The 72,089-nt window shown below is 36.1% G+C and overlaps 7 protein-coding genes across 7 annotated transcripts; 2 read left to right on the forward strand and 5 right to left on the reverse strand.

Annotated features, from left to right (window-relative positions):
- Positions 1 to 3,313: 3,313 nt before the first annotated feature.
- On the reverse strand, positions 3,314 to 3,829 carry LOC114537099. The gene has a single exon (XM_028558229.1). It carries the CDS (start codon positions 3,827 to 3,829, stop codon positions 3,314 to 3,316), a length of 516 nt encoding a protein of 171 aa, XP_028414030.1.
- A 337-nt stretch (positions 3,830 to 4,166) lies between these two features.
- LOC114537112 lies at positions 4,167 to 6,424 on the reverse strand. The gene has a single exon (XM_028558249.1). It carries the CDS (start codon positions 5,916 to 5,918, stop codon positions 4,167 to 4,169), a length of 1,752 nt encoding a protein of 583 aa, XP_028414050.1. The 5' UTR covers positions 5,919 to 6,424.
- Positions 6,425 to 10,935: 4,511 nt separating this feature from the next.
- LOC114537113 (ATP-dependent DNA helicase RecQ-like) lies at positions 10,936 to 12,136 on the forward strand. The gene is made up of 2 exons (XM_028558250.1): positions 10,936 to 11,495; positions 11,617 to 12,136. The coding sequence occupies exons 1-2, from the start codon at positions 10,936 to 10,938 to the stop codon at positions 12,134 to 12,136; spliced, it is 1,080 nt and encodes a 359-aa protein (XP_028414051.1).
- A 1,202-nt stretch (positions 12,137 to 13,338) lies between these two features.
- Positions 13,339 to 16,217, reverse strand: LOC114537114. The gene is made up of 3 exons (XM_028558251.1): positions 15,982 to 16,217; positions 14,504 to 15,358; positions 13,339 to 14,262 (listed from the first exon to the last, which is right to left on the reverse strand). The coding sequence occupies exons 1-3, from the start codon at positions 16,192 to 16,194 to the stop codon at positions 13,339 to 13,341; spliced, it is 1,992 nt and encodes a 663-aa protein (XP_028414052.1). The 5' UTR covers positions 16,195 to 16,217.
- An 82-nt stretch (positions 16,218 to 16,299) lies between these two features.
- Positions 16,300 to 17,754, forward strand: LOC114537098. The gene is made up of 3 exons (XM_028558228.1): positions 16,300 to 16,839; positions 16,958 to 17,212; positions 17,563 to 17,754. The coding sequence occupies exons 1-3, from the start codon at positions 16,553 to 16,555 to the stop codon at positions 17,735 to 17,737; spliced, it is 717 nt and encodes a 238-aa protein (XP_028414029.1). The 5' UTR covers positions 16,300 to 16,552; the 3' UTR covers positions 17,738 to 17,754.
- Positions 17,755 to 17,773: 19 nt separating this feature from the next.
- Positions 17,774 to 20,966, reverse strand: LOC114537097. The gene is made up of 9 exons (XM_028558227.1): positions 20,636 to 20,966; positions 19,925 to 20,279; positions 19,617 to 19,811; positions 19,342 to 19,528; positions 18,955 to 19,206; positions 18,668 to 18,839; positions 18,311 to 18,456; positions 18,037 to 18,234; positions 17,774 to 17,931 (listed from the first exon to the last, which is right to left on the reverse strand). Exons 1-9 carry the CDS (start codon positions 20,716 to 20,718, stop codon positions 17,801 to 17,803), a joined length of 1,719 nt encoding a protein of 572 aa, XP_028414028.1. The 5' UTR covers positions 20,719 to 20,966; the 3' UTR covers positions 17,774 to 17,800.
- Positions 20,967 to 35,422: 14,456 nt separating this feature from the next.
- Positions 35,423 to 40,948, reverse strand: LOC114537115 (L-amino-acid oxidase-like). Its single transcript, XM_028558252.1, has 6 exons — positions 40,582 to 40,948; positions 39,622 to 39,783; positions 39,154 to 39,237; positions 37,135 to 37,685; positions 36,320 to 36,816; positions 35,423 to 35,576 (listed from the first exon to the last, which is right to left on the reverse strand). Exons 1-6 carry the CDS (start codon positions 40,946 to 40,948, stop codon positions 35,423 to 35,425), a joined length of 1,815 nt encoding a protein of 604 aa, XP_028414053.1.
- Between the last annotated feature and the right edge of the window lie 31,141 nt (positions 40,949 to 72,089).

Genomic DNA, 72,089 nt, shown 5'->3' on the forward strand with positions numbered 1-72,089 from the left:
TTTTTAAACCTCATAGCACTCGAGCAGCATCAACGTCTGCTGCAACAAGGCGGAACAGCCAATTAGTGAGATTCTTAACGTAGCGGGCTGGAGGTCCGATTGTACTTTTGCCAAATTTTATAACAAGCCAATTAAGCCAACTTCAGGCTATGCCGATACTATTTTGTCAACTTGATGTAACAAATGTGATTTTCATTATCGTAACGTTCGCGTTATTTTTTCGAGAGCTTGTACTTTCATATACCGAGATTGCGTGTTTGCATGCTTTAAAGTCTCACGTGATCACTAAGCGCAGCGGGTGATGAGGTAGAATTGAAAAATTAAACGAGACTTACCTGTAAGTCGAAGTTTGATTGTGATTCTGCCGAATCACCCAGAGCGCTTAGGGATTACGTGCCCTCCTCTTAGGATATTTCTCCCACCCGATGGTTTGGTGGTTTGCAATACACGCAATCTCTTCGTTAAAGTCTGATTAATGTCGCGAGGTCGCTATGCTTCTCACGTAATCCCTAAGCGCTGTGGGTGATTCGGCAGAATCACAATCAAACTTCGACTTACAGGTAAGTCTCGTTTAATTTTTCAATTCATTTCGAATTGCTGTTGTTTTTCCCGAGGGCAATAAAAATTGAGCGTATTGCCCGTGGGCAATATGGGAAAATCCCGCTTCGTCAGCAGCCAATCAAATTGCAAGATTTACAAAAACAAACACTAGTCATATAATAATATATTTTATTTTACTAGGGTTACACATTTGTATGTCAATATTACCATTAGACTAATGTTCATTTTAAAGATTCGTTTTCTATGTATGCTTTGTGATACAGTTCAGTTCACACGTTAACTTTGATTTTATCGTCCTCATATTATATGTCAAAATGTCATTGATACACGAATCATTTCCATACATCAATTTTCATATTATCGAGTTACTCAAAGTGTACTTGCATGGAATATGAAGTGGAATATCGGTTACAAATTTTGTGCAATGAGCAGATGAGTACCTGCTCGTAACTGCTCATGAGCGGATGCTCATCTCCTTAATGAGATATTTCATACCCACTTGAAATTTTTGTTGATAAAATGAAAAATTAATGTACATATGAACTAGCGACCGGAAAGAAGAAAATTTCAGACATGGGTTTATGATACATTTATTTGTTTTGCAATTGGTTACAGCAATAGATAATAATTTCCCTTAAAACGCTTTATTATTTTTTTGCTCGTTTGCCATGGTTTCCTTAAGAAATGTTCGGTAAACCTTTGCCATTGGATTAAATTTAAAGTCTAATTATCATCATCGTCATATTCTTCACTGTCTTTATTTTCCTCGTCATCTTCAATCCCGTGGTCGCTTAAAAGCCTTTTAATAAGAAACTTTCTCTTATCAACTGCAAGAAAATTTTCTCTTAGAAGCGCGGGAAAATTAAGGCATTTAAAAGTTTAAAAGCCACAACTAACAAAATGAATACACAGAAACTAAATCTTCGCTTAACGTACTCTTGCTTTTTCTTGAGCACGTATCGATATTTTCAACTAGAGCAAAGAAGGACAAAGCATGTTGCATTTTTGTGGGATAATAAATATTAATATTCATTTTTTGTAAACTTACGTTCTGATTGGTCGATTTGTACCACGTGAGTGAATTTTATATAGCAACAACGCCACGGCAATGCCGTTATAGGATTTATTGCACGATCAAAATGGCGGCAACAAACAAAAAATTGCCGAACTTAGTTAAGAAGAAATTAATGTAATTATAGATGAATCCACACCGAAAAATACTAAACGGGCAACCGGTTAGGGTATTTTAGTATTTAAAGGTAAGCGTGTGTTGTTTATTTAAGTTTTAAAAAAATAAAAGTCTTTACGAGTTTACTCAAAATGAATATTAAAAGCATTAAAGCACTCTTTGTTTGTGTATTATCGGGTTTTACATGCGCTCATTCACAAACAAGGAACTCGAAGTTCAATACTGCACTCGGCTTCGCCTCGTGCAGTATTGAACTTCTCGTTCCTTGTTTGTGAACTCGTGCATGTAAAACCCGATAATGCACTCACAGAGTGCTTTAATCCTTAGGGAGCGGTCATTAAGTATGTGTCATGGGGGGGCGAAGGCTAATTTCCAAATTTTCGAAAAGTTTTGTACCCCTTCCTCTGATTCAAGATATTGCTTGATGCCCCTCCAAATAATCAATAAAAAAATTCATACCCCTCCTTGATATACCATACTATACTTGACATTACTTGTATATTCTGCTTTTCCTTCTAAACCTGTTTATTAATTAAATGACGAAGATTAGAATACGATTATTTACTTAAGTAAAGTAACTGATTAGCATACTGCAGCCATGCTGTTTGTGTTATTTTAAATCAAAATAATAAGAATTTCACACTCGTTGGTTGCTCGGGCGGCGCTCGGAATACCTCGTAAAGCGCTCAAATGCGCGAAATTCCTTGACGAAGTATATCAGTTATTGTGTCTCACTTGCAATATATGCACGCACGCACACTTTCACGAAAAAGAATATTTAAACAGATTTTGTAACTTACATCTTTGAATTCAATGACGTTTGTAATTGCAACACGCTTCTTTGATGTCTTGCTCTCACCACCTTCATAGCATCGAAGACATCCTCTAAAGTTAGTTGTGCGTTCTTCAAACTCTTTCGACTTATGAAACACCTGCAGGCCTCTGTCAATCTTTCCACTGCTCCAACCAGTACGTTCCTCAAAATACGGTGCATTTCACCTCATATCTAAAGGAAACAAATTTTGAAGCAAATCAGTATCAAGTGCATGGAATCTGTTTTATAACCAAAATATTGATAACACAAAAAGTATTGTAATATAAGCGTCAAAATCTGAAAACCATACGAGTGTGACTAATAGATAGAGATAGATAGATGGTTTATTGACTTAAAACTTGCAGCCTCGGCAATAGGCTCCGGCTGAAAAACCTTAAGTGTTACAAAAAGTATGATCTATGTTATTAAAATCCATAAAAGTGGAGGTTCAATTGGTAAAACTATCTATTTACATTATTTAGTGTCTCAGATATATTATACGTATTTACTAGAATTGAAATTGATAAAATCGTTTTTAAATCTAATTGTTCTACAGTTTGGAACTTGAAATTTCTTCTTTCTCTCAGAGATGCCTCAGATAGATTTAATGCTGGTAATAAATGGTGTAATTTGTCTTGCGGATCATTAACAATTTGCCGAAAAAGTTTATCGGTCAAATTTTGTCTTCGATCGAACAGTGACAAGAGACCTAGTTGATTAAGTGCATCCTCGTACGATGTTCGGGAGGATTATTCTGCAAGCTCGGCGTGTAATCTTTCGAGATCGTCTGACAGGTATTTTGTAAGGGAATCGTGGAATACTTCGCACGCGTATTCAGCAACCGGCCGAATACAAGTAACATAGAACAAGAGAAGATCCTTGGATGGTAACTTTGCCCGTTTCAATTGTCGCAAGAAGTATAGACGAGTTGAAATCTTCTTGCATACAGTCTCAATATGTTTATTCCATTTGAGGTTGTCGGAGATGGTTAAACCGAGTAGTTTTTCACACTGGACTACTTCGATGTTCTTGTCGTTGATAATAATAGGATCAAAACTCTCTCTTACAGTTGAGAAACTTATTCGAAGTTCCTTGCATTTGGACTCTTTTAACTGCATACCATCACTTCTGGATTTTGAAGAGAATTCGTTGACATACGCTTGCATTATACTAGGTTGATCTTTATTTATGACTTCAGACGTAGTTGAATCGTCTACGTATTTCCAAAGGTTCTTGTTATCAGCAACATCAAGGTCGTCCATCATGATTAAGAAAAGCCAATTAAGGGCCTAATTTTGTCCCCTGGGGGACACCCGCTGGCACAGCCTTCCACTCGGAAAAAAAGTCATCGCTAAGTTTAACTCTCTGACTGCGATCAGTGAGGAAGTCTAAGATCCAATGCAATATAGGTTTTGGGATGTTGTATTTTAACAGTTTTCGTGCGAGGATATTGATCTATCATGTCGAAAGCTTTACGAAAGTCAAAAAAGCATAATTCTGATTGTAGAGCCATTTCCGTCCGTGTTTTTATTCCAAAAATGCAACATGCTGATAAGGGCATACGTAGTGCTTGAATTCGGGATGGATCCGAATTGCCTTTTATCAATTGTGGCTAATACCGCAGGTTTTAGGTGTGTGTTTTTTTTTGGTGTTTTTGGGTTGGGGTTTTAGGTGTTGTTCAACCACGAATTCTTCGGCCAGTTTTGATAAAATAGGTGTTAATGATATTGGACGTAGGTTGTTATTAATGTCAGTTATGGGTTTCTTTTTAGGGATAGCAATAATGTCGGCCTCTTTCCAAGATTGTGGAATACGGCATTCGCGGTAAGAACTATCTAGGATCTCTTTGACTGGAAGTTCCAATAAATCAGCATTCTCTTTTAACACCCATGTTGGTATTCCATCAGGGCCGTGGGCTTTCCTTGGATTAAGCGTTGACAGTTTTTTAAATACGTCTCCTGCAGCAATTGTGACAGTAGAATCATTAGCTGCGCCAAATAACAGATCTTGGTAATTCTCTGGAGTGAGAGGAGTAAATTCAGCCATTGGGGAAAGAAAAGAATCATTTATCTCGTTTGCAATATCTACTTTATCTGTTTCCGTAAGGTGTTCATCAGGTCTTAAGGCTTTAAGGATTTCTTCGTTATTTCCGCTAGTAGATTTTGCTCCACTGAGCTTCTTAACCTCATTCCACCAAGAGGATGGTTTACATTCTTTAAGATGTTGAATGCTATTTTCATAATGCTTCGCACGACAACTTTTCCTTTTGCGGTTTACTTTATTTCTCAAGTACTTGAATTGGGTAATATTTCCTTGGTTAAGAGCTTTCTGGCGTTTCTTAATTAATAATGATAATTTTGAGTTCATCCAGGGAGGTTCATTACACCGAGATGTAGTTGAGCGCAGTGGGAGAATATAATCCAGACCAGTAGTTACAATGGTTTCCAAGAGGGAGATTTTTTCTGTGCAAGAAGGGGCTTTGTCAAACATGCTGGGAATGTCCAACAGTTCCAAATATTTACGGAATGCAAGACGGGAGCTCGGACGTAGATCTCTTTTCTTCACCACTCTTTTCTGCGCTCTTTGGGGTTGACATCGTTCTTTTGGTTTAAATTCTACAGACATATGATCAGAGAGACCGAATGGTGCATACTTTACCGGTTGATCGTAGTATTCGTAAAGATTTGTCAAGACGAGATCAAGAGTATTTCTGCCACGTGTTGGAAAGTTAACAAGTTGACGTAGGTTATAGCTTAGTTTTAATCGGTTGATATTTAACTGATTAAAGTCGCCCAGAATAATAAAACCACAATTAGGATAGCATGATTCCAATGTAGAGAGACAGTTGGATAAATAATCCAGCATTGCTGAGTCGTCAGCACTTGGGGGGTGGTATAAGGTCCCGACGACCAAGCTATTAAATCTTCTCGGCAGTCTGGGCATCAGCATTTTGATCCATAACACCTCAAACAAGTCATTAGTTAAGTTTTCTATTAACTCAAAACCGATCGTATTTTCAATATAAGTACAAACGCCTCCGTGTTGGCCGTTAATTCTGTCTCTGCGGATGAGGTTATATCCTTCGATATTGACTACATTGTCGTGTATATGACTCTGTAGCCAAGTCTCCACTATGCTAATGAATTGGTAGTTTCCGCGTCGGACAACATCTTGTACTTCATCAATTTTTGGGGCTAATGACATTACATTAGATAAGAGAAAAGCAGGGACATAGTGGGTGTTGTTTTGGTTTGTCGAATCGATGGAATTACCGACTTGTCTGGGAGTGGGATTCATTGGTAGGCAAGGAATTCTGATCAAGTTGGTTTTTTTGGGACGTTTAGTGGCTTCCATATGTTTAGGGGTGGATTTTGTGCGTTGGGTAACCCAAACGGGTATATTTTGGCTTGGTAGGGTGGATAGGTTCGTCGATAGAAAAAAGGATCATCCAATGTAGTGAGGGACTTGTTGTTAGGGACAGGGTGGAAAAAATCACATCTGACATCCTTCAGACAATAACCTTTCCTCTGCAAAAAGGGGCAAAATACTCGGGATTTGTCACAGTACTGCGAATTGGAATGGTAGAAGTCGCACCGATTTCCTTTAGCACACCGACCACGCCGGGCCAAAAAAGGGCAGGGGGTGGATTTCTTGCGATCTTTATTTCTAATAGTATGGTGATTTTTCTGAGTATTACTATTAATCTGTTGTATGCCTGAATCTTTATTTCTAGGAGTATGGTGATTTTTCTGAGTGTCACTATTAACCTGCTGTGTGACTGCAGAATTCTTAACAAGGGAAACACTTTGGTTTCTATCATGGGATACTGGCTTTACTATGGGTGCTTTTTGCCGTGAATGCATTTTTCTTAGCTTTTTGGGATCCACTTGGCCATCATATCGAGTAGCTGATAACTCGGATGAAAAATGACCGCCAAGACTTCTTTTATGTTTTTGTTTTCGTCTATATTCCTCTATTTGGTCTTTAAAGCCAGTTGGTTGGTTTTGTTTGGTGGTTGTAGTAGGTTCCATCATTGGCGACGCGTGATGCTGTCCTCTTGAGGATCCGCATAGACTGCTGCAACTTCGACCACACTTGCATCTGAGCTGCGTTGACTCAGCTCATCATCTTTTTGATATGATTTCATTGTATTAAGCTCATCTTGGAGTCTTTGAACTTGTGTTTCAAGGACAGACCGTTTAAACTTTTCTTCTTCCAGGTCGATCTGAAGCCGAGTAATTTCACTTGTTAAATTTGCCACTATTGGCGTATGCTGGTCCTCACTAGTAATTGTCGATTGCACTGAATCCATCCTAGTTTTCAATATTTCTATCTCGAACAACAAATTTTCAATAGATTCTTCCAAAACAGTTTGACTGGGATTTTCTTTCAAGGTATTCTGACAGGGGTTTCCAGGGGGGGGTGTAAACAGGGTGATCAGGCATTCTTTAGCTTCCTTTCCAATCATACCATTAAATGATAGAGTATTTAACTTCCCAGGATACCACGTAGCGACAAAGTCAGAATCCTTGGCCTCAAATCTCTTCGAACTACCCCCAGCTGAACGCCATTTACCCTCGTATCCAAATGACACTTTAATGAAATCTTGAAGAGATTCATAGTTCTCACACCATTTAAGACGCGAACCATCATATGCTATGCTTCTGGACACCACATACTCGTGCATTTTAAGAAAATCCCAATTCATATCGGCTCGATTGTGACTTGACTTAGACTGCTCAAGGCTGTCCTGTAAACGATCGTCGGCCATGGCGATTGTGTGTGTGGTCTAAGACAGTTCTTTTCGGAAATTATGGCAAAACGAACTCAAGAAACCAAGTATTAAAAATTTAGCAATTAAATTAAAAATATCTTGGTAAAATAGTGAAAAATTTCAAAAAATTTGAGGAGCTCAAAATTTTGCATCCGCCATCTTGCGGTGCTTCCACTTACTTGAACTACAGGTACATAACTGAATATACCTGTACATAACTGAATATCTAATAACTGAATATACCTGTACATAACTGAATATCTGAATAACTACAGGTACATAACTGAATATCATAACTGGACATAATTTTCTAATTCCTAGAGGTCCTTATTTCTAAAAATTGGTTCTAAAATTAAAAGTCACATGCAATAATATCACTCACATGTTCTTGTTTCCCAAGATATGGGAACATAGCTAACACTTCGTAAGATAATCGGCTGTTTCTCTAATAAAATCTCGCCGAGCCATAAATGTGTTTTCCACAAAGCTTTTGTGGGTTGCGCTTGATATGAAACCCGGTTTGCTGTACTTTAAAAGCTTTTCGATTCCTCTTCTGAGCATCTGGGTCATCGTTTAGTAACTTGAACCTTTTGGCTGAATTAGTATGGCTGGTATTGGAATTTCCACAAGAAACACTTTTTTGTACACTTTTTATAGCATTCCTAAAAAATTGGGTAAGCTGCTTTTGCAGAGATAGCTGTAAAAACAAAATTATTTATCAGAACATGTAGAACAGTTTAGCCTGTTAAAAAAAGAGCATTAATTGTAAAAAAGCTATTGTCAATGGTATATTACTGCTTCAGTATTTTGTGGGTAACATCACACAATAAAAACAGTGAACAGTAACAGAGTACATAAAATATCTAGAATGTTATTGGACAACATGGAATACTCAAGTAAAAGGAATCAAAAGAATGCATTTCTATAGCTACTTGACGGGTATAGTCGTAATCTACTAGCTGGTATATAACTGTTTTTTATAGTCGTAATCTGATCTGGTAACTATAAACAGTTTTCTCATGTTTGTAAAAAGCAAGAAACCTGTAAAATTAATCACCGAGCGGGCGCGGAGCGCCTGCGAGGGTACTAATTCCGCTCGGAGATTAGGAATTACACCCTGAACCCGGTAGAACATAGGCGAATCCAAAGTTGTCCAAATTCTTTGTCATGGACGGTCGACGTTGGCTGGTTTTGTAAGTCATGCGCATGCGCGAGTAACGTCTGGTAATCAACGAACGTTCTGATTGGCTAAGACAGAAAGTTTGTATTTCAATGAGAACGTCAGCAATTTATATTAACTGAGAACTGTCATTTCGTAAACATTTTTGTAAAAGTGTTTCATAAACTTTGTGCAAAGAAAGTAGAAACAAGATATATGAAGCATGACAGTTAGCAAACATGAACGTAGATACGGTCAAGACAAAGCCGTGTAAGAGGAATAATTCATAATCTGCAAACTTATAAATGTTTTCAAAGACAAAGGGTACGTGTTTACTTTGATTATTTCGTATTTGTTTCGCGATAAGAATGAGCCGTATTTGTATACTTTTCAGCTTTGTATGCCGTTTATTTGTTAAATTTTCAGCTTTTTATGCAAACGCATAAACCTGTGAAAGGCTATTACACCTTTGTTTTAACTTCAAAAAGTGTTTTTTAAAGTGTGATTTGAATTTTGGTATCAAAAATACACACTATATTTATAAAGTATAAAACTTTTAGCCGCCGGCGTCGACTGCTATTTCAGAATAAAATGACATTTGAAGTTTTTTCTTTGTCTGTGAAGATTTTGTACTGTTTTAATCGTTTGAAGCTTCGGTTTTAAACCGTTACTTAATTGCTGACATGGTATAATGCAGCAAAATTGAACGGGCAATGTTTACACTGGCTTTATGATTATTTTGTATTGAATGATGGAAACATTAGCTATATATAATAAGACTGATTTGAGTTTTGCGTCATTTCATAATATAAGTTTAGGTCAGGTTAACTCAGGCAATTGTGTACTTGGTTTGAAATAGCGAGGGGTTGCTGCATGCATGTATTTCTAGTGTATAATCCATGAAATCAGGGAACGATATGATGTATGATTGTATGACATGACTTACCCAATAATTTGAGGGAGTTGTATCTCTTATTTCAGGGAACTTCTGAGAAAGGAGAAGTGCCATTCGTTTGTAGTCTCGTTGCTGAGGAGTGCTTGTAATACCCAAATAAAATAAACCAATATCATTCACAAGTTGCCGACGTACAGGTATAATTGATCCATTCTGTACCGCGTGCTGACCGTTGTATCTCTTATTTCAGGGAACTTCTGAGAAAGGAGAAGTGCCATTCGTTTGTAGTCTCGTTGCCGAGGAGTGCTTGTAATACCCAAATAAAATAAACCAATATCATTCACAAGTTGCCGACGTACAGGTATAATTGATCCATTCTGTACCGCGTGCTGACCAGCCACAGAAAAGTTGCAGGAAAAGGTAAAGAATTAGGCGATGGGGAGTTTCTATACTTTCGTTTCAAACTTTCCGGGGTGTTGATAATAACTTCTGATTGTTTTGTTGGTGTGTTTTCTTGCTGATCACTCTTGTCCTTATTTTTTGGGGTACTGATAAGGGCCTGCTCATCTGCATGAGGCAAAATTATTCTTACCACCAACAAACATCACCTAAAAATATGCATTAAAGAATATTATAGGATTACCTTAGGATAATTATTTTTAGTGTTAGACATGTTGAAGTACATTGCATACAGTATCGGATTGGCTAGCGCTGTGTACTGAGCATCGCTGACATGGATGAATATGGCGAAAGGGATTACCCATCTTATGGAAAGTTGGAAGAAATTTTGATATGGCAAAATCATAAATATTTTTGTCTTAATTCTCCTTGAAATTATCGAATTTATTTCCCACCTAATGAGCTACAAGGTCTTGCCTTCTACATTGGCATTGTGCATTGAACATAATTTCGAAGAAATGTTGCTTTTTCTTGTTGAAAAGGAATCAGGTGCTCTTGAAGATACTTTCTTTAAAAATACAAAATTAGGCTATGTTATTAGGCACTATTTAGTATTCTATAATTTTGCATTCATTTGATACTATTATCAATGAAGATATTAGCAATAAAAAAGGCTGTCAAATATACTGTTTATATCCAGTTAACAACTTTAAGTTTATCCAGTTAATAAGTGTGTTTTGTTTAACACACCTAAGGTGTGTTCCTTGGATGGGTTAAGGTGTGCAGTCGAACTCACCAAGGTGTGTTTTACTAAAAAAGTGTGCTTCTTTACACACCTTAATGCGCAAAAGGAAAGGTGTGCAAAAGGTTAGTGTGTTCGCTAACACGCGAAGGTGTGTTTTCGTACACACGAAGGTGTGTATTCAAAATCTGCTTAGTAAGGTGTGCTCAATTTACACACCATGGCGTGCAATTGAACACACGACTAAGCAACCTCGTACCCAGGGTCTTTTTACCTACGCTCCACGGCCCACGCTGCGGCGAAGACCCTGGTATCGGCTGGTCACGTGGTGGCATGTAAATTTTTCCCCTTTGGGGGGAAGGTAAATTTTTCAGCCTGGTCGCAGGCTACTTTGTTGCCGGCATGTTGAAAAATTCGAAGTGTGGGCAATTTCTTTCGTGCTTGGAGTTCGCAATATTAAATAGCTTATATTGTGACGTTATTTTAAAACCAAAACAGGTGATTTGCCTAGAAAAGGCATTTTTGAATTTGGATATTCTGGTGGTTCTACCTACAGGATATGGTAAATCTTTGATTTTTTACTTGCTTCCTGCCTTGCTTTATGCGAAGAAGCATGGTGTTTCGAAAAGCGAAATAAACATAACATCAATTATTGTGGTTGTATCACCATTAAATGCGCTGATTGCTAACCAGATCTTGCGGTTGGCCTCTAGCGGAATTCGGGCAACTGTTGTCGACGTAAGATCGTCAATAGAAGTTGAGGAAGAGGACAAAGAAATACTTGCCTGCGACTTACGTCTGAGCGACAAAGCCAAGCTTGAAATTGGACACTATAACATTGTGTTCGCACACCCTGAAACGTTTGTGTCATGTGCTTATGGAAGGAAGTTAATGCAGAGTGAACCTTACCAGGAAAATGTCTGTGCGATTGTTGTAGACGAAGCCCATTGCATCTTGGAGTGGTAAGTTTAACGATATTCACTTTTTTTAATATTTTATAATATTCAGAACCAATGGTATTGTGCTACAGACTGCTACTGGTGCAGTAGCAAAGTTTAATAGAATTATATTGTGTCATTTCAGGGGTAAGGATTTCAGAGTGGACTATGGCAATTTGGCTGTTTTGTGTGCAACATTTTCAAGTGCTCCAGTTGTAGCCATGACTGCCACAGCAAATAAAACTGATAGAGAATTAATCAAAAATTCATTGGGTTTGAAATTGTGTGCAGAAGTAGTTGGCAATCCTGACCGAAGAAATATAAAATATGAAAAACATTTTCGAGGTGGACCAGATGTGGACTCCCTAGTAAAAATCCTTACTCCCATTGCTGAAGATTTGTTAAAGAAACTGACAAATTATCCCTTAACAATTATATACCTTCCTTTGAAATGGTGCGGATTTGCGTATAAGATATTTGAATCAGTTTTGGGAAACAGCCAGTACTTCCCAACAGGATCAGCATCAATACCTGAGAACAGGCTGTTTGCTCAGTTCCATTCACCTCAAACACAGGAAATGAAAGATGAAGTGTTAAAGCAGCTGTGCTCTTCAGAAAGTACCATAAGGGGTATTTGCTACAGTGGCTCTGGGAATGGGGGTTGATATTAAGGGCATTAGGTGTGTTGTTCATGTCACCCCACCATATACTATCCAGGCTTACTTCCAAGAAACTGGCAGGGGGAAGAGATGGACTACCTGCAACTGCGATTCTCCACTACAACAATCGTGACATTGCCAAAAACAAAACAGGAATGCAAGAAGAAATTAGGACTTTTTGCCATAGTGAGTCGCAGTGTCTTAGAAATATATTGCTCAGTTCACTAGATACTGACCAAAAGTATATAAAGCCAGTTTATCCCAAATATCTTTGCTGTAGTGTTTGTCAATCAAAATGCGATGGTACAAGTTGCATTTAACTTTCCACATTTGTGGCACTTACCACACTGCAGAACTTTGGAACATGACTTGGATAATGATTTTAGTAATCTAATTTTGTATGCTGTATATTCAAGAAAGAATACCATGCGCCTTGAGGCAAATAATGTAGTAAAACTAAAATTGGGATACTTACTTTGGGTGGAAGGCAGACTAGAAAGTCTTTATTGATGATAACTACATTGCTTCACATTGTTTATAGTTTTAAACTTTTTAAAGTAATTCATATAATATGAAACATCAAAATATTAGCATCTTTAAACACAACATTTGGGTCAAAACAAGACGAGATTTGTCTGTTTATGGGTTTCAATAATTTATATTGTAAATACGTACACTATACTGGAGTAATGTTATAGACTGAATTTCACCATTCATAGTACTGTATTTGCTTTTTCAATAACATTAAACAGTTGTTTGGTCCCCGGTTGAACTCAGTTCACAATATGCAAATAACAACCCAACACCCCAATGGCAAGAGAATAAAACATGCAAATATTATATATATGGTGCAACATGGCTTAGATTTTAGTGTGCCTGACACTCTAAACAGTCAAACATGGAAACAACCATTGGGAAAATGCAATAAGCCTAAAATGGTAAGATCTATTTGCAGTAAGCAGTCATTAAATGATCAACAATGCCAGATTGTGACATTAGTGCAATAGCAGTTTTGTGCTGTTCAAGTGTCAATTAGTGCTCTGTTGAAAATTTAATACTAAGGAGCACACTAAGTTTCTAGTTACTTTGTTCATCACTGTCCTCTAGTGGTTCAACTGCAGGTGTATTATCAACTGCTGGGAAATGCAATGAAATATTCTTCTGGTGTCGTTTGAGCCATTCAGAGAACACGTTTTCATTTAAATCTTCTAAAGGGTCAGAAGAAATCCCCGCAAATGAATTGTGGATCGGCCAATAACTGGGGAGAAGGGCTTTAATTTGTGTAGATCACTGGAAACTTTATCCTCATCTTGTGAAGAGGACCTATGGGAATGGGCTGATGACTTGCGTTTGATTGCTGCCTGTTCATTAAACGCATCAACAACCTTGCGAACTCCACCAACTGCCTTGCTCATTCTTCCAATTGCCTTTTCTGTCTTATTAGCACCCATCAGACGAATAAAACCTTTAAGATCAGCATTTCGGTTTTCTTGCAGTAGGTCAATCTCAATGTTTTTGTCATTTCCTCCATTCCAATTAGCCAATGCTGCCCACTTGCACTGATGTGCCTCTCTGGGTGAAAGAAGGACTTCATTCTGCACTATAGCAATAAGCATCTCGATAGCATATGCATTGAATCCAGAAATAGATGAAAAGTAATACAACATCTGTTTCTGGATTAGTGCTAAATGCTCCCCATTTCCAGATGCCACAGCATTCTTGCAATCCAGAAGAATCATGAAAGACTTCAATATGTTGATAGCATAGTTGAAGACACCATCAGTGCTGTCATCATCTGAGGATTCCATGCTGTTTTCATCCAATGTTGGATAAATGTACTGTGCGACAAACTTGTCCAATACTTCTAGTACTTGGGTCTTCTTTTCTTCATTATTTAAATCATCAATGAGAAAATGATTATTTTCTTCAGGAGACGTGTTGACATCTTCCATTTTGAAGAACTCGAGCAAAGCTTCTACCAAATAACAGTGACCAACACTCATGAAGAGTTGTTCACAGTCTTCATAATGCTTGACATCAACTGTCACATTTCTTCGATTGAGCACTTCTCGGAAGTATCGCAACGTACCATTTTCTCTTCCAGAATTTTTGTAGAGCCGTTTAAAGACTGACTATAAAAAATTGCAACTTAGTGGTTAACTTTACAGAAATATACAACACTGAGTGATATGCTATGTTGTTATTGATCCACAGTCCCATAACAAATCATACAGCCTTGTACCTAGTTGGAAAGTCAACTCACATTGAGAAAATTGATACAGTAGTTTAAAACACAATGAAACAACCCACAAAATATTAATTGTTGACATCAGGATATCCTAACAGATGAAAAATTAGCTAAATTAAGCTTACCTTTAAAAAACTCCTCTTCGTATGCCATCCTACAATACGATATGGATACAGATGGTCAAGACGCTGCTTTGCAGTATGACAACCGGAACGTAGATCACGTGCACCAGCGAACCTGACTCTTGTCAATTCATCACCAAAACAAGGAATCTTTACTTCTTGAAGTGGGTCAAAGTTTGATGATGCTGGTGGGATGTGGGATCTAGGTTGATCTGGCCGAGTTGGAACTTCCACCAAGGGTGGGGAAACAGAAGGCTGGTCAGGCGGATCTTTGCACATACCACTTGCCTTGTATATTTCTTGGGTCCATTCTTCCAACTGATCTAACACATCGACACAATCACTGTATTTTTTTTCATCCTTCATTAATACTGGCATTGTGACAATTTCTGATTTCCGTGATGCTGTTGCAGAATTCTCATGATGAAGGAGAAGTTCCTCAGACAGACAAGATTTAAGGCTTGAAAACTCTTGAAACTTTGTGATTAGGGTTCTTGCTATTAGTATCCTGTATCGATTTTGAATCGTCCTCAATTCTTCCTCCTTTATTCTAACAAGTTCACGAAAGTCGCAAGTCCTTATATCTTTCTGAGGGCCGTCATCAGGAAGGTGGTCGCTTGAAACTCTGGTGAACACCATGCTGGTTGCAACTGCATGCACACTCTTATTTTGATGAACCTCTCGCATATCATGCACCTTCTCCTCCCAATCTATGTTGTCAACAACAAAGACAAACTTCCTTCCAGACTTTAGCAATTCTACAGCATGATCCAAAAAGTGCTTCCCAATGTCATCGAGGACTACATACTTTTTAGAAATGCTTAGACAGAAACCATACTTGTTAAGTTGCTCAAACAACTATAAAAAAAATTAATTAGTGTTGTTTTAATTAGTTATTGTGTAAGTTCTAGTAGAAGTATACAGCTGATTGAGCTAAATAATGGTATCTTTTACCTAGCTCAAAGGTCAAAGTAAGTCAAAACATAAGACCATACACAAAAAAAATTGTAGGAAGGACAATTTTTAATGCAGCTGTGTCTAGAGTATTAATTTTCAATTGACCAGCTTAGCTACCAGTAAAAACGTTTAATCATACTTGCAATCAGATTTACATAGTATACTGACAGAACTTGAAAAAAAGTCAAACAAGTATTTCAATATGAATTATGTTTTCTATAAAAACATATTTTGCTGCATTAAATTCTGGCCCCAATCTGCCCTTTCTATCCCTTGCTCCATAGTATGGAAGTTCCTTATTCATGACTTGAAGTAAATACTGTTTGTTAATTATCATTATGTGTTACTTGACAAATTGCATCAAAGTTTTTAAGCAAATTATTAATTATGTCTGGCATGTAGGTGAGGTCGCAATAAGAAAGTCCCATCTATGTATTGACAGACATCTATTGACAGTCATTTTTTCCTCAAATCATGAAAGATCCTTACAATAAATACTTGATACCAAATAATCTATTACTTACATTACTTGATGCTTTTCCTTCAGTCAGGAGAACAGTATTAATCCTTTGTACTCTGCTCAGTTCATGACATCTCATAAACATGATAATACCATAAACCAAGCAAATAAGGGATAGCTTTTTTCCAAGGTTCAACATGGAGCAATTTAGCAAGCTTGATAGGATTTCAGCAACAGTGGGACATCTAGTTGAGAGTTCATTTACAATTTCAACCATCCAAGTCTCCTTGGACAACCCTTCGAAGCTTCTATCTCTCAACACAGATGGCTCATCTCTTCTGGTGATATCAAACAATTCTTTGTTGGCTTCTCTTAAAGTGCTTATAAACCCAAAATGGGTTTTTGGTGATTCAGATAGAGCATAAAAAGTTGGTTAGTAACTTCTAGATTAGTTTTTGCGTTAAAATTTTAATTTCGGAGATATTGGGCGGCAAAGTCAATTTTTTTAAAAAAAAGTAGCGCGCAATGGGGGACTGGGAACCAGGAACACGTCCATTTACTTTACTATGAAACATAATACAGTTCTAGTAAACAAATTGGAAATATCTGGCCATTTTTAAATAAAAGTTCTTGAAATGTCGAGCTCTAGTTCATTTTCGAGTGTGAATAGCAATACTGCTACCATTATGCCATATGAAATGGAAGACGAGCGTAAAGAAAGCGAGAAATGCGACGCAGAATTCGATCCTGATATTCCGGAGGACAGCCAAATGGATGACAACACAGACCCCGAGGCCTACTTTGACGAACCTATCGCGGATAATGTTTGGCTAGAAAATTATAACAGAGCGCGGGAAGAAAATAACCAAACAATGGCAGAACTAGAACTCCGCTGGAATGGAAGAAAAACTTTAACTTCCTGGTAATTTGCGTATTATGTCATTGTGATTTATCGCAATATTCCAGTAGCACGTGGTATAAAAATTGTATTAAAATTTGCTTTGTCTTTGTTCAACTGAAGTTGTATATTTTTTCGTTAGGTGCAGTTGTGGTAACTGTAGCATTGAAATGCTGCAAAATGCTAAAGAGTGTCGTTGTTGCCACGAAATCGAGGGTTGCGCAAAATTTATTGATGACTTTTCTGAGGAGTCAAGTGAGGAACAGAAATTGACTTGTATAGTTAATCATCCTGGTTTTCCAGCTGTTTGCTTAAACAGATGGTCGTTGGAGCTTGCTGCTGACAATTTCAAAACCCGTCAGGGTCATAGATATAAGCAAAGTGGCTCAAAACAAAGGTATGTTTATTCAATAATAACAGACACAACGTGGCCTTTGTCATCATTGTCGTGTTTATAATATTATTATCATCTTAATGCAGCCTGTGAAGGGGCATCTGAAACTGAAAGAATTGAGTTATACCAAACACACCCTGGGGTAGTTGCATAAACTTGGATGCCCCTGGGAAGAATTGAAAAAGCTGGTTTATGATAATTGCAGTAAAACTGTATTATTACATAGATTGTTAAATTCTGACAGGCTTACTCTTAGTTGCCCTGTTGTGACTGCCATTTGCTATTGCACAATGCATTACTGTTCATCAGGCTCAAATAAAAGGAATGATCGAATTTGGTTTGTAATCCCTTAGATTTCTGAGAGTTGTTGCCTATCGACAATTTACTCGCATGGTGCATGGCCGATTAAGGGACAAAAGAATTCCATTGCCTTCTTGTGCATACAATGCTATACGTTTAACACATAAACCCATGGATGGTGCATTCACTGGCTATGAAGAACTGGAGACAGATGAAGAAAGCGAATAATATTGCTTTGGTTCAAATGTAAATTGTGTAAAAATGTATGAACAAATGCAAATAAAAATATTGTTAATCTTTTTTATTTTTTGGACAGTCAACAACATTTTTGTGACCTTTCATTGGCTGCTTGCACAGCCTACATTTTGGTGCATTTCTTTGTTTTAAAGCATGACTTTGGGTTCCAACTTCAACAGTGGGAACTAAAAAGAGGAGTGGGATAAAATTTAGAATGCATGGTAAACCATCATTGTACCTATATTGTTATCTGATCTTAAGTGTAAATGCATCAACAACTTCTAAAATACCTGGGTTTGTTGGAGGAACATCAGAAAGTTGCATTGCATCCCTTGTTTTCTTTTTTTGTATTGCTTCTTCTCTTGACTGCTTACTTAGCATGGTATTCATGGGTGGTGGTGTTTTTTCGTTTAGGTCATCTATTGCATCTTCCAGTTTTTTATTCGCAATAGCCTCTAACATGGTTTGATATATTTTATCCACATAATCTATAATATATATATATATATATATTAAAGTGCCTTCTACATGAATCCTTGGTTTGTAATTATCCAATCAACCTACCAAAGTTTTGCTTTACTGGAACTTTTCTGACAACTGCTTCCCCATTCATGAACTTGGGATAAACAACATTGTATTGTTCAACACCATTTTTCAATCTTGCTTCCCGAGACAGATTCTGATTAAAGTGCATGACTGCTAATGCATGTCTGCAAAAAATGACACTGCTTTATAAGTGATACTTTTAGCACTCATGTGGCAAAGGGTGGCCTCCTGGAAATTTATTTTCCCATCATTTAGGTAAATGTCACATCTTGTTTCAAACTCTTATTTTGGTGATATCAATAAATTGCTAGAACAAAAAGTAAGCATTTAAACTGTACATCATTACACTATCTTTTGAATGCATACAGTAATTACCTGCAAAACATTCCTCTGTAGGTATAGCCTATCATCTTGGGAGAGAATTGGTTCAGCACAGAATGGAATCCTTCTAGGCAACTTGTTTGGTCCATTGGAGATGCATGCTTTATTCCTTTTATCAGCCTTTTGTTAGTAAGAGATGACTGCATTTTCTCATAGGCAACTGAATCTAAGAATATGTCACAACATAAACAGATTGTACATAAATACTACCATAATATTGACACACATGCATATCACCATATTATGATGATAAAAATAGTATTGCATGCACTTCAACAAACCTTTATCTAACCATTTCCGTGGCTCAATTGTCTCTTTATGCCCACATTTGTTGAACAACGGATTCTCAAGATTTTTGTGCTCATTAACCACATGACTTAAAAATGATGAGAACTTAGCCCAAATAACTTCACCATTCCCATCATGTGTAGTTCTTGCACTCCAGTATAAATGGTTAGTACAAGGCTTTATCCATTCAGCAACTGCTTCACACCCACTCACTTTTGCAACTTTTGTGAGTACTTTTGTGACCTCTGATAAATAAAGAAACACAAAAAAAATCACTTTAAAAGGGTTTAGTGAGTGACTCACTTGGTTGTCTTAGGTTCTCACAGTTTGTGATAGCAAAAAATGTGTACAGCAGATTGTAGTCAATATAAACATCATACTTTTCTTAAGATGCCAAATGTCAAAGTAATGAGTGATGTTTGACAACTTCTCTCTCATATGCTTGGCTATTGTTGAGTGTCTATCAGATATGAATGTCTTCACCACAAGACTTAAACCAAGTATATATTCCATGCAACGACAAAACCCAGCATATTCCATTGCTGGACTACTGCCAACTTCATTTCTCTAGGAGAATAAAAATACACAGGTCATAAAGGTAGACACAATCTAATGTTATCCCTAGTTGATTAAAAGTGGAGGTGTAAAAACATACCTGTACAATCGCAAAATGGATTATAAAAGGTACAGTGCAGCAGAATACAGTGTATGCACAGTACTTTGCACTGTGACCCATACTGTCATGTCGGCCATCACCAGCGATTACTATTTCCCCATATCCTTTTACTTTATCCACCAATGCAGCCTGGTACTTTTTCCAGTGAAGATATATTGATGGAAACAATATTTCCTACAAAATATAAGACATATACTGTATTATGTAACATACAAACTAAACCTGGCAGTACAATATGCATGCATGTTCTATGTTTTATAACATTGCAACATACTTTAAATACTTACACGTTGATGTTTGAAGAAAGTTGTTACAGAAAAACAGGTCATGCCCATGTGCTTCAGCACCCTAAAAACTTTAGTTGCTGATGTTCCTGCGACAAGGATTCCAAAACTAAGCAACAAATTGCCAGCTGCAATTCTTGTCCCAGGAAAATAAGGTTGACTTAGCCATGTTGTTTGTTTTCCACAATCAGGGTTGACACATGTTGTTTTAACCTCAGCCATTGTCCCATGAGAGTTAACCTCAACCAATGTCTTGTCACTTTTGCACACACGGCAGATTTGAAAGAGCGTCAATAATTGGGTAAGGAATACAATGAACTTTGGCTCCCTTTGTAAACCGTATTCCTTCACAGGAACCCTAAAAAAGTTGATTAATTAACATTACTGCTGATGGACAAGCAACTATTACTAAAATGAGTCATTGGGTCAATAATAAATACAAAGCAAGGAGGCCCATCACAAAATGTTGTTAATGAAAATGAATGGTTCAATCTGGCACAGCAAATAATAAGCAAACTAAGGAAACTCTTGGAACTAGTGTAAATTAGTTTGGAGAAAAGTGTGTATGTATTGGGGCCAGATTGTCAAAACTAAAATGGTGGCAGTAAAAAAGTTCGGATTACAACAAGACTTGTTAATTTACACATGAGTGCAGATTTCCTGTCAAATAATGATTTGCAAAAATTAGAGAACAGTTGACCTGCATTTTCTTACCTATGTGAAGGCACATTAATGTCTTCATCAGTATCAGTATCTGCTGTATCTGTCTCTGTCTCAATTTCTGCATCTTCATACATATCATCAGAAGGCCCCTCTGTCTCATCTTCAGATTTGTGATCTTCCTCATCATTGCTCTCAACTTCCTCATCATCATCACTACTTACACCTATTGTAAATTATTACAGAAACATATAAGTGTGGTATACTTACAAAAGGCATTATTGTATCACCGACACTCTATGCCATTTACAGTACATTATATATGCTTTACGTTATTCTTGTTTCCTTGTGACACAACTATAAGGATGTATATTGCAACAACACCTTATGTAATAAAATGTTTACCTGTTGCACCCTAAGAATATCCAATTCTTTTCTCACACCTGCCAGCTTTTGTTTTGATGTTTCCCAACAGTTACGGATTCGCTTGTTTTCCTTCTTTAACAAATCACAATTTCTGCACTTGTGTGGTGACTGTGGTGATGGCCCAATCTAGTACAGCAAAGGTTAATTAACACACTCTTGTGTTTGCTTTATACATGTGTGCCTGAACACCACCATAACCTATATATATATATATATATATAGCTAGAAGCCTTACCATTGATTCGTGTTCCATAACATCCGTCGGGAAGACAACACTTTCCGTCGTAGCTTTCAATTCATCAGTTACGCCAGAAATTTTTGACGAAGTTGTTGGCGATTCTGTTATAGTCTCGAATTTGTCGAATGCAAAACATTTTTAAGTGTTTAAAAATATTCAAATTGTGCGCATTTATTAAATATATGCACGAATATAAAGAGCGCATTGGCACAGTTATGATTTAATATCCCTTAGCTTACCTCTCTTCGCTTCATGCGTTTTGTGCGTTCACTTTCTGTGCTGCCCAAAATTTGATTTGCTTGCAATGTAGGGTACACAGAAACTCCCAACTCATCCCTTTTTAGTCTAGGGGTCTTATACTTTGAAACTGTAGCAGAACCGTACTCGAAACAGTCGTTCGTGAAGTGCTTTGAGCAAACAACTGATGAGGGTGTTGGCGTCCATTTGTCTCTTCTGCGTCGAATGAAGTTCACCCATATTCGCCTTCGTTTCGCTGCTACGGTCGCGTTTTCGTTCCAAAAAGGTATCTGGTATAGAAAAATACCATTCTCCGCGTCTGCCGTGTTAGAACACCCAAAAACAACGCAACGTTCGGGCATTTTAAGCAGAAAACTCTCAAGATATACAGTCTCGCAATACAAAAGTGTGATTGCTGTAGAAGATGAGTTCCTGGGATCCAGGCTCTTTGGTGATATTTGCGTCGCGCTACTTTTTTTTGAAAAATGGTCAAATTTTGCTGTTTGAGCCATCGTAACTCCGAAATTAAAATTTTAACGCAAAAACTAATCTAGAAGTTACTAACCAACTTTTTATGCTCTATCTGAATCACCAAAAACCCATTTTGGGTTTATAAGCACTTTAACATTGAGTTGAGTTGTTGTTTCAAATTTTGATCAACTTGTAAAGGATTTACATTCTAAGACAGATATAGGACACCAAGTTTAACACACAAGCATGGTAGTCTATATGACTAATTGACATTGAGATGAATAAAGGTTTATTCATCTCAATGCTAATTGACCTTTGATCTATAAATTTTGGTTTTGTATGGGGTATTAAATTTTGTTCCATACTTTTCGCACTTAGTTTGGCACTTAGCAATTTAATTATACTTTTGGCCTTTTAGTTATGTCGAGGACAGTTCATTAAGGTGTACACATAGAAGATCTACGTAAATATTGCAGCCATTTTGACTGCAAAAAAATTTACATATCCTTGCATGCAAATTATCTGTCGAAATTTAGCATTGTTTGCGCAAACGAACAAATCCCAATAAAACGTATCGATCACAGTCTTAAAATATAAAGACAATAAGTTTCACTTACTTCTATATTCTGCGTGGAATCTTGACAAGAATCAAACGACAATGAAACTCTTCCTGAAGGCGTAGTAGATGTAGCTCGGCGAGATTTTGGCGGTTGGGAAATAGATGGTGAGACATTGACACAGCGTTTGAACCGAGTTTCACTTGAGTCATCTTGGTGAAAGAATCGTTCGGTCTCCAGAATAACTTTTTGAAATTCCATTGTCTTATTAAGCCTGCGCGCATGGTCTACATATCAGATGGGGCAAATTCGCCTCGAAAACAATAGCATGCCCGCAAATTTGTTCCGCAATCTTGAGTAAAGCTCTATTTGAAGGCTTGAATATATTCTTGCGGTGACTTATATCGCCAACAGCTCTGCAAAGTCGACAAGAAGTCGAATCTATTGAAGATTTCGAAGTTCGATACGTTTTCTTCGGGGTTTCCTTGGAAGTCATTCCGATAAATAAGCTTCGAGACTGAACCACATGTCTCTTTATTGTAATTTAATATGTAATTTGATATGTATTGCAAGGCGCTGTCATATTTTACGCAGTATTTCCGTACCCCAATTGCTAGCTCGAATTAATTTCTCACTCCTCGAAAAAACTTCTGTTACAAAACATTAAATAATAACAAATTACTCACCATCCTACCCTAATTTATTTCTTTTGTTATCTCCCAGATTCTGGGAGACACGTGACCAGCCGATACCAGGGTCTTCGCCGCAGCGTGGGCCGTGGAGCGTAGGTAAAAAGACCCTGGGTACGAGGTTGACGACTAAGTTGAGTTATGTTCTTGTATACCTCAAAATACGTAGTTTGTATTTTTAAAGGTTCGTTTAAAATAAAAGAAACATAAATAATATACTATATATTTTCTATCATTGTTTTGGTCACCATCAAAATAATGGTGTTCCTGTCTTCATAGTGCTGGTGGCGTGATATATCATTCTGCATTTTCGCAGCTTGGGTAGTCTCTCCAAGAGACGAGCGCCGTTAATTTTTCGGCGCTGTTTTTACTCTACCATGCAGAATGTTAAAATACTTAATATTCACTCCACATAGAGAAAAACAAACTTCACCGAAGGAGTAAAAACAACTCAACCAATTGAATGTAGAAATAAACGAGAAATTTCTCCCTCATCAATTTTTCTCTGGGAATAATTTAACGCTATCAGCAGAGTGAGAGCTATTTAACCGAAACGACCTCCAAGTCAAAAGGCGACATAGCAGAAATTGAAGGAACGACTTCACATTAAGGGGTCAATCAGTCCATTTCTTGCATTGCAATTGGTCCGTTTGAATTTACCGGACTGATTTGCGGGGTGGCCGGGTTTACATGAACTTTTATCGGGGCTCGATTGCTTTGTCTTCAGAATGATAAAATTTTAAAATTTATTATTAAAGATGATGTGTAGTCCATTCTGCGCATATATTCTGCGCAGCAACACATTCCATTAGTGGGGGAGCCACTTTTGGAATGTTAATGATATGCGATATTAGCGCGTTGTATTACAAATGGACAGCTCGGGAGCGCAATTATTCAGTTCAATTATTTTATGTCGCAAGGCGAAGAGGCTCGAATTGCGAGTGACGAAGATAAGGCTGCTAGAAAAAAGCAATATTATGCTGAAATAAATGCTTCAAGAATTTATTTGTTGAATGAGGACACGAGATGGCGAGGCTATTTGTCGTCGCTACAGACGCTACTTTCTAGCTTGTCCTACAATTACAAATATAAAAAAGTTTTAAATAACGGTTTATTTACAAGCTTCGCTTTATATCTTCTTCAAAATATAATAATATTTTCTTCAAAATATAATATAAAATAAGCATATTCATCACAGCTGGTCGAGAGAGACGAAAATAAGAAAATTAAAACGACACATACGTAAAGATTATGTAACAAACGTAAACAAACATTGTTATGCGCAGAATGTATGCGCAGAATGTATGCGCAGAACAGACTTTACATCATCTTTAAACGAAGCCAGTCTGTACTTTCAATATTCTTTTATACGAAGGATTACAACTTCATTACTTGAAAATGGCCTTTGTTTTTTTTTGTTTTTTTTATTGGGAACAGCTTTGGCTAATTTTCCGATTCGCGATTTGATTTCGCTCGCATGGTACGGCAATTTCTCCAAGAGGAACAAATAAAGCATTCTTTTAAAATCGGGGTCGGTATATATTTAATACATGTAGATTCTGGTCCCACTTTAATAATATCGCTGCTATTTCCCCGTTTAACAAGTGGTCGTGCATTGGTGCGTTGACACGTCCCAGTTTGCAGAGGATTGAAGATATAATATAACTATATAAGCGCGAATTCCAAAGTGTAAGTCAAAGTGAAAGTATCATGCGGTTTATTTACATTTTTGAACAACTGAGCTTCTGTACTTTTAAAAGTACGATGTGCTTCTGAATTTTGCGATCGATATCTAACAACATTTAGGTTCGTAAGGCATTTAAATGAGTATTAACTGTGTTGTTTATGTTCAGTAGCTTTATATTGAAGACTGGCGCGTAAGCGGCACGCTGGAGTTAACGCCTGAACAGGCGTCTTGTTACTAATAAATTGCCATTTTCGTTGTAAGCATAGTTTGGCAAGAAGACTGTTGTAGAGAGTTACCTTTTTAGTTGGCCTTTAATCATCAACTCTTGAGAATAATTCTGAAAATTTTACTTCTGTGCCCTTGCTCTGTTGTGTTATGGATTCCCCAAGTTCTGCTGGGGCAGCTTTTTCTTTGTGCCAATGTGCAGGATTATCTCATCCAGCGTAGTAGATAAGGTTGGTCTGTTGTAGTACCTGGAAATGTCCAAAGATTATAGAATCTTTCGTTTTACCACGCTTTGGAGCTGTCTAGGGTTGATATGCTTAATCATTGAGTCACCGACAATAGTCACTCTTGAGCGTGTTTTCGGCTGATTTGTTCCCCGAGAGTCATAATGTCTTGGTACTAGGTTCTCATTTCTAGATGCATCATTCCGTTCAGAACCTTGTGAATTCATTGTCATCTTCCACTGCGTGTCGTTGTCTTTCTGTAGTTGCTTCCCGTGGAGTTGCACGTCGGTGGCTGTATACTGTTTATGTGGATCTTAATTTTGTTTTGTCGACTCACATGTTGACTTTGTTCAGGGCCATATGATTTGGTTACCGATTCTAACTCTTGCTTGTTGGTGTCAACTTCGATACTAATGCCCAAAGCCTGTAATCGTTTTGCATTAGTTTTATGGCCATGAGCAAACTTGATTTCTCATCCTCGAGATGTTTATTTATCGATTTTAATTCCGAGATGGTACATGAAATATTCCTGATTCGTTTCTGAGCTTCGTCGTTTATTCTGCTTAAATCCTGCCTTTCTTTCTTTTAGTAATTGCGTCTTCTAGAACCACGATGGTATAACGTTTGTTTTCTTTGATGAGGTCTATTTCAACAGCGAGCTCAGTGAGCTCGAGATTGTCTAATTTATTTGTCACTTCTTTGGCAGATCTATCAAGTTTCAATTTCAAGATTAATTTTGATATCTTGACTACAGGGTGTCCCAAAAAAACGAAAACTATTGAAATCACTCTTTGGTAAAATTTGAATGCCGTGTGCACGAATTTTAGCCCGTGGGGATTTGATGCAACTCAGTAAAATGCTAAATGCTTTGTGTTGCTAGAGAAAGGGGACATGACGAAGTTCATGGTGATTGAGATGCACATTTATACAGTAGGAGGCAAAAGTTTGAGTCCAGTGACTGTATTTCATTGTTTTAGCAGCATATATTAATATTCTACAGAAAACCTTACCGATAATTGAACTACAAAAAAGTACATGAGTAAACAGAAAAATACATGCTGTACAACAACTATGAGATGCTATGATATTCATTTTACGTATGTTAATCTGCAAAAATGCATTACATATCAATGCTTAGTATCCCTCTTTTTTGCTCTTGAAATGACGTTTATTCTTGCTGGCATAGACTCCATAGGTTTTTTAATGTCGCACGTTCAATACCTTGCCAGCATTCGTTGACCACTTGCCTCAAGTCATCCTGGCTGGTGAGTCTGTGCCTCGCCCTTTTCCGGTTAAAACGGTTCTACAAGTGCTCCATGGGTTTCAGATCTGGAATTTGAGGTGGAAAGCCATGAGAACGAGATCACCAGAACGAGTTTGCTTCTAAAAGATTTCTGGCACATAGAAGATGTGCAGGTGCTTAGGGGATTATCATGTATAGTTAGACGCGCGATCATCTTTGTCCCAGATGAAATTCCATGTCCTTGAAGAATTGGATGATACTTTTCTTTAATTAGGATCCTATTAGCTATATCTTTCAATATTGCCAAACCGAGCATGACCGAAGAAGCTAAATGTTTGCTTGAGTAGGATTTAGTTTCTTCGAACCTCTCCAAGGTTAGTTGCATACCACCTTTTTAAATTCTCACTTTTTCTGCGATCTTACGAGGAAAGAATCCTTCAATACTTAATGCAACTATTTGTCCTTGTGCACCATCACTTTGCCCTTTTCCCCACCCATCTTGGGCAGCGTAAAGGAATAAGAACTTTATTTTGTTATAATTTACATCATTAGGACCAAAACAGTGTGCAATTAATATGGTTTACAGTATTGAAACACTAATACGCATGTCTTAGCTCGAATACACTGCCAGGATTTAATAGTGGAATTCTACAACGACTGGACTCAAACTTTTGCCTCCTACTGTAAATTGTTGATAAATATCATTTTCGCGTACGAGCAAATTTTACTGCATCATATGCCTGCATAAAAATGCTTATGGCAAACATTTACACACCTGTGGGTCCCAACAGAGCGCTTAGGCATTCATACTCTAACAATTACATTGTTATACGTGATTTCAAAGGTTTTCAATCGGTATTTACAAATACCGATAACAATATTCAAATGTACATCTCAAGCACCATGACCTTCGACATGTCCCCTTTCCCTAGCAACAGAACGCATTAATTTTAGCATTTTATAAGTTGCATTAAATCCCCACGGGCTAAAATTCGTGAACACGGCATTCAAATTTTAACAATGAGTGATTTCAACAGTTTTTTTTGTAAACACCCTGTAGAATTAAAAAGTTATTATTTAATCATATTATAGTTATTCTCACGTCATGCATGCACAGAAACCCATACAGCAGAAGAAGGTGTTCGTGAATATGCTCATTTCTGCGTTGACAAGGAAAAAGTATTTTGAAGACTTGGATAACAACAGTTTTTTTAACAACAACAACAATTTATTTATTAATTAAGCACTTTTAGTTACATTTTGACAGATTACTATAGAGATTAAAACATACAGACAGTGCAGGCCACCTGTAATAACCATAAAGGGCTAATCAGTGACAGGTGGCCATTAGATAACAATAGAATTTTATGAAAAAAAGACCCAAAATACCGACACAAAGTAGAGCTAATTATTAGAAAACACATATCAGTTAGCTAATCAATAAAATACAGTACTACAGAGACTTAACACGCAGAAAAACAAAGACTCTTATCAGAACTGGTATAAAATGTAAAATAAGACCAATGGCTACATATATCAATAACCAATTGCTGCCCTACACGAGGAAAAGCAGCAAATTAGCCATCATAGCTATAAATTATTTCACGTTTTAAGTTACATTTAAACGAAACTCTGCTTAGAGACTTAAGTGATTCATCAAAAGCATTCCAAGTTTTTGGACCAATGAATTTAATATTAAATTTTCAATAGTTAGTTCGAGCTTGAGGAAGCGAAAAAGTAGATTTAGAGGCTAAGCGAGTTTTGTAGCAGTGCCTGGAACTAACCGAGGTAAAAAAATCGCTAAAATTTCTAGGAAGATTGCCATTGTTGTATTGATGCATAAATAATGCAGTGTTTAAATAGACAACATCCGGCAGTTTTAGCAAGTTCAATCTCTTAAAGAGAGGTGAAGTGTGTGCCCGGAAATCAGAAAATGTTATAATACGTACAACTTTTTTTGTAAGATAAATAAGGGTAAGATATTTGATACGTAGGTGTTTCCCCATACTAGGACTCCTTATGAAAGAAATGGGTAGATAATAGAATAATATATTTGTACCAGGATTTTGATAGGAATAAAATGTCTAAGTTTTGACAAAATCCCAATACCTCTTGATATTTTTCTTGATAATTCAAAAATATGATCTTTCCAATTTAAATGGCCATCCATGATGACCCCTAAATATTTGATGTTTCTTTTTTCTGCCAATGTGTTATTGTTTATTATAAGTGACCTTCCACGGGAAAACGTACGTTAACGATATTTCGTTGAAACGGCAAAACGAACGGATAACGAACGGGTAGTGAACGATCTGTAATAACGTTTCAACGAACCCAAAAAACGTTTTGACGAATTCAGCTAAAAATGTGAACGTTTAAAGTCGAGAATACGAACGGATAAATAAACGTTCAATCTGAAGCCGTTTGAACGATTTATGTTTATGAACGGTTTTAACGAATTAATCTGAACGCCTGTTGCGCGTATGATTGACGCAAGATATTATTGACTAATTAAAAGAATAGGAAATATTTTCAAACACGTAACATGTGTTGGCGCAAGTATGCGTGTACATATAAATAGCTATACCTTCATTTGAATGTTTAAATAAATTTATTAGCTAAACTACCTAAATCACATTATTTTATACTTTATATACATATATACATTTGCATTTTGCATCAAAATTCGGGTTTATTAATCGTTAGAAAGCCTTCAGTTATTAGTACAAATTATCATCGTTACGTCAAATTAATCAATGCATCATCTGCAACTATACCATCAAAATATTCAGCGCGTGTTTATTTGCAACAACGTAACAGATTTTGTAAATCTCTCCACGGACAAACTATATGTATGGGTGGTTAAGGACATATAAACACATCATGCATGCATCCGTTTTATTAACACGGCTCTAAACCGAGAGTAAACGAAGATTGCCATAAATGGCCTGGCTTCGATAATAATATCATAGGCAATGTCATTGTCACCGTCTAAGTTTGGTTGAGTTTCAGCTACTGGATACATGCATATTTTATGTTAAACTAAACACAAGAGATTCCATTGTGCACTATTGCTTATACTCTTTGACGCGCAAACGACTAAATTAATTATCGCAAGGATCAAGTTGTTTACAGATGATAACCAGACATTAATAACAGTTATACAGAATATCGCATACGCAAAGCTCGTTTGTATACGAACCAGCGTAGTAACGTGTGCTTGCATGCTGTCAAAACTTATTTGGTATAAATAGCCTACTACATTAAATATCCCAACCATTTATGCACGTGAAAATCCACATTTCAATTTCAGCAATGCATTGCGCGGTAATAAAATATTTAAAATATAAGCTTGGATATTTACCTAGTGCTCACAATATGTTCCGTGCGGCAATAGCCTCTAGCTGCGGTCAAGCTTGTCGCGGAATGTCGCCTATACACAGTACTGTCAGTAGCAACTAAGGGCATCATTATACCTTAAGAATATTTAAAAATTTGATAATAATCTATTTTATCCACTGCATGCACCATCGCCATATTTTCTTCGCAAAGCTAAAGCTGCAATGTCCCTATTTCTGCCGCCATATTTTTTCATGTAAGTGATATGTTTTGTGACCATACGACCACATATGCATGTGTTACTTGTGATATTAAATTAGCTAACTAAATTCCTGGTGGTCATATTCATCAGGAAATATTTTATTTTCCCCAAATATTCGACCATCTACATAGGTAACTGTGTAAATACCTATGCTACCTGCATGAGCCTAACAATAGTGACCTAAAGAAATAGAACGCGCGTAAATTAATGGGATAATTTTCGAAATCTTCATTTCAAACCACCGCGGCAATCCGCAATCCCGAAGGTCCGAATTCAGTTCCGCCCTGCAAAACAACTTAATACTCAACCCCGGCAGCAAGAAAAGATTGCACAGTATTTTCACTAAAGCATATAGCAATAGCAGACGCCCATATAGAAACCGGGTTTTTAAATCACAAAGAGTGCAAATAATTTTTTCTGCAAAGCATATAGCAATGCTGCCGCCCATATAGAAACGACAATGCCAAATGCATGCACAGGGGAGTTTATACTCACCATTTTAAGAAACAAACGATCCTCAACATCTTCGAGACATCTACTTGTGACACAATTTGTGCCTCCTGCTTACAGTAAAATTAACTAATCAAGATTATTTAAGACATGCATGAAAGCATTAATCCATTTTGTCTGGCGAAATCTTTTTATATCATATAATTATATATATTTCGAGGTAGCATCTACCCCTTTTTTATGAAAAATGTCAGCAAAGTTTGTAAACAATTGTTGTTTCAATGTAAGTAAATGCATCCTATAAATTGTAACCACCACGGCCCAAGCTAACAACTTTTCTAACCTCAGCCAAGCCATTTTCAAGGTCTGGCAACCTTTCATGTCATGTTTATTCGGAATGATTGGATGATCGTGGCCCAACTTGATTCCACCGGCCATGATAAGCAATCTAAAGAGGTATATTGCAGTGCGCATGTATATCCGAATACATTTTACTCGCGTTAACATATACATAAAATGCAATTGAGAACGTCTTGTTATATACAATTGCATGATCATCTATATGAAATCTTACTTCGAATGCGTGTCATATTTCGATATATATGCATGGTCAATAGAGAGCTACAGTTTAGCCAAGCAAATACACTCAAGGGAAAAAAACTTTAGTTTAAATCGAGAGAACCGTTATACGAATTCTGTTGATGATTTCATCAATAAGCCTCATTTCAATGCTTGGAGGAAAATAATTGCAAGCGCGCCTAATAAAGTGGCCAAGTCATGACTTTCCTTATATCATAGCTAATGTTTCATTTAGTGTTCATACCTGGTATTAACCTTATATATGCTTGCGTTAAAACGCCTTGACTTCTCCATAGATGCTAATATCCAGCAAATATTTGGGACAGTCTTCGCGAAATTATTGGTAAAGATCTTTACCCGCGCGCTCATGCACGCATAAACAGTTGACAGGCGCCATTTCAAATTTGCTCATTTTTTGCTGGCAGGCTTCAAGGTGCAATGACCATGCATAGTTGCAATTTAATATCCGGAATGTAATTTCTAATCAAGGGAAAATCAAAATTAGTGAAAATTTTCCTGTTGCCCAACAGCTGATATGTTGTCCAAGCAAGATAAATTCCAATGCTCCTTTTCTGATGAATTATATATAGCGAAATATATGTGGCAAAATATCTGAAAGGTCAAACTTAAATGTTTGTAAACGTTAGCTTGGCAACTTGCCCTTTGGGCTTGTGTCAGCCCAGTTGTGCGCAATGAAGGACTGCACGCACTTTAAAACATAGCGCAAAACTCAACCTCACAAAACACGGAATTTTTTTTGTAATAAAAAAAGTCACACAATGAACATCATTGATATAGGTTCATTACTCTCATACAGTCTCTATCATTTATACGATTTGAGCCTTCTCCGCGTTCCACGTTTTCGATTCGAGGAGCAAGTCGAGAGAAATCAAATTACAACCAAAATATACATGGGGAGTGAATTGTGCTGAAATGTGCATATATCAATATATATGAAGTATTTTTTTGTGAATTAAGAGTCTAAATAAATATTTACAATGCATGAGTTATATTTATGCCATGTATAAGTTATATTTATGCAATTGCCACCGTTCAACATGCCAGCAACGATCGAGCCAGATGGCTTAGATCTGGGGAGACAAAGATACCTTTTTAAGGAAATAAGACAATTTTGTAAGCGGGGCACTGAGGATCTTGTTGCTCCGGCTCTAGTTTTAGACTAGATGCACGTACATATTTAAATTGCTATGATATTCATGCAGTGGCGTAACGAACAGAGCTGAGGATGGGGTCTTGAGGTATACTTGGTACTGCGAGGTCCCTTAATTCGCTGTTTGTCATAAAATTAAATCACGTTTTGCTTATACTATGATATTTCGTTATCTATCCTGGCCTCCAATAAATGAGGATCTCTTAGTTCTCGTCGTAACCCTACCGAACGCGCGTTAGGTCACTGTATTTATGTCTTCAAATATTACCTAGGGTATTTCAATTGTTGTATAATTTGTAGCTATGTCAGACTGCATTAAAGACAACGAATTTCAAGCTGAAAGGTCCGTCCTAGGATGCGGTCCTTAATTTTGAATAGATTTTAATCAGTAGCTGCTTCGTACGGAGGCCAGATAAGTTTATCAGATGTAAATAAATTAGCTATATATACACATGGTTTAAAAGTACGATATTAATATGTAACACGCAAAATCCCTCGATTCATTTTAAAATCTGGTTTTGTCTGTTTACATACAATTATGCAACTTAATTATAGCACCTTGCCAAGGCATATTATGGCTCGTAATGCTAATATATGGCTTGCGAGTTGTTTGGGTGCGCGGTGAAATTTGGCTTATGGAAGCTACAGAAGTATAGTAAAGCACAAATTCTAACCATTTAGTGCATTACCGAAATTCAAAAAACGATAATTTTTTGAGAGAAAGCTTAAGACGTGAAATTTGACGCTAATGGAATAATTGCATGCACTGAATCTTAATAGCCTTCTGTCTGCATGACGCTAAGCATAAACCATAACATGAAGCGCACAAAATAGCATTCGATTAGGCTAGATTGATATAACCCCACTATTTTCTTTACAAGCCTTCTATACTAAGGAACTGAATACGTTTCTGGGAGTATTTCTGTGTAGCACATTCTGCGCTTCTTCTACAAAGTTGTAGCATTGCAAATGTTTAATCTAATATATATGTATATATATATATATATATATATATATATATATATATATATATATATATATATATATATATATATATATATAATATATATATATATATATATATATATATATATATATATATATATATATATATATATATATATGTTGAACCAAATCCAATGCGATTGAACGAAATTCCGGCAAACGTTTCAACGAACGGTAAATCAAACGGTTGAACGCTTTCGGACCAATTTTCAAACGTTTTTTCCTAAGCGTTCGAACGGGCAATTTCGAACGATGAACGATCTCGAAAATCGTTTCAACGAACGCTTCAAGCGTTTGAACGGCAAACGAACGGATAACGAACGATATTTTCGAACGAACGAAATAGCGTTAACGTATGTTTTCCCGTGGAAGGTCACATTATTAAGATTAATTGAATATAGGATTTTCTTTTGAGGAGGGTGAAAGATAACAAAATTGGATTTATCGATATTTAAGGATAACCTATTGGCACAAAGCCATTCATTAATATTGGAAAGCTGTTTATTCAGTTTGGTGTCTAGACATTGCAAACTCTTATGTGAGTAAAATAGATTAGAATCATCAGCAAAAAAGTTAAAATGTAAATCGGGAGCAGAATTGTTGAAGTCATTGATGTATAATAAGAACAAAAGAGAACCTAGAACTGATCCTTGTGGAACACCACATGTGATAGGCTTTAGGTCTGACTTTATGTTACCAATTGAAACAAATTGAAATCTATTAGTAAGATATGAACAAAACCATTTCTTTGCAATTCCCCTTATTCCATAGTGTTCAAGTTTTCGAATTAAAATTGAGTGATTGACAGTTTCAAAAGCCTTGCTTAGATCCAGAAATATGCCGCATGAATAAAGTTTCTTTTCAATAGCATTTTGAATTTTATCTGATATAAGTAGAATAGCATGTGAAGTAGAGCGATTAGAACGAAAACCAAATTGTCCATCTTATACATCAGCTTTTCAAGTAATTTGTTAAATACCGAAAGTAACGAAATAGGACGATAATTAGAAATGATAGTTTTAGGTCCTTTCTTATGCACAGGAATGACTCTCGCTATTTTCAATTTATTCGGGACAACATCTGAGGAGAAGGAACAATTAAATAAATATGCCAATGGTCTAGACACAAGGATTTTATTAATCTTCAATAATTTTGTAGGAATACTAAATGGTCCGACTGATTTCGATTGATTTAGGCTATTAATTTCATTTATAATTTCACTAGGAGTGACCAAGAATAAAGCAAAACTATTACACAGAGGATTGTACAAGTATTCATTGGGAGACATATTAACCACTGGAACCGCGTGGGCAAGATTCAAGCCAATATTTGCAAAATAGTCATTAAATGCATTGACAATGCTTTGCCTGTCAGTAACTTTTAAGTGTCCTAATTCCAATGTAGTGGGCACATTATTATTGTGCAGATAAGTGCAGTTTGCCCAATGGATTTGAGATGCGAGAGTAGACTGGAGAAAAGTGATATTTGCACTGTTTTACAGTTTCACAACAAGTAAATAGTTTTACCCAGTTTAACCCTTTAGCCCTTTTGATAATTTACAGTATAAGATTTGTCTTACAATTTGGACGTCTTTCTATTTTTTTTCTTTAAAGGACAAAATACCTAACGATTAGAAATCAGTGCAGTCTATCCTTTTATGTGTCAATGCTGTTCCACATTGTAATATCACAATTTCGTCTCATTTTTTATACAACGAAATTCACACGCCTTCGGCAAAATGATGATGGAAACGTTTGATGGAAATAACGTTTTTTTTCGACGGGGGAGGATGGACCAGCCACCTAGCCATCGTTTCCCCTTTGATCATGGGTTTCATAATGTGCCACTTTAAAGATTAATAGAAATGGGCAAGAAATTATTCATAATTAAATCAGTTTAATATAACTAATTAATCAATTTAACATGATCAACTTAAACTATGTCCTTTGCGATTATTACAAAAAACGTTTACACTAATGAAGGGTTATTTATCCTAAATGTTACTTAACTAAGAAAGTAATATTGTGAAATGTTATCATTAAATGTTATCAGTATTAATGAACTTCATGTGACGTAAATAAACTTGATAGGCTGATTTAAAGCCACTTTCCAAAGCTCCTTGAATCCAGCAAGCCGTAAGTGATATGTTTTCGCCAGCAAAATGGACATTTCCCATTGGTTCCCACAAATATCTGTCGGTTGAAAATAATACATATTTATTCTTTGCATATTTGGGGATCTTACCAATTACCATTTAAACCTTGGAAAATTAGAAAATCCCGTCGGAAAAGCAACTTATTGAAAAGCAAGTTTTATGGGAAAGTTCGGAAATTTCCAGTAGAAATTTCATGTACTATTTTTTTCCTTTCTCATTAGCACGGTGATTAAACACCTAAATTCCTCAAATTCCCCAAAACACCTGACACAACTTTGCGTAAAGAGCGGGTCAGCGCTGAGACTCCATGGTAACACAGACTCGGAGAGCAAGAACAATCCGCCGCAAAACTATTTTTCAGTCAGAAAATCATCCTTCAGACCGTTTCGAGCAAAAAACTTAGTTTTTCTTATGCGTATGTCCTCAACAAACTAACTGAAACAAATGCAAAGGGGGCCAATCCGATTGTTTTCTAAAATTCCTGGCGATTGTTGGCGTTTCTGCGTGGCAAGGCTGGTTTCCAGCTAAGAAAATAATTCTATCGTACAGAAAAGTTTCATTTAACCACGTGTTCTCAACCAAAACTAATTGTTTTAAACTAATCCCAGCGGATTTGGACTATCCAGTCAACATCCACCAGCGGATTTTCCTGAGTGGAAACCAGCCTTTACCCCAATTATTTGGGAATGATTATTATTTTATCGATATATTTACCATAACGGAGACCATCCACCCCAGCTAAATTAAAGTGTGTGTAAAATTCGTATGCCAAAAACATACCTGACATTGTTGAATTGAGTGGGCTTCAAAAGACTATAGGCACCTTGATAAGAGGGTTGGTTGTACCAAGCATGGACAATACATTTTTCAACTGCCCCTTCTTCTGTGATCTCAGGGTGAATTTCTCCAACTTGCTCAATGGCCTCCTTCTTAGCCTGCTCTTTGGTCAAGGAACCAAAAATCAGGGCTTCATTCTTCCAGGTGTAGATCAAAATTATTCCTTGCTGGGTGGACGCGAGATAGTCAGGATCCGGCTTCACGTAATGTATTTGACCGATGGGTAGGTTGGTCTTAGAAAAGCCACCATGGATGCCGTACTTCTCGTCTTCCCAGAATCTGGTCTTGGTTTGCAGGATAATCTTTGTGGAAGGTCCTGTGAACATGTCTTCAATGGCTTGAAGATTCTTTCTGAGGGCCTCCCTGTCTTCCTGAGCTGGTTTAATTGGCTCAAACGTAATCTGCCGCAATATGTTGACTTGAGTGGTGAGGATTACAGCCTGGATATAAATATGATACATCAGCACATACACAGAGTTTATTTTTATGCTAATATCATTTCTTTAATTTGATGCGTATTGTGATAGAGTTCATTGACTATTTTTGTACTTTACAATGGAATTTAAATTTAAAATCATAGCTACAATTAAAATTTTCAAAAATCTCGAAAGAAAAGAAAAAAAAAATAAAATGTAGAAATATGATGTACATAGAGCTTTAACAAATTCTTGTAAACTAACTTGACAATATATTATCTAAAGGAAGTCTGGCATATAAAAAAAACTAAAGATAACTGTAATGAATTTTACAAGACTGACCCGTGCAGTGTATGCAGGTTCTTCTAATTCATTTCCAGTTGCGTAGCAGGTTACTTTGACATAATCCTTGGTAGGCTCATCATTGTAATGATACTCTATCTTGTGAACTTGTTGGTTATAACTTAAATCATCAGAAACCAATGGCGTCGTTCGATTTTGACTGAAGAATGCTTCAGGTAAGCTGTGCATACCACCAACCAAGGTATGCATATCATGTGACCACCAGTTTCCCAGATCATCACGGAGATGCTGAGCCAATGATTGATCCAGTTGCGGTGTGTAAGAAAACACCGTGAAGCCACGAATTGCATCGTTAGACCAAGGCAAAAGGTTTCGAAGCATGTCAAGGTCTAACAAATCTTGGTCTTCGGTTCTCAATTTTGCGGTAATAACATTAACATTGCTCTCCAGAAAGCTTTGCAACGTAAATTGGCTCCAAATATCAATCCAGCGACCCCAAACAACGATTTCCTCCTCAGGCTTGGTTGTTTTATTCAACCAGGCAATCAATTGATCCGTGACAACGCCGGTTGTTTTGGTGTAATAATCGTCTAAACATTGATAAAAATTAAAATATTGATTAAACGACGACTTTAAATATGTCATGAAACATTACCCAACGTAGCATTGGCTTTCATAGTGTGAAGCAAGTTTAGAAGAGTTTTGAGACAGATTATAATAGCTAATAGCTGTCCCTAATAATATAACATATGCCTTAGTAAAATTCCTTTGTAAGGTGCATAAGAAGATTGTCTAAAGAAGCGTGTCACCATGGCATTCGTACAGGGTGGCGACTGCCAGGTGTACGCGCCATCTTAAAAATGTTGCAAAAATGTGTGGTTTCTGGAAAAAATATATAATAAAAATAATAAAAATTTCGAGTGCATTTGTATTCATGTTGAATTTTTTTCGCTAAGGAAACAAGTTAAAAATTGTTGCCCCCATATTGTCATAAAAAAGTAAAGTGCTTTTTAAATGAAATTGTTGTGTAAAATGTATGTTTTTGTTCCTATATAACAAAGCACTTGACGTACACTACATCGGGAAATAGTGAGCTTTGTGTTCCCTCGAGTTTCAATGTTTCCCTCAGACTCTTGGAAAAATAAAATATTTTACTATTTTCTTCGAGAGCATACATTAAATTTATATTATTTTATGCTCAAAGTGATGAATAATTGATGTAAGCATGAGCATTTAAATTATAAAATTTGGTCAAAATTAGGCGCCCCCCACTATATTGACATGTCTCCCCACGTGGAATGACAAAAATTGGAGTAACTACAATAATTATTCCATTCTTCAGGCTACAGATACTTCATATTTCAAACCATTCAGTTGCTGCCTTCTCCGACTAGGCTGAGTCAGAGCAGAGTTAAAAGAATACCCATGGTTTGGAGACCACATAAAACTGCAATACAACTCATTAACTATGTTGAGGTAAATTTATGCAAAAAATTGTTCCTTTCTCATCACATGTCTATTGTATTTTCCACAGATAAACCAATAGCAGTATTTTAATTAACATATTTTTCAAGTCAAGAGGAGCTTAGCCAGACGAACGCCATTGGTAAGTAAACAATAGGCACGTGACGAGACTGGACAATAACATAGTTAATGAGCTGTATTGTATTTTTATTTAGTCTCCAAAACATGTACAGGGTGAGTAAAAAAATTGATGCCTTTCATATTCAAATTAGACACGAACTTATGACTGGCCTATTGTGACAATCGACCTTGTGTCCAACAGCCCGGAGTTAATTATGCGAAAGCGTTTAAAGCAATTTAACTCATTCAACCTTGCGCGTTTGCTAAAAAAATAATTCGATTAACGGTTTATTATTATTTACAGAGATTAAATGTAGTATAACAACTGCTTGAAATAGAAAAAACACTTCTCGACGTTTCGACTTGAGGTCCTGACGAAGGCTCTCAGGTCGAAACGTCCCGAAGTATTTTGTCTATTTTTGGCAGTTGTTATACCACATTTGATGCTAAATTTCAAGAAAGTATAAACAATACCAATATCTTTAACATTGACGCTTTCTGAATTAATTCCTTGCCTCCACTTTGGCCAAACTGTAAGGAAATAACTTTGTTTCCAGTCTAACAAAAAATTAAAAGGATCATTGCGCTTTCGTCGTTTATAGAATTTATTCAAATGCTCTAGAAAATAAACAGAAACGGACATATGAATGCGCAGGGGTGAATTAACTGATTTAAAGTCGTCCGTCATACTCCATGTACCTTATTACGTCATAGAGGATAATCCACTAGACCTTACTCCAAGAGTGATTTCTATTGAGTTACATTGACAGCACATGAATGTCTCTGCAGAGACAATATCAGTATCATAATAAAAAAAATGGCTAAAATATGCTGACATTGGTGACATTTTGATTAAGTTTGATATTATGACAATTAAGGATATGACTTTATGATATGCAGTAGCTACTGTAGGTCAATTGTTTTCAATGTAACATCACGTACTCGACGTTAATTCCTTGAATCCGTAAATATTGGAAATGCCTTTTTTATCAAAATTTGGAAACTTTTTGATGGGTAGTTGAAAGTCAGAGATATATCCATCCGTTAGAAAATGCGCTCTATTGTTAGGTTCATCCACACCACCGGGTAATCTCATCGCTCCGGCTAAAAATAAAACAAAAGTTACAAAACTTAACGTTTGGTATGGCAGTATAAGAAAGGAAGAATTTCTTTATAATTCTTTCCCTTCTCTTGAGCAAAGACACCAGATTGACACTAGTTGCGCAACAGTACGACTTTTGGACACGTCTTTTAAGACTTACAATATAAAAAATATATAGAAAGATGGCTTGGGGCTTGTTTCAAATAGTGTAACTTCATCTCAAACCACGACTAAGGAAGTGGGAATTTCTTTGTATTCTTCGTCCGGTACAAGGATTAATTACAGGAAGATATATTGGCCGAACAATGTTATTACGTTCTGTATTATAACATTTATAGTACGCGTGTGCTGATTGGTCGAAAAGCGTGATTCTATAACTGTATGGAAACACGGGACATTTCCGCCGAAATTGACAAGCGAAGTAATGTAATAAGAATGTGATTGAATCGAATTATAATATATTTCGTTCAAAATCTTTTTATTAAGTTAAATAAGGAATAGGAAACGTTTTTTACTGCGTTCAACACAATTATAGAAAGGCTTGTGGAAGTGCATGTGGGTGAATGGATTTCTTAAATGTGAAAGGACGTTCAAAAATATGTATAAATTTTTGGTGGCAATTTTGAGTACCAAAAATTGCGTAAAACATTTTCACTCAAATATGAATCTGAAAACATAGGTGACTAATTTTGTTACTATATTTAAAACTATTAATGCAAAAAATAAAGAGGTATATAAATCGAAAAATATATTGGACGTTCATAAAAATATTCAATGGGGTATTGTCCTTTTAAGTCTACCTTCGCCATATAGACCAGGTGCAAGGCCTGCATCTTCCCCATAAGTGAAAACTCTTCCACCATAACGACCAGTCTGCTCCAGGATTTTCACTTTTAACCTAGCTCTCTTCAGCTCATACGCTGCGGCAAGACCAGCCATACCAGCTCCAACAATAATCACGTCATATTCAACATCCTCTTCTTTAGAAAATTGTCCTGGGTATGCACCTACTGTTGGAGATAGTGGGCGAGGTTGACGGTCGCAGTATTTTAAATAGGCCGCATGCAATCCTTCATTTTGGATCTTCAGCAAGAATTCTTTTAAATAATCACTCTGCTGAATAACTTTGGGGGCTTGTTTTTTCATTCTCTCCTTAAACGGTTTCATTCTCGTTAACAGGTGAGTATTGCTTGAAAGAAAAGCTGTTGCCATTGTCCTAGAAAATATATAATAGAAAAAAGATACTTTTACCATAATGGAAGAAAAATATATATTTGCTGTAATTTTTACATTTAAATATAAAATAAAATGATATGAATTTTACTTTTATAATAAACAGAAAACCTTGAACCTTAGACAACAATCTCGAGAAGCATATTGGGCAACATAATTTTAATAATTTACTTAGACAATTTATTACAACACAGCAGGGGCGGGTTGTATGAAGCCCATTTAGCTTAAACGGTTGATTGGTTCAAAACAGAAAGCAAGATAACAGCTAGAGCGTGCAAACTATTTTTCCCACTAGCACGATCAGTAAAATGGAGATTTTTATCCCCGAGCGGGCGCGGAGCGCCTGCGAGGGTACTAATTCCGCTCGGAGATTAGGAATTACACCCGGAACCCGGTAGAACATAGGCGAATCCAAAGTTGTCCAAATTCTTTGTCATGGACGGTCGACGTTGGGTGGTTTTGTAAGTGATGCGCATGCGCGAGTAAGGTCTGGTAATCAACGAACGTTCTGATTGGCTGAGACAGAAAGTTTGTATTTCAATGAGAACGTCAGCAATTTATATTAACTGTAATTTCGTAAACATTTTTGTAAAAGCGTTTCATAAACTTTGTGCAAAGAAAGTAAAACGAGAAGAAACAAGATATATGAAGCATGACAGTTAGCAAAGATGAACGTGGATACGGTCAAGACAAAGCCGTGTAAGAGGAATAATTCATAATCTGCAAACTTATAAATGTTTTCAAAGACAAAAGGTACTTGTTTACTTTGTTTATTTCGTATTTGTTTCGCGATAAGAATGAGCCGTATTTGTATACTTTTCAGCTTTGTATGCCGTTTATTTGTTAAATTTTCAGCTTTTTATGCAAACGCTTAAACCTGTGAAAGGCTATTACACCTTTGCTTTAATTTCAAAAAGTGTTTTTGAAAGTGTAATTTGAATTTTGGTAAAAAATACACACTATATTTATAAAGTATAAAACTTTTATCCGCCGGCGTTGACTGCAAAATACAGAATAAAATAACATTTGAAGTTTTTTCTTTGTCTGTGAAGATTTTGTACTGTTTTAATCGTTTGAAACCTCGATTTTAAACCGTTAATACTTAATTGCTGGCTTGGTATAATGCAGCAAAATTGAACGGGCAATGTTTACACTAGCTTTATGATTATTTTTGTATTGAATGATGGGAGCATTAGCTATAATATACTCGGTAAAATATAATAAGACTGATTTGAGTTTTGTGTCATTTCATAATATAAGTTTAGGTCAGGTTAACTTAGGAAATTGTGTACTTGGTTTGAAATAGCGAGGGGTAGCTGCATGCATGTATTTCTAGTAATTTATTTAATGCCACATGATAAAAAATAAACAATTAAAAACATTATATTAATAGAGTGTTATATAAATGTTTACGAAGTGTACCTACCATGAGACAAATTCTATATAATCACGTAAAATCGGCAGTTAAAAATGGTCCATTTCAGACGTCCAACTTTTCATGTCTGAACCAAATAGTTAATGAGTTCTTGGACATGTCTTAGTTACAGTTCATGTTTTGCACGTATTGGCGGTTTTATCCGGAGCCAGAACAACTTCGGCTAACCAGGAGCGTTTACTTGTACTATACGATTTCGTGATGTTTATTATACATATATACACATATAGTCAAACTAAATAGAAAATAAATTACATATAAGTATCAAAATTGTTATAGGTACAAGAAATTGAGCTTGAAATACAAATATAATATACACGTTAAAATATAACTTACTTTATAGTTACTCCTAGTTCCTTCGATGAAGTTCATATGAATCTAACTAGGCGTGGTTGTTTTTTGGTTTATATAGGCGTAATTTACATATTTCAACAATACATGCATAATTTCTATAAGTCATTATTATTGTAATTTTGGGCAAAACAGTTCATTTGCGCTAAAACCTGTTTCTGGTATGTCGTAGCTCATCAGCGATGTTATATACGATCCACTGTCAGTGAGCAATGAAATAAATCTTGATCGCATTTGCGTATATTTCGAATCTGCGTAATATTTCAGTGTTTCTAGAAGCCTAGTTTGTAAATGTCAAGTTACATATTTAAACCGAAATGCAATCTAAATCTCATCTGTTTATCTCCTTCCATTAACGGCAGATGTAAAATTTGTTAGATCAACGAATACGTATTGCTGTTTGTCTCAACTTGCCAGCATTGTATATTATAGAGTGAAGGTGGAATATAGTGAAGGTCGAATATACCAGAATGTTGTATATTCGACCTTGCTTTGATTGAATACACTAGAATATGGTATGATTTTTCGACCTTCGTAAGATTGAATACACCGGAACGTGGTATAATTAATCGAACTTTGTAAGATACCGAAATTTGGACCCCTAGAGAAGCTGCAGAACTGTTAAAAAAATCACACAAGAGAGAAAAAATGCTGGATGCTGTTCTGTTCCTAACTGAACGTCTCAAGGGGTCTTAATAAAGATAAGGCATTATGAGCTGCTATCATGTATAAGCATAACGATGAATGATTTATAGACCAGATTCGAAGTTTCGTGAAGCAGAAGATTGTTTGGCTCTCCAGAATAACATATAATTGCATTCGTTGGATAAATGTCAAATTACTATACCTGTAGGTCTAATCGAGTGACCCAAATATTTCATAATAACAGAAACACATAATTATCGGGAAACCAAAATGCATCATAAATTATATCTTATAAATTATTCCATGTGGGCTGTGGAGTCACAAAGAAATTCAGGCAGGAGATCTCAGTTTAGCTCCCAGTTTATGTCAATGTAATATTTTGACATCAATTAACGGGTTCGTGTTCCTGTTTGTTCCAACCAAGCGGTATAGTATCTTCCTAAGTGAACGCTAACGAAATGGTGCTATGAGCTGCCACGCATGTAGTCAGAAGGAATGAAGAAATCTCTACCGTTGAACACTAACATCTTTGTTTAAGTTCATTATTTTCCTCTTTTTCATCATATGTTATCTCTCATCTTATTTGCATTCGAGTCGCATCCTTATTTTGTCGTAGCTATAAGTTCGACTTATGAAAGAGCCTTAATTAAGACATACGTTATGAGAATTATATATAGTAAGGCATAAAAATAATAAAATTGAGCAATCCTTGACTAGTGTATTATACTACTTTCTTAACAGCAAAATCCCCGATGATTTCAAATCTGCATGATATTTCAAATTTGAATATATCAGTAATTTATTGTTCTGGTAGCAAGCTACTATAAATTGGAATGCAACCTATATCTTATAATGCAGTTTATATCATTCCATTAACGGCAGATATAAAATTTTTTACCTCAAGGGAGAAAGAAATGACTGGTCCCGTATGCACGGGTGGATCCAGAGTGATGCGACCGTCGCAAACGCATCAATCAAAATATCCGCACAAACGCGAAAAATTAAGTGTACAGAATTGGGAAAATAAGACTCTAAATTATTTATTTATAGTCTCTATAAAGGTACTCAGTAAAACACGATAAAAAATAGCGAAGGTCGAATATAGCGGAATGAAAAACGCGAAATATTAAATAAGAAATTGTCGGCAAAATACAAAAAAACCCCCATTTATTTAGTCTATGCATGGAAAGGTAGCCACTGAGTATAAAACGCGTTATGAAATAATGAAGGTCGATTGAACTTGGTAAGATTGAATAAACCAGAATGTTTAAAATTGAACTTTAGTAATTAAGCTCGAATACACCAGAATATGGTATACATATTCGACCTTGGTGAGCTCGCGACTTCACCAGATTGTTGTATACTTGATATTGGTAAGCTCAAATACACCAAAAAATATATAGCTATAATTATTTCATCTTGGTAGGCTCAAATACACTAGAATATATATAGCTATAATTATTTGACCTTGGCATGCTCAAATACACCAGAATATAGCCCTAATTATTTGACTTTGCTAAGTTTGAATTCACCAGAATGTAGTATAAATATTCGACCTTGGTAAGATACCGAAATATGGACCTGCCAGAGGTGCCGCAGAATTCAAAATATTAATGTTCAAAATATCACACCAATCCTAACTCAGTAAACGTTTATCCTGCTACCAATGTCAGGTTAAAAGGACTCAAAAACAAGATGCTATTAGCTGCTATGTTATGGCTATTTATAGGCCTGACTTGGACGTCGAACGCTAACATCGAACTCTAAAGTCTTTGTTAACAATTTTCACACATTTAACTGTAAAAGACCGATGCACACACAGCTCCTGAATAGTTTGTCATATAATCGGTATATATCACTAATCTGATCCCCGAGCCGGTGCGGAGCACCGTGCGAGGGTACTAATTCCGCTCGGATATTTACACCCACGATGTGCAAATGCGAAATCAAAGTCGTCCGCCATTATGCAATGGGCCTCACGCCATGGACGGTTTTTTACATTATGCGCATGCGCCAGTGTGAACTACTAAGCTCTTGATTGGTCGAGACAAAAATTTGTATTTTCAAACGTCAATGAATAACTGTCATTTAGCAAAATTTTGATGAAATTTGCAAATTCATATTTTCTTAAATACGGAATATATGTATTTTTACTAAAAATTAAGGGAAACTCGAATGAGGTCAGGACTTTTCACGGTTTAACAAATAACAAGACCAAATTTTTCACCGAATTCACCGTTTATAATGAAGTCGGAAGATTTTACACTTGATAATATTTCACCCAGCAGAGCTTTAAAAAGTAATTATTTTGTGGTAAGCACAACTTTAATATTCTCAAATGTATTTCATTATAAATCTGAATGTGTTATGTGATAAACGACATTGTAATTTCATTTATAAATTCCGTTTTCATAGTGACAAAAAGAAAAAAAAATCAAAACATTCCCGTGCAAAAACCAGTCGAAGAGTAACAAAAAACTTCGAAAGTTGTATGAGACGTCTGATGTTATATTTCATGGTATTTAATAAATAAAATAATTTACCACAACACTGGCTATAGATGAGTAACTTAGCTTCCAGAAAAAGGTAAGAATCTTGTCGTATTTTTGCCATTTTTTCACAAAAATGTGAGGGTAACTTTGATTCTTTAAAAATATACGGCCGTTGCGAGTTGCTATGACTGCAGTGTTTCCACGTGCAGAAAAATATTTCCAAACTTTTCTCAAATTTCTATTTTTCACATACCATGTACCCTTCAAAACCCACAGCACACATAAATTTTCTAAAAATCATGTTACCATCCCTACGCTTAACTAATTTCGTTTAACCGAGGCGAGGGGTTGCTGCATGCATGTATTTCTAGTATATCTGATATATAAATGACGATAGCGGAATAGAACGTCGTATGCTTGAACGATTTCTTAATTCAATTTCGTACATAGCTAATTAGACATCCAGTGAGTACACCAGGTGGGATGGGAGGTACCTTCCTTAGCTTCTCCTGCTCATGCAGAGGTTATAAATTATTTCTATATCGCGATCTTTCGTTTTATCTATAACTTGTGTTCTCGGAGGAATATAGTGAAGGTCAAAAATACCAGAATGTTGTATATTCGATCTTGGTTTGAAGAAATACACTAGATGTAGTATGATTTTTTGACCTTGCATGGTAAGATTGAATACACGGCCGGAACGTGGTATAATTAAATGACCTTTGTATAAGATACCGAAATTTGGACCCCCGGAGAAGCTGCAGAATTGTTCAAAATAACACGCAGAGAGAAAAAATGCTGGATGCGGTGCTGTTCTCAAAGTTTCGTGAAGCAGAAAATTCTTTGGTTCTCAAGAAAAGCATATAATTGTATTTAGGGGAATAAAATAATGTCAAATAACTATATCTGTAGGCCTAATTGAGCGACTCGAATATTTGATAATCACAGAAACACATAATTATCGGGAAACCGAAATGCATGATATATCTGAAAAATTATTCCCTGTGGGCTGTAGAGTCACAAAGAAATTCAGTCAGGAGATCTCAGTTTAGCTCCTCCCAGTTTACGTCAATGTAATATTTTTACGTCAATGAACGGGTTCGTGTTTCTGTTTGTTCCAACCAAGCGGTATAGTATCTTCCTAAGTGAACGCTAACGAAATGGTACTATGAGCTGCCACGCATGTAGTCAGAAGGAATGATTTATAGGCTGTTTAAAGCGTTGAACAACTAAACTCTTTGTTTATGTTCATTATTTTCCTCTTTTTCATCGTATGTTATCTCCCATTTTATTTGCATTTGAGTCGTATCCTTATTTTGTCGTAGCTATAAGTTCGACTTATGAAAGGAGGCTTTTAAACGTTACACACATCATGAGGATTATAATAAGCCATAAAATTGACCAATCCTTGACTTTTGTACCATACTATTTACTTAACTGCCAAAAAAAGATGATGGCGTAGATATTTGAAAGCTGTATGATATTTCAACTCTGTAGATGGCCAGTTTCATCTGGTCTTCTGACCAGTTGGCTCGGTTTGTTTTGCGTATGTAGTTTCGCACCATTCTAAAAAATATATTGGTAGACATATTAACAGCTTGAAAACTAGGCAAAAAAGTTCTAAAGGTAGCCTAATGTATGACCAAGTGTTTACATATATTATTCATGCAAAAATTTTACTTAGCTAATACAAATTGTATGGGCAAGGATGCCCAATATTTAGGTTTAAGATGTGGTTGTAATCATTCACTATCTAAAATGCTGTTATGTTATAACTAGGGCAGTGAGAGGTAGTGGACATGATGCAATCAACAATCAATGTCACCACACATCAAACATGTCGATATACAGCGCTAAAAGATAACTATAATGCTTAAAAAGCAACTGGAATAGATAACTTAATAAGAAAATTGGCCTGTCTCATTTAGCCCCACGCTACATTGGGTTAACCAAAGGCTCAAAAAAGCATAAATTTAGCCTAAGAAGAGCAAAATACATTTTTACATGAAAGGCCACATGTTATTACATACAAAACATATTGGGGTTATTTCCTAGCTGCGCTAGAATAAAGAGTATAAGAAATTACATAAATGTGCTCAGTAATAACATACCTTAACTTTGATACGCCAGCGTCGGCATAACCCACAAAAACTGTTATTTTTTCGCTTGTAAAAGAGCTTTGAACTTCAAACCACGTTGGAGTACTTCAAAATATACTTGTTTATGAGCCTGTAATGCTTGCAATCACAGGGCTGCGGTAATACGTGAAATATTTACATATTTACACAAGTGTCTCATTTAGCCCCACTGTCGCGTTTTGCCCCGAATTACGCTATCAGTAATTTATTGTTAGGGTAGCAAGCTACTATAAACTAAAATGCGACCTATATCTTATAATGCAATTTATCTCCTATTATAACGGCAGATGGAAAATTCGTTACCTCAACGCAGAAAGAAACGACTGGTCCCGTATATGCACGGATGGATCCAGAGTGATGCATGCGACTGTCGCAAAAACGCATCAGTCAAAATATTCGCACAAACGCGAAAATTAAATGTACGGAATTGGCAAAAAATAAGATTATATTTATTTTATAGTCTCTGGAAAGGTACTCAAAAAAACACGATAAAAATAGTAAAGGTCGAATATAGCAGAATGAACAAACGCGAAATATTAAATACAAGATTGTCGGTGAAGTACAAAAAAATATGACAACTTAGTCTCTCAGTAAAACACGACAAGAAGTAGTGAAGGTCAATTGTCGAATGTACAAGAATATGGTATAGTTATTTGACCTTGGTAAGATTGTTGAATCTACTAGAATGTGTAATATTTACATTTGAAAAGCTCGAATACACTAGAATATGGTATAATTATTCTACCTTGGTGAGCTGGCGAATACTAGAATGTTGTATATTTGACATTGGTATGTTCAAATACACCAAAAAAATATATACCTCTAATTATTTGACCTTGCATGGTAAGCTTGAATTCACCTGAATGTAGTATAAGTATTCGACCATGGTAAAAATACCGACATATGGACCTCACAGAGGTGCTGCAGAATTCAAATATTAATGTTCAAAATATCACACTAGTCAGCGGCCCTGATCTTAACTAAACGTTTATCCTTCTAGCAATGTCTGGTTAAAAGGACTCAAAGACAAGGTGCTGTGAGCTGCTATGTTATCGCCATTTATAGGCCTGACTTGGATGTCGAACTCTGACGTCTAACTCTTATGTCTTTGTTAAAAATTTGTGATATTATTTTCACACGTGCAGTTAACTGTAATAGACCGATACTCATACAGCTCTGAATAGTTTGTCATATAATCAGTATAAAAGTATATCGGTACTTGTAACATCATGAAACATCTATTCAAATAATGCACCACGAATTTCACGAGACATAAAAAAAACCCTCATGAATTCTGAAAATTTTTAGAATTAAAGTAAACCGGAAGAGCGATATTTATTAGGATAGGGAAATTAAACGTCACATGCTTGGACGAATTTTCATGTGTCGAAGTTTCGTGAAGCACAAAATAGTTTAGGTCTGCAGTAAATTTGAAGAGCATCTAATTGTATTCCGGGGGATAAATGTCAATTAAGTATAGATTAGAAAATTGCACATTAATGTATACTTAGGCATTGATTCGGAAACTTTACAAAAAATGATATAACAACGACTATAACATTGATATTAAACAGCACTAGCTACACACTTCAACAGGATACACCCACATGTATATAGACGGGCAATATAGAGTAAAACGGGAATGAGTTAATATTCAACATGAATTTCGCTTGTGAAATTAATTTCTTTATATGCATTTATAATAATTTAATAGATGTGCGTTCGTTATATAGACTATTCCCTTAAATATATGCTATTTTTAGCAATAATGCAAGGAGTATGGAGTGCTACAAGATTTATCGACGCATACCTGAAAATTTCCTCTTCTTGAATGTGTAGGTTCTGAGGTTCACAAGTAGCCTTGTCTGCACGGCTTCGAGTTTGAAATTGAAATGAATTGAACACTGATAATCTGATATATGAATAACGATAGCTGAATAGAACGTCGTCTGCTTGAACGATTTTTTAATTAAATTTTACATCCAGTCAGTAAGACACCAGGTGGTATGGGAGGTACCTTCCTTAGCTTCTCCTGCTCATGCAGAAGTTATATTCTTATATCGCGGTCGGTCTTTCGTTTTATATCACTTGTGTTCTCGGAGGAATATAGTGAAGGTCCAAAATACCAGAATGTTGTATATTCGTCTTTGGTTTGAAGGAATACACTTGATGTAGTATAATTTTTTGACCTTGGTAAGATTGAATACACCCGAGTGTGTATAATTATTCGACATGTGTAAGATACCGTAATATGGACCCCCAGAGATGCCGCAGAATTGTTCAAAATATTGCCCCAGACAAAAAAAAATGCTGGATGCGGTGCTGTTCCTAACTGAACGTCTTAAAGAGAACTTAATTAAGACAAGGTATTATGAGCTGCTATTGTGTATCAGCGTCGCCATGGATGATTTACATGCATGACTCGAAATTTCGTGAAGCAGAAAATTGTTTGGTTCTCCAGAATTGCATATAATTGTATGCATGGGGATAAATGTCAAATTACTATACCTGTGGCCTAATTGAGAGACTCGAAAAATTTGATAATCACGGAAACAAATATCGGGAAACAGAAATGCATCATATATCTTATAAATTATTCCATGTGGACTGTGGAGTCACAAAGAAATTCAGTCAGGAGATCTCAGTTTAGCTCCTCCCAATTTACGTCAATGTAATATTTTTACATCAATTAACGATTTCGTGTTCCTGTTTATCACAACAAAGCGGTGTAATATCTTCCTAACTGAACGCTAACGAAAAGGTGCTATGAGCTGCCATGCATGCATGTAGTCTGCAGGAATGATTTATAGGCTGTGTCAACCATTGAAAACTAAACTCTTGGTTTAAGTTTACTTCCATTCGAGTCGGAACCTTAAAAGTTCGACGTATGAAAGGGACTTTAAACACACATTATGAGAGTTATAGTAGACCATGAAATGAAAAAATCGACAAATCCTAGACTAATAAACTTGTAGTACTTCCTCAAAAGGCAAAAAAATTAAGGATGATCGCATGTTTAGATATTTCAAATCTGCATGATATTTTTAAAGTGTTTCTAGAGGTCTAGTTTATAAGTGTCAAGTTACTATATAAACCAAAATGCAGTCGAAATCTTATCTGTTTACCTTCTTCGTCCAATAACGTCAAATGTTAAAGTTTGTTACATCAATGAATTCGTATGGCTGTTTGCTTCAACTTGGCAGCATTGTATATTATAGAGTGAAGGTCGAATATAGTTAAAGTCGAATATACCAAAATGTTGTATATTCAACCTTGGTTTGATTGAATACACTAAAACTATGGTATGATTTTTCGACCTGGGTAAGATTGGATACACCGGGATATGGTATAATTATTCCACCTGTGTAAGATACCGAAATTTGGACCCCCAGAGATGCTGCAGAATTGTTCTAAATACCACACAAGAGAGAAAAAATGCTGGATGCTGTCCTGTTCCTAAATGAACGTCTTAAGAGACTTAATAAAGACAAGGTATTATGAGCTGCTACCATGTATAAGCATCGCGATGAATGATTTATAGACCTGACTCGAAGTTTCGTGAAGCAGAAGATTGTTCAGCTCTCCAGAATAACATATAATGGTATTCAGTGGGATAAAATTAATGTGAAATTACTATACCTCTAGGCCTAATTGAGTGATCCAAATATTTGATAATCCCAGAAACACAAATCGAGAAACCGAAATGCATCATATATCTTATAAATTATTCCATGTGGACTGTGGAGTCACAAAGAAATTTAGTCAGGAGATCTCAGTTTAGCTCCTCCCAATTTAAGTCAATGTAATATTTTTACATCAATTAACGATTTCGTGTTCCTGTTTGTTCCAACCAAGTGGTATAGTATATTTCCCTAACTGAACGCTAACGAAAAGGTGCTATTAGCTGCCACGCATGTAGTCAGAAGGAATCATTTATAGGCTTTGTCAACCATTGAACATTAAATTCTTGTCTCATCGACGATGTTATATACAATCCACTGTCAGTGAGCAATGAAATAAATCTTGATCGCATTTGTGAATATTTCAAATTTGCGTGATATTTCAGTGTTTCTAGAAGCCTAGTTTATAAATGTCAAGTTACTATATTTAAACCGAAATGCAATCTAAGTCCCATCTGTTTATCTCCTTCCATTATCATCAGATGTAAAATTTGTTAAATCGGCGAATTCGTATTGCTGTTTGTCTCAACTTGGCAGCATTGTATATTATAGAGTGAACTGGTCGAATATAGTTAAAGTCGAATATACCAGAATGTTGTATATTCGACCTTGCTTTGATTGAATACACTAGAATATGGTATGATTTTTCGACCTTCGTAAGATTGAACACACCGGAATATGGTATGATTATTCCACCTGTGTAAGATACCGAAATTTGGACCCCCAGAGATGCTGCAGAATTGTTCTAAATACCACACAAGAGAGAAAAAATGCTGGATGCTGTCCTGTTCCTAAATGAACGTCTTAAAAGGACTTAATAAAGACAAGGTATTATGAGCTGCTACCATGTATCAGCATCGCGATGAATGATTTATAGACCTAGCTGACTCGAAGCTTCGTGAAGCAGAAGATTGTTCAGCTCTCCAGAATAACATATAATGGTCAGGGCCGTAGCTAGAAGCTTAATTGGGGGGGTGCATATTCATATATTCGTCATATGCCCGAATGAATTCCTTTGTATGCTATTGTTCCTATGGTATATAAACATGAATATATGAATATACACCCTACCAATTAAGCGATCTAGCTACGGCCCTGATAAAGGTATTCAGGGGGATAAAATTAATGTGAAATTACTATACCTCTAGGCCTAATTGAGTGATTCGAATATTTGACAATCACAGAAACACAAATCGGGAAACCGAAATGCAATATCTTATAAATTATTCCATGTGGACTGTGGAGTCACAAAGAAATTCAGTCAGGAGATCTCAGTTTAGCTCCTCCCAATTTACGTCAATGTAATATTTTTACATTAATTAACGGGTTCGTGTTCCTGTTTGTCACAACCAAGCGGTATAGTATCTTCCTAACCGAACGCTAACAAAAAGGTGCTATGAGCTGCCACGCATGTAGTCAGAAGGAATGATTTATAGACTCAACTGTTGAACTCTAAACTCTTTGTTTAAGTTTATTCAGTTCCATTCGAGTCGGAACCTTAAAAGTTCGACATATGAAATGGACTTTAAACACTCATTATGAGAGTTATAGTAAGCCATGAAATGAAGAAATTGACATATCGAAGACTAATGAACTTATAGTACTTTCTCAAAAGGCAAAAAAATTAATGATGATTGCATGTGTGCATATTTCAAATCTGCATAATACTTAAGTGTTTCTACAAGCCTAGTTTTTAAATGTTAAGTTACTATATAAACCAAAATGCGGTCGAAATCGTATCTGTTTATCTTTGTCCATTAACGTCAAATGTTAAAATTTATTACATCAATGAATTCGTATTGCTGTTTGTCTCAACTTCGCAGCATTGTATATTATAGAGTGAACTGGTCGAATATAGTTAATGTCGAATATACCAGAATGTTGTATATTCGACCTTGCTTTGATTGAATACACTAGAATATGGTATGATTTTTCGACTTTCGTAAGATTGAATACACCGGAATATGGTATGATTATTCCACCTGTGTAAGATACCGAAATTTGGACCCCCAGAGATGCTGCAGAATTGTTCTAAATACCACACAAGAGAGAAAAAATGCTGGATGCTGTCCTGTTCCTAAATGAACGTCTTAAGAGACTTAATAAAGACAAGGTATTATGAGCTGCTACCATGTATCAGCATCGCGATGAATGATTTATAGACCTGACTCGAAGTTTCGTGAAGCAGAAGATTGTTTGGCTCTCCAGAATAACATATAATTGCATTCGTTGGATAAATGTCAGATTACTATACCTGTAGGTCTAATCGAGTGACCCAAATATTTCATAATAACAGAAACACATAATTATCGGGAAACCAAAATGCATCATAAATTATATCTTATAAATTATTCCATGTGGGCTGTGGAGTCACAAAGAAATTCAGGCATGAGATCTCAGTTTAGCTCCCAGTTTATGTCAATGTAATATTTTGACATCAATTAACGGGTTCGTGTTCCTGTTTGTTCCAACCAAGCGGTATAGTATCTTCCTAAGTGAACGCTAACGAAATGGTGCTATGAGCTGCCACGCATGTAGTCAGAAGGAATGAAGAAATCTCTACCGTTGAACACTAACATCTTTGTTTAAGTTCATTATTTTCCTCTTTTTCATCATATGTTATCTCTCATCTTATTTGCATTCGAGTCGTATCCTTATTTTGTCGTAGCTATAAGTTCGACTTATGAAAGAGCCTTAATTAAGACATACGTTATGAGAATTATATTAGTAAGGCATAAAAATAATAAAATTGAGCAATCCTTGACTAGTGTATTTACTACTTTCTTAACAGCAAAATCCCCGATGATTTCAAATCTGCATGATATTTCAAATTTGAATATATCAGTAATTTATTGTTCTGGTAGCAAGCTACTATAAATTGGAATGCAACCTATATCTTATAATGCAGTTTATATCATTCCATTAACGGCAGATATAAAATTTGTTACCTCAAGGGAGAAAGAAATGACTGGTCCCGTATGCACGGGTGGATCCAGAGTGATGCGACCGTCGCAAACGCATCAGTCAAAATATCCGCACAAACGCGAAAAATTAAGTGTACAGAATTGGGAAAATAAGACTCTAAATTATTTATTTATAGTCTCTATAAAGGTACTCAGTAAAACACGATAAAAAATAGCGAAGGTCGAATATAGCGGAATGAAAAACGCGAAATATTAAATATGAAATTGTCGGCAAAATACAAAAAAAACCCCATTTATTTAGTCTATGCATGGAAAGGTAGCAACTGAGTATAAAACGCGTTATGAAATAATGAAGGTCGATTGAACTTGGTAAGATTGAATAAACCAGAATGTTTAAAATTGAACTTTAGTAATTAAGCTCGAATACACCAGAATATGGTATACATATTCGACCTTGGTGAGCTCGCGACTACACCAGATTGTTGTATACTTGATATTGGTAGGCTCAAATACACCAAAAAATATATAGCTATAATTATTTCATCTTGGTAGGCTCAAATACACTAGAATATATATAGCTATAATTATTTGACCTTGGCATGCTCAAATACACCAGAATATAGCCCTAATTATTTGACTTTGCTAAGTTTGAATTCACCAGAATGTAGTATAAATATTCGACCTTGGTAAGATACCGAAATATGGACCTGCCAGAGGTGCCGCAGAATTCAAATATTAATGTTCAAAATATCACACCAATCCTAACTCAGTAAACGTTTATCCTGCTACCAATGTCAGGTTAAAAGGACTCAAAAACAAGATGCTATTAGCTGCTATGTTATGGCTATTTATAGGCCTGACTTGGACGTCGAACGCTAACATCGAACTCTAAAGTCTTTGTTAACAATTTTCACACATTTAACTGTAAAAGGCCGATGCACACACAGCTCCTTAATAGTTTGTCATATAATCGGTATATATCACTAATCTGATCCCCGAGCCGGTGCGGAGCACCGTGCGAGGGTACTAATTCCGCTCGGATATTTACACCCACGATGTGCAAATGCGAAATCAAAGTCGTCCGCCATTATGCAATGGACCTCACGCCATGGACGGTTTTCTACATTATGCGCATGCGCCAGTGTGAACTACTAAGCTCTTGATTGGTCGAGACAAAATTTGTATTTTAAACGTCAATGAATAACTGTCATTTAGCAAAATTTTGATGAAATTTGCAAATTCATATTTTCTTAAATACGGAATATGTATTTTACTAAAAATTAAGGGAAACTCGAATGAGGTCAGGACTTTTCACGGTTTAACAAAAACAAGACCAAATTTTCACCGAATTCACCGTTTATAATGAAGTCGGAAGATTTTACACTTGATAATATTTCACCCAGCAGAGCTTTAAAAAGTAATTATTTTGTGGTAAGCACAACTTTAATATTCTCAAATGTATTTCATTATAAATCTGAATGTGTTATGTGATAAACGACATTGTAATTTCATTTATAAATTCCGTTTTCATAGTGACAAAAAGAAAAAAAATCAAAACATTCCCGTGCAAAAACCAGTCGAAGAGTAACAAAAAACTTCGAAAGTTGTATGAGACGTCTGATGTTATATTTCATGGTATTTAATAAATAAAACAATTTACCACAACACTGGCTATAGATGAGTAACGTACTTAGCTTCCAGAAAAAGGTAAGAATCTTGTCGTATTTTTGCCATTTTTTCACAAAAATGTGAGGGTAACTTTGATTCTTTAAAATATACGGCCGTTGCGAGTTGCTATGACTGCAGTGTTTCCACGTGCAGAAAAATATTTCCAAACTTTTCTCAAATTTCTATTTTTCACATACCATGTACCCTTCAAAACCCACAGCACACATAAATTTTCTAAAAATCATGTTACCATCCCTACGCTTAACTAATTTCGTTTAACCGAGGCGAGGGGTTGCTGCATGCATGTATTTCTAGTATATCTGATATATAAATGACGATAGCGGAATAGAACGTCGTATGCTTGAACGATTTCTTAATTCAATTTCGTACATAGCTAATTAGACATCCAGTGAGTACACCAGGTGGGATGGGAGGTACCTTCCTTAGCTTCTCCTGCTCATGCAGAGGTTATAATTATTTCTATATCGCGATCTTTCGTTTTATCTCATTGTGTTCTCGGAGGAATATAGTGAAGGTCAAAAATACCAGAATGTTGTATATTCGATCTTGGTTTGAAGAAATACACTAGATGTAGTATGATTTTTGACCTTGCATGGTAAGATTGAATACACGGCCGGAACGTGGTATAATTAAATGACCTTTGTATAAGATACCGAAATTTGGACCCCGGAGAAGCTGCAGAATTGTTCAAAATAACACGCAGAGAGAAAAATGCTGGATGCGGTGCTGTTCTCAAAGTTTCGTGAAGCAGAAAATTCTTTGGTTCTCAAGAAAAGCATATAATTGTATTTAGGGGAATAAAAATGTCAAATAACTATATCTGTAGGCCTAATTGAGCGACTCGAATATTTGATAATCACAGAAACACATAATTATCGGGAAACCGAAATGCATGATATATCTGAAAAATTATTCCCTGTGGGCTGTAGAGTCACAAAGAAATTCAGTCAGGAGATCTCAGTTTAGCTCCTCCCAGTTTACGTCAATGTAATATTTTTACGTCAATGAACGGGTTCGTGTTTCTGTTTGTTCCAACCAAGCGGTATAGTATCTTCCTAAGTGAACGCTAACGAAATGGTACTATGAGCTGCCACGCATGTAGTCAGAAGGAATGATTTATAGGCTGTTTAAAGCGTTGAACAACTAAACTCTTTGTTTATGTTCATTATTTTCCTCTTTTTCATCGTATGTTATCTCCCATTTTATTTGCATTTGAGTCGTATCCTTATTTGTCGTAGCTATAAGTTCGACTTATGAAAGGAGGCTTTTAAACGTTACACACATCATGAGGATTAAATAAGCCATAAAATTGACCAATCCTTGACTTTTGTACCATACTATTTACTTAACTGCCAAAAAAAGATGATGGCGTAGATATTTGAAGCTGTATGATATTTCAACTCTGTAGATGGCCAGTTTCATCTGGTCTTCTGACCAGTTGGCTCGGTTTGTTTTGCGTATGTAGTTTCGCACCATTCTAAAAAATATATTGGTAGACATATTAACAGCTTGAAAACTAGGCAAAAAGTTCTAAAGGTAGCCTAATGTATGACCAAGTGTTTACATATATTATTCATGCAAAAATTTTACTTAGCTAATACAAATTGTATGGGCAAGGATGCCCAATATTTAGGTTTAAGATGTGGTTGTAATCATTCACTATCTAAAATGCTGTTATGTTATAACTAGGGCAGTGAGAGGTAGTGGACATGATGCAATCAACAATCAATGTCACCACACATCAAACATGTCGATATACAGCGCTAAAAGATAACTATAATGCTTAAAAAGCAACTGGAATAGATAACTTAATAAGAAAATTGGCCTGTCTCATTTAGCCCCACGCTACATTGGGTTAACCAAAGGCTCAAAAAAGCATAAATTTAGCCTAAGAAGAGCAAAATACATTTTTACATGAAAGGCCACATGTTATTACATACAAAACATATTGGGTTATTTCCTAGCTGCGCTAGAATAAAGAGTATAAGAAATTACATAAATGTGCTCAGTAATAATACCTTAACTTTGATACGCCAGCGTCGGCATAACCCACAAAAACTGTTATTTTTTCGCTTGTAAAAGAGCTTTGAACTTCAAACCACGTTGGAGTACTTCAAAATACTTGTTTATGAGCCTGTAATGCTTGCAATCACAGGGCTGCGGTAATACGTGAAATATTTACATATTTACACAAGTGTCTCATTTAGCCCCACTGTCGCGTTTTGCCCGAATTACGCTATCAGTAATTTATTGTTAGGGTAGCAAGCTACTATAAACTAAAATGCGACCTATATCTTATAATGCAATTTTCCTATTATAACGGCAGATGGAAAATTCGTTACCTCAACGCAGAAAGAAACGACTGGTCCCGTATATGCACGGATGGATCCAGAGTGATGCATGCGACTGTCGCAAAAACGCATCAGTCAAAATATTCGCACAAACGCGAAAATTAAATGTACGGAATTGGCAAAAAATAAGATTATATTTATTATAGTCTCTGGAAAGGTACTCAAAAAACACGATAAAAATAGTAAAGGTCGAATATAGCAGAATGAACAAACGCGAAATATTAAATACAAGATTGTCGGTGAAGTACAAAAAATATGACAACTTAGTCTCTCAGTAAAACGACAAGAAGTAGTGAAGGTCAATTGTCGAATGTACAAGATATGGTATAGTTATTTGACCTTGGTAAGATTGTTGAATCTACTAGAATGTGTAATATTTACATTTGAAAAGCTCGAATACACTAGAATATGGTATAATTATTCTACCTTGGTGAGCTGGCGAATACTAGAATGTTGTATATTTGACATTGGTATGTTCAATACACCAAAAAAATATACTCTAATTATGACCTTGCATGGTAAGCTTGAATTCACCTGAATGTAGTATCAGTATTCGACCATGGTAAAAATACCGACATATGGACCTCACAGAGGTGCTGCAGAATTCAAATATTAATGTTCAAAATATCAACTAGTCAGCGGCCCTGATCTTAACTAAACGTTTATCCTTCTAGCAATGTCTGGTTAAAAGGACTCAAAGACAAGGTGCTGTGAGCTGCTATGTTATCGCCATTTATAGGCCTGACTTGGATGTCGAACTCTGACGTCTAACTCTATGTCTTTGTTAAAAATTTGTGATATTATTTTCACACGTGCAGTTAACTGTAATAGACCGATACTCATACAGCTCTGAATAGTTTGTCATATAATCAGTATAAAAGTATATCGGTACTTGTAACATCATGAAACATCTATTCAAATAATGCACCACGAATTTACGAGACATGAAAAAAAACCTCATGAATTCTGAAAATTTTAGAATTAAAGTAAAGGAAGAGCGATATTTATTAGGAGGGAAATTAAACGTCACATGCTTGGACGAATTTTCATGTGTCGAAGTTTCGTGAAGCACAAAATAGTTTAGGTCTGCAGTAAATTTGAAGAGCATCTAATTGTATTCCGGGGATAAATGTCAATTAAGTATAGATTAGAAAATTGCACATTAATGTATACTTAGCATTGATTCGGAACTTTACAAAAAATGATATAACAACGACTATAACATTGATATAAACAGCACTAAGCTACACACTTCAACAGGATACACCCACATGTATATAGACGGGCAATATAGAGTAAAACGGGAATGAGTTAATATTCAACATGAATTTCGCTTGTGAAATTAATTTCTTTATATGCATTTATAATAATTTAATAGATGTGCGTTCGTTATATAGACTATTCCCTTAAATATATGCTATTTTTAGCAATAATGCAAGGAGTATGGAGTGCTACAAGATTTATCGACGCATACCTGAAAATTTCCTCTTCTTGAATGTGTAGGTTCTGAGGTTCACAAGTAGCCTTGTCTGCACGGCTTCGAGTTTGAAATTGAAATGAATCGAACACTGATAATCTGATATATGAATAACGATAGCTGAATAGAACGTCGTCTGCTTGAACGATTTTTTAATTAAATTTTACATCCAGTCAGTAAGACACCAGGTGGTATGGGAGGTACCTTCCTTAGCTTCTCCTGCTCATGCAGAAGTTATATTCTTATATCGCGGTCGGTCTTTCGTTTTATCTCACTTGTGTTCTCGGAGGAATACAGTGAAGGTCCAAAATACAAGAATGTTGTATATTCGACCTTGCTTTGAAGGAATACACTTGATGTAGTATAATTTTTTAACTTGGTAAGATTGAATACACCCGAGTGTGGTATAATTATTCGACATGTGTAAGATACCGTAATATGGACCCCCAGAGATGCCGCAGAATTGTTCAAAATATTGCCCAAGACAAAAAAAAATGCTGGATGCGGTGCTGTTCCTAACTGAACGTCTTAAAGAGAACGTAATTAAGACAAGGTATTATGAGCTGCTATCGTGTATCAGCATCGCCATGGATGATTTACATCAATGACTCGAAATTTCGTGAAGCAGAAAATTGTTTGGTTCTCCAGAATTGCATATAATTGTATGCATGGGGATAAATGTCAAATGACTATACCTGTGGCCTAATTGAGAGACTCGAAAAATTTGATAATCACGGAAACAAATATCAGGAAACAGAAATGCATCATATATCTTATAAATTATTCTATGTGGACTGTGGAGTCACAAAGAAATTCAGTCAGGAGATCTCAGTTTAGCTCCTCCCAATTTACGTCAATGTAATATTTTTACATCAATTAACGATTTCGTGTTCCTGTTTATCACAACCAAGCGGTGTAATATCTTCCTAACTGAACGCTAACGAAAAGGTGCTATGAGCTGCCATGCATGCATGTAGTCTGCAGGAATGATTTATAGGCTGTGTCAACCATTGAAAACTAAACTCTTGGTTTAAGTTTATTTCCATTCGAGTCGGAACCTTAAAAGTTCGACGTATTAAAGGGACTTTAAACACACATTATGAGAGTTATAGTAGACCATGAAATGAAAAAATCGACAAATCATAGACTAATAAACTTATAGTACTTCCTCAAAAGGCAAAAAAATTAAGGATGATCGCGTGTGTGGATATTTCAAATCTGCATGATATTTTTAAAGTTTTTATAGAGGCCTAGTTTATAAGTGTCAAGTTACTATATAAACCAAAATGCAGTCGAAATCTTATCTGTTTACCTTCTTCGTCCAATAACGTCAAATGTTAAAATTTGTTACATCAATGAATTCGTATGGCTGTTTGCCTCAACTTGGCAGCATTGTATATTATAGAGTGAACTGGTCGAATATAGTTAAAGTCGAATATACCAGAATGTTGTATATTCGTCTTTGCTTTGATTGAATACACTAAAACTATGGTATGATTTTTCGACCTGGGTAAGATTGGATACACCGGGATATGGTATAATTATTCCACCTGTGTAAGATACCGAAATTTGGACCCCCAGAGATGCTGCAGAATTGTTCTAAATACCACACAAGAGAGAAAAAATGCTGGATGCTGTCCTGTTCCTAAATGAACGTCTTAAGAGACTTAATAAAGACAAGGTATTATGAGCTGCTACCATGTATAAGCATCGCGATGAATGATTTATAGACCTGACTCGAAGTTTCGTGAAGCAGAAGATTGTTCAGCTCTCCAGAATAACATATAATGGTATTCAGGGGGATAAAATTAATGTGAAATTACTATACCTGTAGGCCTAATTGAGTGATCCGAATGTTTGATAATCCCAGAAACACAAATCGAGAAACCGAAATGCAATATCTTATAAATTATTCCATGTGGACTGTGGAGTCACAAAGAAATTCAGTCAGGAGATCTCAGTTTAGCTCCTCCCAATTTACGTCAATGTAATATTTTTACATCAATTAACGATTTCGTGTTCCTATTTGTTCCAACCAAGTGGTATAGTATATTTTCCTAACTGAACGCTAATGAAAAGGTGCTAACAGCTGCCACGCATGTAGTCAGAAGGAATCATTTATAGGCTTTGTCAACCATTGAACATTGAATTCTTTTCTCATCGACGATGTTATATACGATCCACTGTCAGTGAGCAATGAAATAAATCTTGATCGCATTTGTGGATATTTCAAATTCGCGTGATATTTCAGTGTTTCTAGAAGCCTAGTTTATAAATGTCAAGTTACTATATTTAAACCAAAATGCAATCTAAGTCTCATCTGTTTATCTCCTTCCATTATCATCAGATGTAAAATTTGTTAAATCGGCGAATTTGTATTGCTGTTTGTCTCAACTTGGCAGCATTGTATATTATAGAGTGATAGAGAGAAAATCACAGAAACACATATCGGGAAACCGAAATGCAATATCTTATAAATTATTCCAGGTGGACTGTGGAGTAACAAAGAAATTCAGTCAGGAGATCTCAGTTTAGCTCCTCCCAATTTACGTCAATGTAATATTTTTACATTAATTAACGGGTTCGTGTTCCTGTTTGTCCCAACCAAGCGGTATAGTATCTTCCTAACCGAACGCTAACAAAAAGGTGCTATGAGCTGCCATGCATGTAGTCAGAAGGAATGATTTAGACTCAACTGTTGAACTCTAAACTCTTTGTTTAAGTTTATTCAGTTCCATTCGAGTCGGAACCTTAAAAGTTCGACGTATGAAATGGACTTTAAACACTCGTTATGAGAGTTATAGTAAGCCATGAAATGAAGAAATTGACATATCGAAGACTAATGAACTGATAGTACTTTCTCAAAAGGCAAAAAAATTAATGATGATTGCATGTGTGCATATTTCAAATCTGCATCATACTTAAGTGTTTCTACAAGCCTAGTTTTTTAAATGTTAAGTTACTATATAAACCAAAATGCGGTCGAAATCTTATCTGTTTATCTTCGTCCATTAACGTCAAATGTTAAAATTTATTACATCAATGAATTCGTATTGCTGTTTGTCTCAACTTCGCAGCATTGTATATTATAGAGTGAACTGGTCGAATATAGTTAAAGTCGAATATACCAGAATGTTGTATATTCGACCTTGCTTTGATTGAATACACTAGAATATGGTATGATTTTTCGACCTTCGTAAGATTGAATACACCGGAATATGGTATGATTATTCCACCTGTGTGAGATACCGAAATTTGGTCCCCCAGAGACGCTGCAGAATTGTTCTAAATACCACGCAAGAGAGAAAAAATGCTGGATGCTGTCCTGTTCCTAAATGAACGTCTTAAAATGACTTAATAAAGACAAGGTATTATGAGCTGCTACCATGTATCAGCATCGCGATGAATGATTTATAGACCTAGCTGACTCGAAGTTTCGTGAAGCAGAAGATTGTTCAGCTCTCCAGAATAACATATAATGGTATTCAGGGGGATAAAACTAATGTGAAATTACTATGCCTAATTGAGTGATCCGAATATTTGATAATCCCAGAAACACAAATCGGGAAACCGAAATGCAATATCTTATAAATTATTCCATGTGGACTGTGGAGTTACAAAGAAATTCAGTCAGGAGATCTCAGTTTAGCTCCTCCCAATTTACGTCAATGTAATATTTTTACATTAATTAACGATTTCGTGTTCCTGTTTATCACAACCAAGCGGTGTAGTATCTTCTTAATTGAACGCTAACGAAAAGGTGCTATGAGCTGCCACGCATGTAGTCTGCAGGAATGATTTATAGGCTGTGTCAACCATTGAAAACTAAACTCTTGGTTTAAGTTCATTTCTTCTTTCTCATCGTATCTTATCTCTCATCTTATTTGCATTCGAGCTGCTTCCTTCCTTTGTCGTATCTATAATTTCGACTTATGAAAGAGCCTTTAAACACACGTTATGAGAATTGAAATAAGCCAAAAAAATAATAAAATTGACAAATCCTTGACTGGTATATTATACTACTTTCTTAACAGCCAAAAAAACGATGATCGCATGGATATTTCAAATCTGCATGATATTTCAAATCTGTTATATCAATAATTTATTGTTAAGATAGCAAGCTACTATAAACTGAAATGGTTGCTACATCAGTTTATCACCTTCCATTAACGGCAGATGTAAAATTTGTTACCTTAAGGAAGAAAGAAACGACTGGCCCCGTATGCACGGGTGGATCCAGACTGATGCGACTGTCGCAAATGCATCAGTCAAAATATCCGCACAAAGGCGAAAAATTAAATGTATTGCATTGGATAAAAGTAAGACTATATTTATAGTTTCTGGAAAGGTACTCGGTAAAACGCGATAAAAAATAGTAAATGTCGAATATAGCAGAATGAACAAACGCGAAATATTGAATACGAAATTGTCGGCGAAGTACAAAAAAATATGATCATTTAGTCTCTCAGTAAAACACGACAAGAAGTAGTGAAGGTCAATTTTGTCGAATGTACAAGAATATGGTATAATTATTTGACCTTGGTAAGATTGTTGAATACACCAGAATGTGTAATATTTAACTTTGAAAACGGCTCGAATACACTAGAATATGCATGGTATAATTATTCTACCTTGGTGGGCTGGCGAATACCAGAACGTACGTTGTATATTTGACATCGGTAAGTTGAAATGCAGCAGAAAATATAAAGCTCTAATTATTTCACCTTGGGAAGCTTGAATTCACCTGAATGTAGTTTAAATATTCGACTTGGGTAAGATACCGAAATATGGACTTGCCAGAGGTGCTGCAGATCGATTCAAAATATTCATGTTCAAAATATCACACCATGCAGTCAGCGGCCCTGGTCCTATAACTAGACGTTTATCCTTCTAGAAATGTCTGGTTAAAAGGATTCGAAGACAAGGTGCTATAAGCTGCTATGTTATCGCCATTTATACACCTGAATTGGATGTCGAGCTTTGACGTCTAACTCTAAAGTCTTTGTTAACAATTTGTGATATTATTTTCACGCATGCAGTTAACTGTAATAGACCGATACACATACAGCTCTGAATAGTTTGTCATATAAGTAGTATAAAATTATATCAGTACTTGTAACATCATGAAACATCTATTCAAATAATGCACCACGGAATTCACGAAGCTGTAGTAAAACCTCTCATGAATTCGGAAAATTTTTAGAATTAAAGTAAACAGGAAGAGCAATAATTATTACGAGAATGAAATTAAACGTCACATGCTTAGACGAATTTTCATGTGTCGAAGTTTCGTAAAGCACAAAATAGTTTAGGTCTCCAGTGATTTTAAAGAGCATCTAACTGTATTCCGGGGGATAAATGTCAATTAAGTATAGATTTATTTAGAAAATTATACATTAATTTATACTTCGGACGTTTTACAATGTGCAATAGTGGCAATTCCTTTATGCTGTAGATCTGGTTGAGTTACTCGATTATTTTGTTGTAACAGAAAAACATTTCGGGAAACCGAAATGCTAGCTATATCTCAATTCACAAAGAAAATCAGTAAGATTCGCAATTATTTTAGTAATCCACCTTAAATGTATGCAGCAGATTCGGAAACTTTACAAAAAATGATAAAGCAACGGCTTTAACATTGATATTAAACAGCACTAGCTACACACTTCAACAGGATACACACACATGTATATAGACGGGCAATATAGAGTAAAACAGGAATGAGTTAATATTCAACATGAATTTCGCTTGTGAAATTAATTTCTTTATATGCACTTATAATAATTTAATAGATATGCGTTCATTATATGGACTATTCCCTTAAATATATGCTATTTTTAGCAATAATGCAAGGAGTATGGAGTGCTACAAGATTTATCGACGCATACCTGAAAATTTCCTCTTCTTGAATGTGTAGGTTCTGAGGTTCACAAGTAGCCTTGTCTGCACGGCTTCGAGATTGAAATTGAAATGAATTGAACACTGATAATCTGATATATGAATAACGATAGCTGAATAGAACGTCGTCTGCTTGAACGATTTTTTAATTAAATTTTACATCCAGTCAGTAAGACACCAGGTGGTATGGGAGGTACCTTCCTTAGCTTCTCCTGCTCATGCAGAAGTTATATTCTTATATCGCGGTCGGTCTTTCGTTTTATATCACTTGTGTTCTCGGAGGAATATAGTGAAGGTCCAAAATACCAGAATGTTGTATATTCGTCTTTGGTTTGAAGGAATACACTTGATGTAGTATAATTTTTTGACCTTGGTAACATTGAATACACCCGAGTGTGGTATAATTATTCGACATGTGTAAGATACCGTAATATGGACCCCCAGAGATGCCGCAGAATTGTTCAAAATATTGCCCCAGACAAAAAAAATGCTGGATGCGGTGCTGTTCCTAACTGAACGTCTTAAAGAGAACTTAATTAAGACAAGGTATTATGAGCTGCTATTGTGTATCAGCGTCGCCATGGATGATTTACATGCATGACTCGAAATTTCGTGAAGCAGAAAATTGTTTGGTTCTCCAGAATTGCATATAATTGTATGCATGGGGATAAATGTCAAATTACTATACCTGTGGCCTAATTGAGAGACTCGAAAAATTTGATAATCACGGAAACAAATATCGGGAAACAGAAATGCATCATATATCTTATAAATTATTCCATGTGGACTGTGGAGTCACAAAGAAATTCAGTCAGGAGATCTCAGTTTAGCTCCTCCCAATTTACGTCAATGTAATATTTTTACATCAATTAACGATTTCGTGTTCCTGTTTATCACAACAAAGCGGTGTAATATCTTCCTAACTGAACGCTAACGAAAAGGTGCTATGAGCTGCCATGCATGCATGTAGTCTGCAGGAATGATTTATAGGCTGTGTCAACCATTGAAAACTAAACTCTTGGTTTAAGTTTACTTCCATTCGAGTCGGAACCTTAAAAGTTCGACGTATGAAAGGGACTTTAAACACACATTATGAGAGTTATAGTAGACCATGAAATGAAAAAATCGACAAATCCTAGACTAATAAACTTATAGTACTTCCTCAAAAGGCAAAAAAATTAAGGATGATCGCATGTTTAGATATTTCAAATCTGCATGATATTTTTAAAGTGTTTCTAGAGGTCTAGTTTATAAGTGTCAAGTTACTATATAAACCAAAATGCAGTCGAAATCTTATCTGTTTACCTTCTTCGTCCAATAACGTCAAATGTTAAAGTTTGTTACATCAATGAATTCGTATGGCTGTTTGCTTCAACTTGGCAGCATTGTATATTATAGAGTGAAGGTCGAATATAGTTAAAGTCGAATATACCAAAATGTTGTATATTCAACCTTGGTTTGATTGAATACACTAAAACTATGGTATGATTTTTCGACCTGGGTAAGATTGGATACACCGGGATATGGTATAATTATTCCACCTGTGTAAGATACCGAAATTTGGACCCCCAGAGATGCTGCAGAATTGTTCTAAATACCACACAAGAGAGAAAAAATGCTGGATGCTGTCCTGTTCCTAAATGAACGTCTTAAGAGACTTAATAAAGACAAGGTATTATGAGCTGCTACCATGTATAAGCATCGCGATGAATGATTTCGATAGGCTCACCTGATATATTGAGTAAAGCAGACGCCACCGGCCCCTGCATCGTGGCGTCTGCCGTACCCAACACACCCGAAGCAACCACTGGCAATTCACGCGTCTCCGTCGAGAACTCGGGCAGTGTAGATGGGATGGTGTGTGACTGGAGGTTGGCCATGACCGCCTGCGTTGTTTCCGAAATTATTCGGGCAAGAGTAGCTTCTGGGAGGGTAAAATGGTTGGTAGACCCCGCAGTGGTGTTGTCTGTTGGTGCAGTAGTTGGTGCGGACAATGGCTGCGGCAAGGTATTCATCGATGTACTGGGAGCCGTGAGTGGACCGGAGCGGGACGATCGTCGCGGTCGCCCGGGTCGGGTTGGTTGCGTTCGCCTCTTCACTCGTTTACTCGCTCTGGTAGTGGTAGCAGGCATAATTCCGTATAGCAAGAACTAAGGAATAAACAAAGAGCAGAGCAAGAGCGAAACGAATGTCTGTGGTGATACGTAAAATACTATATACCAGAGACACGCCACGCACAATACAATTGAAAAATATTAAAAAAGACAGGAAGAATGGAAAAGGCAGCGGATTAATCATGGCATACAACGAGGGTAGCCGCATTTGATTATCCCGTGATGCTGCAAATACTGAAAATTATCGGGCAATCTGAAAACAACATGCCGCACCATCCCACAATATATTGACTTCAACTGTGGGCATCCGGAAACGTAAAACGCCCTACCCACTAAGACATGCATTTTTTCCTACACAGAACGAACGAGCGATATATGCATAAAACTACATCAGCACGACAAACATCACAAACCACACAACGCATATATAACAAGTAAAATCATGAACTCGTCCTGCGCAGCAAAAAACCCAATGTTGAAATCTCAACGTGGGCATCTGTAAACAGTCATGTTGCTCTAGCCCATATTGAGTAAATCAAACGTATGATAACGACAAATAAAAATGCGGAGTATGCGTAGTAAGAGATATACAGAAAAACATATACACACATTATAATATAATATATGCATAATATATACACGATAAATGAACTACAACAGTGCCAGAGCTTTCAAAATAGCCCCGCGATAGCTCCTATACAAACAATATTGCCCTTGTGTGTTACAATGAACGCCGTCCGTGGACAACAGAACACGGGCGGGATTGAAAAATTCCCGTGTTCCCATAGAAAAATACCCTGCTCCTCTGCAAGAACCACGGACAAATACTGGCGCAAAAGAGCGGCCTTGGTGTTAAAAACACTATCAGATTCCCGCGTTTTGGCGATGTTGCGGTCAATCACCTGGCACACCCCAATGACGCGAACGTGAAATTCGTCGCGAAGTTGGCGAGCGAGCTCTTCAAGCCTCGATCCTACTACCTCAGGGCATGTGTAGTTAGATCATTTGTGCCCAACTCGAGAATTATAATGTCAGGTTTGGCAGATCGGACAGAAGAAAGATCGAATTGAATCACTTTTTCAACTGTCCGGCCACCTGTACCCAGCATAGTGACATAACCCGATTCGGGAATATGGAAATTTTGGGATGCACGGGAATCGAAATTAGCCTTTAAATCATCCCGTAAGCGACGGACAAAAGAATGACCCAAAATTAAAATATTGGGAAAGCCAAAAGACATTCTAAATCATTTCTAATAAGAATAAATATAGAGATAGTTACCTGTTCAAAGAGGTGTCAAAAATTCAAATTTGATCTGTAATGACCTTGTCGAAGCGAGGAGCAGAATGAATTGGCAGCACATACTGCTCTTTATCTATACTGACCCTCATCTCCGCTTTCCCACACGTTACCTATATGTCATCAGAATTCCAGGGAAATTACCTGCGCGTCAAACTAAAGTATATTTAATCTACTTTATTATAAAGTCTCAAGTGCAGGAAGCAATAAATTCTTTATTGGTATGCCAATAATTCCTTTTTACATTAATTAACGATTTCGTGTCCCTGTTTATCACAACCAAGCGGTGTAGTATCTTCTTAATTGAACGCTAACGAAAAGGTGCTATGAGCTGCCACGCATGTAGTCAGAAGGAATGATTTATAGGCTGTATCAACCATTGAAATCTAAACTCTTGGTTTAAGTTCATTTCTTCTTTCTCATCGTATCTTATCTCTCATCTTATTTGCATTCGAGCCGCATCCTTCCTTTGTCGTAGCTATAATTTCGACTTATGAAAGAGCCTTTAAACACACGTTATGAGAATTGAAATAAGCCAAAAAAATAGTAAAATTGACAAATCCTTGACTGGTATATTATACTACTTTCTTAACAGCCAAAAAAACGATGATCGCATGGATATTTCAAATCTGCATGATATTTCGAATCTGTTATATCAGTGATTTATTGTTAAGGTAGCAAGCTACTACAAACTGAAATGGTTGCTATATCAGATATCTTATAATGCAGCTTATCTCCTTCCATTAACGGCAGTTGTAAAATTTGTTACCTCAACAGAGAAAAAAACGACTGGCCCCGTATGCACGGGTGGATCCAGACTGATGCGACTGTCGCAAATGCATCAGTCAAAATATCCGCACAAAGGCGAAAAATTTAATATATGGTATTGGCAAAAAATAAGACTATATTTATAGTCTCTGGAAAGGTACTCAATATATAAAACACGATAAAAAATAGTAAAGGTCGAATATAGCAGAATAAACAAATGCGAAATATTGAATACGAAATTGTCGGCGAAGTACAAAAAAATATGATCATTTAGTCTCTCAGTAAAACACGACAAGAAGTAGTGAAGGTCAATTTTGTCGAATGTACAAGAATATGGTATAATTATAATAAATTATTTGACCTTGGTAAGATTGTTGAATACACCAGAATGTGTAATATTTAACTTTGGTAAGCTCGAATACACCAGAATATAATATAATTATTTGGCTTTGTGAGCTGGCGAATACCATGCAGTATGTTGTATATTTGACATTTGTAAGTTCAAATACACCAGAATATATATAGCTTTAATTATTTGACCTTGGAAAGGTTGAATTCACCAGAATATAGTATAATTATTCTACATTGGTGAGCTCGCAAATACCAGAATGTACGTTGTATAATAATTTGACATTGGTAAGTTCAAACACACCAGAAAATATAAAGCTCTAATTATTTGACCTTGGTATAAATACCGAAATATATATGGACCTCCCAGAGGTGCTGCAGAAAGGAAAATATTCATGTTCAAAATATCACACCAGTCAGCGGCCCTGATCCTAACTAAACGTTTATCGTTCTAGCAATGTCTGGTTAAAAGGATTCAAAGACAATGTGCTATGAGCTGCTATGTTATTGCCATTTATAGGCCTGACTTGGATGTCGAACTCTAATGTCTAACTCTAAAGTCTTTGTTAACAATTTGTGATATTATTACTCCGGCTACCGTAGGTATGCCGGAGTCTTAAAACACCAGTGGCCGGAAGTTTTGGGCGTCACAAATGCGACCTACGTTCATGGAGTTAACCGCTTTTTCATTGAACGGTTCACGGGCTCACGTCAAAATGGCCGTGGATAAAAGACTTAAATTTTGGGTTTTCCATCAAATACTGCAACTGTTTTCCTTGGCATATTAGTACTCGTAGTCCGCCGGGTTTTGCTCGTAGGATTTTTGCGCATTGAGATCGTTAGATTATTGGTGAATATTGTAGCTTCACGGGTTGTATGCATCATATACAGTAATTTCGATTTTAATATACTGTATATAGGCTGTGCCTGTTTATTAACTTGATATTTTGTGGAGGATAAACCAGCTGAACAAGCTTTAACAATGTGTAGGAGTTTTACATTGCGGATTAGAAATTTTTTTGTGAGAAACAATCAAGTTGCTATGACATATATTGCTTAGAAAATTTTTTGTGAGAAACAATCAAGTTGCAAAACGGCATATATATATTAAAGAAATGTGATGCCATTTTTAAGTAACCCTCCTTTGACTGTCACTTTTTAAAAAAAAGCCCCATCCATGTTTCTCCCCAGGCTGTCTCTGTATAATGAGTTATGAGCAGCCTCTTAAACATCAAATTTTACCAATGATGACTAATAATGTGTTTGCTCTGGATTTGTAATGACCATGAGTAACATGAACAGAATAAAATGTATAAAACCATAAACCCCCAACATAACATGTCTATAATACATAATACGAAATGTTCAATTAGCTGATGAGTCTTGACCTTAACTGCACTTATTAATTATATGTACATGTTTGTACATGTAGTTCTTATAGTTCTAACTACTTATGCACTGTTTTG

Source organism: Dendronephthya gigantea, unplaced genomic scaffold (assembly GCF_004324835.1).
Source record: "Dendronephthya gigantea isolate DGI-Jeju-01 unplaced genomic scaffold, DenGig_1.0 000150F, whole genome shotgun sequence".
In the NCBI taxonomy this organism is placed as follows: domain Eukaryota; kingdom Metazoa; phylum Cnidaria; class Anthozoa; order Malacalcyonacea; family Nephtheidae; genus Dendronephthya; species Dendronephthya gigantea.

Excerpts from the sequence above, each read along its gene's own strand:
- LOC114537099 (XM_028558229.1), bottom strand. The coding sequence starts at position 3,829 with ATGATGGACGACCTTGATGTTGCTGATAACAAGAACCTTTGGAAATAC.
- LOC114537112 (XM_028558249.1), bottom strand. The coding sequence starts at position 5,918 with ATGGAAGCCACTAAACGTCCCAAAAAAACCAACTTGATCAGAATTCCT.
- LOC114537113 (XM_028558250.1), top strand. The coding sequence starts at position 10,936 with ATGTTGAAAAATTCGAAGTGTGGGCAATTTCTTTCGTGCTTGGAGTTC. Across the intron at positions 11,496-11,616 it reads GCCCATTGCATCTTGGAGTG|GGGTAAGGATTTCAGAGTGG; the intron begins GTAAGTTTAACG and ends GTGTCATTTCAG.
- LOC114537114 (XM_028558251.1), bottom strand. The coding sequence starts at position 16,194 with ATGGTTGAAATTGTAAATGAACTCTCAACTAGATGTCCCACTGTTGCT. Across the intron at positions 15,359-15,981 it reads AAGGAAAAGCATCAAGTAAT|TTGTTTGAGCAACTTAACAA; the intron begins GTAAGTAATAGA and ends TTTTTTTTATAG. Across the intron at positions 14,263-14,503 it reads CGAAGAGGAGTTTTTTAAAG|TCAGTCTTTAAACGGCTCTA; the intron begins GTAAGCTTAATT and ends AATTTTTTATAG.
- LOC114537098 (XM_028558228.1), top strand. The coding sequence starts at position 16,553 with ATGTCGAGCTCTAGTTCATTTTCGAGTGTGAATAGCAATACTGCTACC. Across the intron at positions 16,840-16,957 it reads AGAAAAACTTTAACTTCCTG|GTGCAGTTGTGGTAACTGTA; the intron begins GTAATTTGCGTA and ends TTTTTTCGTTAG. Across the intron at positions 17,213-17,562 it reads CAAAGTGGCTCAAAACAAAG|ATTTCTGAGAGTTGTTGCCT; the intron begins GTATGTTTATTC and ends GTAATCCCTTAG.
- LOC114537097 (XM_028558227.1), bottom strand. The coding sequence starts at position 20,718 with ATGTATGAAGATGCAGAAATTGAGACAGAGACAGATACAGCAGATACT. Across the intron at positions 20,280-20,635 it reads ATTAATGTGCCTTCACATAG|GGTTCCTGTGAAGGAATACG; the intron begins GTAAGAAAATGC and ends CAACTTTTTTAG. Across the intron at positions 17,932-18,036 it reads TGTTCCTCCAACAAACCCAG|TTCCCACTGTTGAAGTTGGA; the intron begins GTATTTTAGAAG and ends TCCTCTTTTTAG.
- LOC114537115 (XM_028558252.1), bottom strand. The coding sequence starts at position 40,948 with ATGAAACCGTTTAAGGAGAGAATGAAAAAACAAGCCCCCAAAGTTATT. Across the intron at positions 39,238-39,621 it reads ATTCAAGGAATTAACGTCGA|ACTGGAAACAAAGTTATTTC; the intron begins GTACGTGATGTT and ends ATTTTTTGTTAG. Across the intron at positions 37,686-39,153 it reads CGTCAATGTTAAAGATATTG|ACGATTATTACACCAAAACA; the intron begins GTATTGTTTATA and ends ATCAATGTTTAG.